This window comes from Sabethes cyaneus, chromosome 2, assembly GCF_943734655.1.
Source record: "Sabethes cyaneus chromosome 2, idSabCyanKW18_F2, whole genome shotgun sequence".
Classification (NCBI taxonomy): Eukaryota; Metazoa; Arthropoda; class Insecta; order Diptera; family Culicidae; genus Sabethes; species Sabethes cyaneus.
The window spans coordinates 136,973,051-137,045,139 of NC_071354.1; the positions used below are offsets into that span (position 1 = coordinate 136,973,051).

At 37.9% G+C, this 72,089-nt stretch overlaps 2 protein-coding genes across 4 annotated transcripts; one reads left to right on the top strand and one right to left on the bottom strand.

Moving 5' to 3' along the window:
• Positions 1-22,096: 22,096 nt before the first annotated feature.
• Positions 22,097-38,560, bottom strand: LOC128733900 (inositol polyphosphate 5-phosphatase E). Of its 3 annotated transcripts, none has more exons than XM_053827758.1 (6): positions 38,379-38,560; positions 38,015-38,224; positions 37,576-37,959; positions 35,398-36,916; positions 35,077-35,336; positions 22,097-24,343 (listed from the first exon to the last, which is right to left on the bottom strand). In XM_053827758.1, exons 3-6 carry the CDS (start codon positions 37,914-37,916, stop codon positions 24,235-24,237), a joined length of 2,229 nt encoding a protein of 742 aa, XP_053683733.1. In that variant the 5' UTR covers positions 37,917-37,959; positions 38,015-38,224; positions 38,379-38,560; the 3' UTR covers positions 22,097-24,234. The 3 variants fall into 3 exon arrangements, with proteins under 3 accessions (XP_053683733.1, XP_053683731.1, XP_053683732.1); XM_053827756.1 differs by having other exon boundaries at positions 38,015-38,293; XM_053827757.1 differs by having other exon boundaries at positions 38,015-38,293; positions 38,450-38,527.
• A 3,906-nt stretch (positions 38,561-42,466) lies between these two features.
• LOC128733918 (uncharacterized) lies at positions 42,467-47,043 on the top strand. The gene is made up of 2 exons (XM_053827791.1): positions 42,467-42,625; positions 42,688-47,043. Exons 1-2 carry the CDS (start codon positions 42,590-42,592, stop codon positions 44,089-44,091), a joined length of 1,440 nt encoding a protein of 479 aa, XP_053683766.1. The 5' UTR covers positions 42,467-42,589; the 3' UTR covers positions 44,092-47,043.
• The last annotated feature ends 25,046 nt before the right edge of the window (positions 47,044-72,089 follow it).

Below are 72,089 nucleotides of genomic sequence, written 5' to 3' on the forward strand. Positions count from 1 at the left end.
ATTATTATTTTTCAAGAATCAAGAAAACTTTTTTGAACAAAAAAAGCAAAGCCATGGGTATAAACGTACTTAAGAACTTGACCATTCTTTATCGATAGACTTCGCAGCTGGTTATTCGAGTACAGGAAAACTTCGGGGCTAGTGTAAAGATCCTATTGACTCAATAGCGGTACCGCCCAGTCGAGATTCGAACCTACGACGAGTGGACTGTTTTGAATATTTTTCCTATTTTCCATTCAAAAGGAATTTCACGTGTGCTCTGAAGCTCTAAGAACGAAAGCCGTCTACAGCCTTACTTGTTATAGATTAAGGGAATAGAGAGCTCTATTTTGGAATCGTTTGAGGGAGGTGATACAAAATATTAGATATTTTAGACCATTCCGGTTGAAAATCGGAACGAATTTTAAGGAACCGGCGTTGATCCGATTTAATTTCGGTCACTTCCAATCCGGAATGCTGGAATTAAGCTAATGAAAATTTTACCAATTTAAAAAAAATAAGTGGTCGGTAGTAAATCAGACCGGACCAAGTCGCAAAATTTAAAAAATAAGGTAATGACAGCAAAGGATTAAGAATTTCTTAAGCTACATTTGACTTGATTTTGAATCATTGACAGGTTTAAACTACACAGCAGCAGAAAACTTTGAAGGCGTTTTTCTCGAAACCAGAGTTTTGTCACTTGATTCGATCTGACTTAACACCGATCAAGTAAATGTCAAAGTATTGAATGTCTAAAACAAAAATTTTGTGGAACAACACTCTCATTTACGGTAAATGAAAGGTCAAAATTTAACAAAGTAATAAAAAGAAAAGTTTATCAATCTTGCTGCCACAGACGTTTGCTCAGTATTAAACATTGAGTCGGTTGTTGATATATTTATACTTACAAAAATGGATTTCTGTCTGTCTGTCGTTATGTTCCTTATAGACTTGGAAACAACTGAACCGATAGGCGTGAAAATTTGCATGCAGGTGTTTTTGGGGCCAGGGAAAATTCTTATGATAGTTAGAGACTGCTTCACCCCCTAAGAGGGGAGGGGGGCTTCCATACAAATGAAATACAAATTTCCTCTTATCTCGAGAACTAATCAAGCAAATGGAACCAAATTTGGCATGTGGAGCTTTTAGAAGGCAAGATTTTTTTGATGAATTAGAACCCCTCCCCTGTTTAGGAGGGGGGGCTTCCATACAAATGAGATACAAATTTCCTCATAACTTGAGAACTAATCAAGCAATTGGAACCAAATTTGGCATGTGGGTTTTTTTGTAGGCAAGAATTTAATTTTTTCTATGGTGAATTGAGACCAAAAGCAAGCAAAGCCTGGGTGCTAATTCCGTTATCGAAATTTGACCTTCTGTTTTTTATACGACAGACTTCGCAACCAGCTGTTAGAATACAGTGCGGGGTCAGTGCTACGATCCTATTGACTCTGAATTGACTGGCTGTGAAACTACACAACGTATTGGAACAAACTTTTTTTTTTGGTTTGTTGGTAGTAGCTTGACAAAGACTTTTAAAACTTTTGAGCTTTGGAAACGAAACACAACCAAAGAAAAAAGAAAAGGAAGACAAAGTTTTATTTTTTGGCCATCTTTTCTTCTTCTTTTTCGTTTTTCTCAAGCTGTATTTCGTTAACAAAGCTCAAAAGTTATAAAAGTCTTTGTCAAGCTACTACCAACAAAAGAAAACAAGTTTGTTCTAATGCGTAGTGTATTTTCTGAGAAAAAGGTACATAAAGTTTGAAAATCGTGGTTTTTCAGGAGCGGCGTTTTATTCCGTCGAGGTTATTCCACGCCGCACTGGAATGCTTATATGTATGATCGTTTTTCGGCCACTTCCCGTCATCAGATCATTACTAAATCAGTATCAAAATAAGCGGAAAAGACTGCAGAATCAAAATCTGAAATAAAATGATAATGAATTTCTCTAAAATTTTAGTCGTTTATGTCCCCTTAATTTGTGGAAATACGAAATTTGTCGGGTCAGCTAGTATTAAATAATTATATTATTATATTATTACTATAATTAAATTTATTTACAGTTATAGTTCGTTTTTGGAGTTTCATGATAAGAGCAATTTACGACAATCGTTGTCACTATGATAATTTTTATTACGAAAGTGGTAAGAGTTTTGTAGATTTTAACCCTCCCCTACTTCCGATACTAAAATCAGCTCATTAACTTTTTAAAGCACTTAAATATGGATAGTTCTATTTCAGAATGCGATAGAAACAGTTATTTTTATTGGATTATAATAACTTTAACGGCTTTGGTCATTCGTGACTTCCGCGGGGTTAGGTTTTGAGCCCGAGTCCTCGGCGCGAGAGGTGTGCATGGTGGTATTGGCCCCGGATAGAAACATAGCTGTATAGCTGTGCTTAACGATTTGCTTATTAACAGTGACATGATGTCCAAAAACTGTACATTTTCAGCAGTAAACCACCTAACCACCAATACCACCTAAATTCTTCGTTCCGGTTGCGGTTCAATAAAAGATAATTCAAAATTGCGTCTTGAAGCACTTTTAATTATGGTAAACGACTATACTCTTCTTAATAATCGATATGTAACACTGTCTTAAAAAACTCTTAATATTATTGTATCATGGTTCATATCAAGCAAACGACAACTGTATCAGTTATAATGTAATTTGAATGATATTTAAATTCTAATACAGCAAATATTGAAATTCTTACTTAACATATAAGACGATTTGTTTACTCTACCACAGAAGACATATAAAAGCTAATGCTAAGTTAATGATTTTTCTCTCTAAATAACAAAACTTACGTCATAACCGAGCACTTTCCATCGTAACGAAACAATGTATTGCTTTTCAGCCTATACTGAAATAAAACATCACTTTAAAGTCCTGGACCATTCGTTTCTTTAGTCATGATAGAGTGCACTTAATTTAAAGTTGAATTGAAAATTATTTTATCTCAGAGGATATGGTTTTTTTTGCACCGCGGCTCCAACGACAGCGTGACAGTTATCGTTTTGAAATAGTAAATACGTAGCACTAATAAATCGTTAGCACTAATAAATAATCAAACTGCGGCACAATGTCACATTTTATGCTGAAAAATACTTGAGCACAACCTGTCGGCCAGCATACCAATTGAAGGAAGAAAGCCAGCTTCCTTGGGCTACCACGATATTCGCCGTTAAAGATGACAATTTTTGATCAACACAAAAAATGGTTCGATTCCTTGGACCACATAGTCAGCCATGACACGTCCGATGAGAACGGAATACCCCTACCGACACCACGATACAAACGCGCGGCAAATAGGAAAATCACAAGCAACGTTTAACAAAGAGAAAACCGGTAGCGACCATCCCCTTTGACTCTTGTTACTCATACACGAAATGAATGCACAAAGTGTGCCACACAGGAAAGAATGTGACAGTCTGGAAGAGACATAAAAAAGAAAATCCAAATTTTCTTCTATTGCCCTACCATTCATTACTTTAGAATGGTACGGAACACCCAAGGGTTGCGCATGCATTTTCTTTTACATGCAAGCGATTAACTTTGACCAAAATTTGGCAAGGAAATCGATGTGATTGTGATAGTGTGCATAAACCGCTTCCCCTTCTGTATAAAATTTTGACCACGCCCATACTTCGCAGTAGTCGCCACCAATACAAAAGTGAGGTGAATATCGGCAAAAGTCATCGCATTTTCTATGTATTTTAAGCAGCACTACTTGTTCGTGTTGTCACCGGCATAAAAGATAAATCGCTTTTTCTTCAGCCAAGATTTGCGTTTTCGTAATCATCTAATACGGCACAGATTCGGCTAACTTTTCCCAAATCGAGCTTACCTTGTTACTGGGCATATGCAAGTTACTTTTCATGGCAACAATTTAATGTTTAAAGAAAATCTTAACTTTGATAACTCACAAAACTTAATTTTTTTTTCGTTGTTTTTATTTCAATCGTTCAATAGGCGATTATAAAAAGCTCCCTATGAAGAGATTAGGAATTCTTTGTAGTTTTTGATTTTGAGACTGTCAAATATGACAATCCTGTAAGAATACCCCATCAGACGTTGGGCAGAAGCAAGTAAATAATTTGCTTGAGGCGGACCAACGTCTGACTAATAGACCTTTTAACCATTTCTTGTATGCAAATATTTTTTCAAATTTTGTATAATGACATTGACATTAAACCCTTAGTTCAATATGATAGGGTTACCAACGTATTTTGGACCCTATCAGCAGCTGTACATAATTTGGACATTTCCATTTGCCGTAAGTGTCTAAATTATGTACAGCTGCTGATGGGGTCCAAAATACGTTGGTTACCCTATATACAGGCGTGGCGATGTTGGTATAGTGATATGTGGATACAATGAAGAAATTTCATGATGGTGTGGGTGGGAGGAATCGTTAAAGATGAACTATACCATTGGCTGGTAAATGGCTAGGTAATGCGTACCATCGGTGCCTTGTGCACTGGGCATAAAATAGACCCCTCAGTGGTTCACAGCCTCTTACCTAGCAACTCCTACCCCAACCTCCTCGTGGTACCAGCCGGGATACGAGCAACCTCGGGTGGAGATCGGGTAACCAACCCCGGTGGAAACCAAGGTCGTATGCTGACAGGAGCCCTCCCCCGCTCCTTCGAGCTACGTTGGCCCTCCGGCGATACTGTGGGGAAGCGGGTGATCGGGTGGTGGTCGATCAACCCCTGAATGTGCAGATTAAGAATCAAGGGCCGATTCTTCAATATAAGCATAATTAACGTGCACAGCCCTCACCTCGGAAGTACCGATGATGACAAAGACGAATTCTACGCGCAGTTGGAGCGTGAATACGACCGCTGCCCAAGACATGATGTCAAAATTATCATCGGGGACTGTAATGCTCAGGTTGGTCAGGAGGAGGAATTCAAACCGGTGATTGGACGGTTCAGCGCTCACCCGCAAACGAACGAAAACGGCCTAAGACTTGTCGACTTCGCCGCCTCCAAGAACATGGCCATACGTAGTACCTTCTTCCAGCATAACCTCTACCATCGGTACACCTGGAGATCACCCAACCAGACAGAATCACAAATCGACCACGTTCTGATAGATGGTCGGCACTTTTCAGACATTATCGACGTCAGAACCTATCCGGGCGCTAACATTGATTCGGATCACTACCTAGTGATGGTAAGGATACGTCAAAAAATATCTGTTGTGAACAACATACGATACCGCCGCCCGCCACGGTATAATCTAGCGCGACTGAAGCAACCAGAGGTCGCCGAAAACTACGCGTTATCTCTCGAAACCGCGCTGTCGGAAGAGGGAGAGCTGGATGAAGCCCCTCTCGAAGACTGTTGGAATGCCGTGAAAACAGCCATTAACAGCGTAGCAGAGAACGTCCTAGGCAGTGTGGCACCGAATCGACGTAACGAATGGTTTGACGAGGAATGCCAGCAGATATTGGATGAGAAGAACGCAGCGCGGGTACAAATGCTGCGTAGAGCCACCCGTCAGAATGTGGAGCGATACAAACAGAAGCGGAGGCAGCAAACCCGACTCTTCAAGGAAAAGAAGCGCCACCAAGAGGAGAAGGAGTGCGAAGAACTCGAACAGCTGTACCGCTTTCACGACACACGGAAGTTCTATCAGAAACTCAACGGATCTCGCAAAGGCTTCGTGCCGCGGGCCGAAATGTGCAGAGATAAAGATGGAGGTATCTTGACTGATGACCGTGCGGTGATCGAAAGGTGGAAGCAGCACTACGATGAACACCTGAATGGCGTGCAGGCGGAAGACCATGATAGCGAAGGAAGTGACCACATTGGTGCAGCAAGCGACGAAGATGTGCCACCCCCATCGATAAGGGAAGTTAAAGAAGCCATCCAGCGGCTGAAGAACAACAAAGCAGCGGGAAAGGATGGCATTGGAGCGGAACTTATTAAAATGGGCCCGGACAAGTTGGCCGGCTGTCTGCATCAACTGATTGTCAAGATTTGGGATACGGAACGACTACCGGAGGAGTGGAAAGACGGGGTTATCTGCCCTATCTACAAGAAAGGTGATAAGCTGGATTGTGAGAACTACCGAGCCATCACTATCCTGAATGCCGCCTACAAAGTGCTGTCCCAAGTCCTCTTTCATCGACTATCGCCAATAGCCAATAGATTTGTGGGAAGTTACCAGGCCGGCTTCATGGAAGGTCGGTCTACAACAGACCAAATCTTCACCCTGCAGCAGATCCTCCAGAAGTGCCGCGAATTCCGAGTCCCCACGCACCACCTGTTCATCGATTTCAAAGCCGCATATGATAGCGTAAACCGACAAGAGCTATGGAAAATTTTGGACGAAAACGGCTTTCCGGGTAAGCTTACTAGACTTATCATGGCTACGATGGATGGGATCCAGTGCTGTGTGAGAATCTCGGGTGGATTGTCGGACCCATTCGAATCTCGCAGGGGACTTCGACAAGGGGATGGTCTTTCCTGCCTGCTATTCAACATTGCGCTTGAAGGTGTTATAAGGCGAGCGGCGATCGAAATGCGGGGCACGATTTTCAATAAATCCAGTCAATTTATCTGCTTTGCTGACGACGTGGATGCTGTCGGCAGAACATTTGAGGCGGTGGAAGATCAGTACACCAGACTGAAACGCGAAGCAGAGAAGATTGGATTGCAGATAAATACGTCTAAAACGAAGTATATGCTGGCGGGCGGGACCGAGCGCGACAGGGCTCGCTTGGGCAGCACCGTGGTAATCGACGGGGATGAGTTCGAGGTAGTCGACGAGTTCGTATACCTTGGCTCGCTGGCAACAGAGGACAACAATACCAGCCGTGAGATTAAAAGACGTATTATCAGCGGAAGTCGGGCCTACTACGGACTCCACAAACACTTGCGGTCGAACAATCTGAGCCCCCGTACAAAGTGCACACTGTACAAAACGCTAATTAGACCGGTTGTCCTCTACGGGCACGAAACGTGGACATTGCTAGAAGAGGACCTACGAGCACTCGGAGTTTTCGAACGGCGGGTGCTAAGAACCATCTTTGGCGGAGTGCAAGAGAACGGTGTATGGAGGCGAAGAATGAACCACGAGCTCGCGCGTCTCTACGGCTAACCAAGTATTCAGAAAGTGGTTAAAGCTGGACGGATACGTTGGGCAGGACATGTTGCTAGAATGCCGGACAACTATCCTGCAAAAATGGTTTTCGCATCAAATCCGGTAGGAACAAGACGAAGAGGGGCACAGCGAGCGAGGTGGCAAGACCAGGTGGAGCGAGATCTGGCGAGCACTGGGTGCCCGCGGAACTGGAGATCAGTTGCCATGGACCGAAACAGATGGAGAAATTATACTGCGCAGGCCTTGTCATAAGACGTTAGGCCAATTAAGTAAGTAAGTAAGTAAGTAAGAACTATCAACTACATCAACCATGAATTAGCTAGAAAATAAAGGCATCAGTGATTTTTATCTTGATTCTACACGACTGAATCCCTGATGTAAAGTGTCTAAAGTTTTTTAAAAAGTGGAAGGTTGCATCATAGACCCTACCGCCTGTTGACGTAGGACTACGCAAAGCTGTTATTCATAAATAAAATTTTACTAGGTTCTTGTGGTGCACTTTATTATACGAAGAAAAAATGATTGCTTAACGAAAAGTGGATACGTTTTATACGCTCATAACACAACCATTTTTCTTAAAGATCAAATCAATCATTAGTTTCTTGAGCGGCTTAGTGATATGTTCAATCGATCAAAAAATTGTATTTGCAAAAAAAAAATAGACAGAAACTAATAGATATTTTGAGTAAGGACCTTCAAAATTGATTTAGAATAAAACAATCGATTTAACTAATTCTCACTTGATGACATCTTTCTTTATAATAAAATGTTTTAAATTTGCTTTCCAGAACATTAAAATTGTATTGAAAGTAGACGGAATGGATCGAGTTTCAAAAAATATGTAGGTACCAAATTTAAAACCAAACTCGAATTGAATAACTGAAAACTGACTTTTAAATTAGGCACAAATGTTAATGAACAATTTCAATCAGATTTTGTGATACCTTTGTAACTTGATAAGTGATTTTAGTGAAAAAAATGGTTTAAAGACATCTTCAACCAGTATTATGTGGATCTTAAAAATGCCGATTGGTAGAAGATTTATTAAACTTGTTTTGAAACATCTTCTTAGAAACATCAATTTTTAATAAGTACTTCACATCAATTGGACAGAAGTTAGCTGATGATATTCCCAAGCCATCTAATCTAAATCCGTACAGCAACATTCGACATGGTAATAATTCAGTATTCTTACGACCTGCGACTGTTAGTAAGATAATTTTACTGATTAATGGACTTAATGTGAAAAAAAAAGCTGTGGACCAGATAGCATTCCAGTTCACACAATTAAAAACAACCCTTCACAGTTCGCAAATATGCTATGTGAAATATTTATTATTATAATATATAATATTCTTCAGGAACTTATCCCAGCATATTAAAAATAGCAAAAGTTATTCCAATTCCTAAATCTGGTGACCTGTGTACTCCAAGTAATTACCGACCAATTTCTACAGTATCAGTTTTCAATAAAATTTTCGAAAAACTTTTAGTCACGTGGTTAGTAAGCTTTTATGAATATAATAATATATTCTGTTGCATGCAATACAGATTCAGAAGTATTCAGAAGTGAGAATTCCGAAACATACAATGCCTTACCGCCTTATACTGCTCATTAGTGCGATCTCCTCTCGAATACTGCTCGTCGGTGTGGAATCCACACTACAACAACGCTGTATTACGGATCGAGAATATCCAACGTAGATTCGTTCGGTATGCTCTACGCCTTCTACCTTGGAGACAACCTATGCAGGACACTCCTTATGAGGAACGTTGTCAACTTCTTCGACTCGACACACTCCAGCTTCGCCGCGATACCTCTCGTGCAATGACTGTCGCAGACGTTTTTACAGCCCGTATCGACTGCCCAGACATCCTCCAATTGATAAACATAAACGCCCTCTCCAGAACTTTAAGGATGGTTCCAACACTACGTCTACCGCTCCGACGAACCAACTATGGTGTCAACAGTGCGATTATAGGCTTGCAAAAAGTTTTCAACAGTTGTTAGGTAACTTAACTCGAGAAATTGAAGCAAAAAATCTGGTAGCAGCTCTTTTCTTAGATCTGAAAAAGGCCTTCGATACTCTGAATCATGACATATTACTAAAAAAAATTAGAATGCTATGGAATCAGAGGAGTAGAAAATTATTTAATTAAAAGTTATCTGACTGATAGAAAACAATTTGTTACTGTCAACGGTGTCAATAATTCATTTCGTTTAGTTGGAAATGGCGTCCCTGAGGGTAGTATTATAGGACTATTCCTATTTCTGGTATATGTTAACGATATCGCAAATCTTCGATTAAAGGGAGTACCGAGACTTTTTGCTGATGACACAGCGTTATTCTACCCGAGTGAAAATCCTGTAACTGCAGTATCTGAAATAGAATATAATTTGAAAATTCTCAATGATTACTTTTCAATCAATTTGCTTTCCCTTAATCTTTCAAAAACTAAATTTATGATTTTTCGTTCACCTAGGAAAAAAATAAATAACTTTAGCAATCCAAAACTAGGATCGTTTAGCATAGAAGAAGCTGCGGAATTTAAATATTTAGGCGTGGTGCTTGGTGCTACTTTATCGTGGAGTAATCATATAAAGTTTGTGGAAAAGAAAGTTGCCGTTCTTTGTGGATACATGCATCGGCATAGTCCATTTGTAAATCGGAAAACTTTATTGACTTACTATAACGCTTGCATTCACTCTAGCTTCCAATACTTAAACATAGTATGGGAAAATGCCTGCAAGTTCAAAACGAAACCTTTACAAGTGCTACAAAATAGATGCATGAAAATTATCTTTGGTTTACCACACTTACACCCAACTCGGTAACTATTTACTCAGACAGGTTCCACAGCATTCTTCCTATTCGAGCATTATGTGATTTATAAACATACACGTTTATTCACAACATTCTGCATAATGATAACAGGCATCAAAATTTGCTAATCTCAGTGACAAGTCATTCACTAAACTTTAGGCAAGCTATATTTGCTACGTACTAACACTCTGACTACTCTAGGTCAAAAGCGAATAACATTTAAAGGACCGCAATTGTACAATTCTCTTCCCAGCGAGCTTACATCAATCCAAAATAGCAACACTTTTAATTTCAGATTAAAAACATTCCTCAAAGAAAGAATAAGTATGTTTTTATAACCGTTTCAACTTCTATAAACTTTTTATATCATCTTGCTATCACTTATTTAAAAACCAGAAAGTTATATTTTAGTTTAAAAATCTAATTTTTACTTCCAATTTTTCTTTTTTGAGGCCCTTCAAAGGATTTCTAATCCACTGGGTACTCATTGTATTACTCATTGATTGCTACACTGCTTTAAATACACTCAAGTCGCTTTTTACACGAAGGATACGTCCCGCGTAAATCAAAACTGCGTTAAAAAAACCGATTTAATCCACCTAGTGGTGAAAGGAACCTTTGTTATACGGTCTTACTTGCTATTTGAGATAGAAATCGACACGTCTTCGGAAAATAATTCATCTATTGGTTGTAGTTGCGTAGTGCGTTGGTTTACATAATATTTTTGAAAATTGAATAAGTTTACAAAATTTGAACAAAATAGGAACACTTTTAAATTTTGATGAAAAAAAGATCATGAAATTGCTGAGTAAGGATAAGTAAGTTGTTATTAATCTGAGTAAGTGCAAATAAAAGTAAGTTGTAAGAGGAAATCTTGTCCTTTAGCATATACATTGTCTAGTAAAGGTCTAGTTTATAGGTTTTTGGACTATGCATAGTTTCCTGTAATGCCATTCTATTTGAATCACATCAATAGAGTTTTCTTGAATAATTTTCATCAATTTTTATTAACTCACGCTGTTGTATTTTATACAACACGTGTAGGTTTTTCAACGCCATATTGTTATAAAATTACAAATCGTTGTTTAACTAACGTATATTCTTCAACAAACTCATTGTGAGCAAAATATCATAATTATTCAATGCATTAATAATTTAAATTGTTGGGAAAATTTATGCAGCAAAACTATCAGCAAATGTAAAATGTTTAAAATGTATCCGTCTGCTGATACTCGAGTAATTCGGAGTCAAAATTAGGGTATTTTTTATAATCAAAGTTCTACAGTTCCTAAACAAGCAAACATACAGGTATACTATTTTCAGAAAAGTTGTGTATTTTTACTATTTGTATAATTTTGTAATTCATGAAAAAGTCATGCAACAATTACAAAAAGAGCAATAATAGAAAAACTGATTTTACAAATTCATATACAATAAATAAGATTTTTCTATCTTCGCTGCAGAGATAGAAGGTTACTGTCTTTAGAAAAATTTCTTGTAATAATATGCTCTATAACTTTGCAGAACACATCAATGTGTTATATTGACACTGAAGAAAAATATTTTTTTTATTTCACTTTTAGGGGATTAATAAAAATTTAAATTCCACCAGACGATAGAGCTTCCAATTTCAAGAAACTCTTCCAAAGGTTCGATATACCTAAAACCAAGTTTTTCCAGTCAAAACTCTAGTGCACACGTTTTCTTTGGTTTGGGGCTATTGTGCGCGCGAGTAACTGTGTTACAAAAGTTGGCGCGAGTGTTCGAGGGTTAATATCTTTTGACTGGCAAAACCAATTCTTATGAAATTTTGCATATATATTCGTAGTCTCAAAACCTCTCGTTTGATATTAAAATAATTGAAATTAGGTAATTTATCTTGGTTAAAATCATTATAAATTATTGTAAATTTTGGTGTGGTGTATACGGTTGCTCATAACTTTCAAATTAAACGTCCAATCAAAAAACCATTCAATAGTGATCTATTAGGATATATTATCTTTCAAATGAGACTAATAGCGCATTAATCGGTTTGGCCACCTCTGAGAAACAGGCGATAATTATTACCTTGTCAAAACAGGTTTTAAATGCATAACTTTTAAACTACTTATTTGTTTTCAATTAAAAATTCCTGGACAATTTAGCTTTAATAAGGGCTTTCATTTGATACTAAGATCGTTGAAATCGGTCATGTAGTTTTGAAGAAACCCGTGTCACGTATTTTTCACATTTTTGCTTATAACTTTTAAACGAAACGTCGTGTCACGAAACAACTCAATAGTGATCTACTAGACAATAACACCTTTCAAACAAAAGTAATAGCGAACCATTCGGTTCAGCCATCTCTGAGAAACAGGCGATAGAAAAAATCATTACATACATACACACACACACACACACACACACAGACATTGCTCAAATCGTCGAACCCTATCGATTGGTATATGTGACTTGGCCCTCCGGGCCTCGGATCAATTTCGTGTTTTTCGACCAATTTTTAAACCTTTGTTATAGTATAACAAAGGTAAAAAGCGTGAATTCCGAAATTCGCGTAAAAAAAACTGCGTAAATTCCAAAATTCGCATAAAAAACCGCGTAAATTCCGAAATTTGCGAAAAAAAACCGCATAAATTCCAAAATCCGCGTTATAAAAACAAAATTTTGCGTAAAGAAAAACTTTGTGGATTTTAACACTACGCGATAAAATAGACGTTTTGAGCACATCCGCGTAAATTCCGAAAATCGCGTAAAAAAACCGCGTAATTTCCGAAATTCGCGTAAAAATAGTCGCGTAAAAAGCGACTCCAGTGTATATTTGAAATTTGTTTTGGTAGTAGATGTGATTAAGTACTCTCTATTTCATTAAAATTGGGATTGGGATTTTTCATGTTCTTTCGTTCCATTATCTATATAACTAAAGGGCGTAGCTTGCCGATACACTACTAGCAAGCCGCGAAACTGTTAAGCCCCAAACACAATGCATACGGATTTTACTACGTTGCGGCAATTTGACAGTTTTTCCATGGGTTTTCTGTCAAATTTCCGCAACGTAGTAAAATCCGTATGCATTGTGTTTGGGGCTTTACTGTGTTTGCAATACGTAGCAATGAAAACTGATCCTGTTTAGTGTTGCACTTCAGTGTGTCTAGAAGGACTCGGTATAAAAGAAAAAACTGAGGAATTGTGAGCTGAAATATCCAATATTCAATAAAAAGGCAGTAATTAGACTGAAAGGTTATAAAAACGATGGATTTCACTCCCACGTCTGCTTGATAAATTCAATAGAAGCAACAAGTTCATACCCGAAAATACTCAAACGTAATTGGCTGGAAGCTTATGTAAATTCACTAAAATTGCTTGAATTTATGTAAAAACTCCAGCAGTTAGCTGTGAAGACCTACCTTTTTGTGAAAAACACAGTATAGGCACGCGTTTTGTGAATCGATTGGTATATAATCTAGCAAAATCCGTTCAGAATTGACTGGGATATTACCGTTCAAAATCTATCACTTTTTCGTGTCATGATCATTTTTGTATTCGTAGCATGCCACCCTATTAAAATGAGACGTAGTCGTACGACAAAAAAATACACAACTCGTGTTGAAGAAATTTGCTACAGGATTAAATAAAAATACCGAGCTTTTATGAAGCAGGCACTACGGAAGCATCCCAGGGAGGTCAAATCTGAGGAAGACATGAAGAAAAAGTGGGTTTCCGTACAGAAGAAGCTACAGCCAGATGTTGTACAGAACCTTATGAGGGGAGTTCAAGCGTAAGGTGCTAGCATACGGTTATGGTATTGAAGTCGAATGAAATAAATATTCCAAAAGCTTACTAATGGGTTATATTTTATTGTCTAAAAGTTTGAAAAGGATCGGTCAATTAGGTAATTTTATACAGCGTTTCTTTCGTGATGCAATTTGATGTGGGATACCCTTTATTTAGGGAGGACTCAAAACCGATAACTTACCTGGATGCAATCAACAACTGATGGATTAGATGCACATGCAAGACAGACAAGGTTCAGTAGAAAGCAAGAATTAATTTTAATATTTATATTTTAAATAGACGATAACAAAACGTTGCGGCCGTTATGATGGCAGGAACTGATGACAGAAGCTAACATGCAAGGGAGGTAGAGTGTAAATCATACCTGTAGCTGGTTTTCTAGGGTACCCAAAGGTCCTCCATTTTATTGTTCACCATGCTCGCAGACGAAGAGGAAGCTCATCGGATTAAATAATGAAAGGCGGGGGTCAGATTAAACCATTCCTCCCACAGTTCTTTCCTCAGAAACGGTGGTTTCCTTCGACGAAAACGACGACGAACGGCTCGTCGGCCACCAGCACCTCCGCTAGGTTTTCGATGACGTCCTTATCCGGGATTTATTTATTTATTTCGTCAACTGATGTAGACTAGTATAATATATACAATTTTTTTATATGAAAGTAGTATAATTAAGTGAAGATTAAAAAGCGTAAGGTACACCGGGGCTATTTGAAACGAGTTTTTGAAAGTTCGCCTTCAAAGTTCTCTAATAAAACTATAAAATAATTATTTTCAAATCTGCTGCTCCAATGACTATCGATAAAAAATAACAAATAATAAGTTGTTTTAAATAAACCGATTATTAAAATTTTAGATGCTTATGTTCGGTGTTTCAACTTACCCAGGTAACCAATAAGCATTTCCAATGCAATTTAAAAGCAAGCCAATAAGCATTTAAGTTGCCGTAAATGCTACTTAAATGCTATTTTGGCAAAATATACGGCTACTGCTACTGTGTTACCTGACTCACTGCGAAATGCGTTGTATTCGCGAGATCGTGTTGGTTCGAAAGGTTTCGAAAAATATCGCCCTTGTATCGAAAATATCGTTAATTTTGATCACTAAAAATAACGTACTTAAACATTATATTTCATGTGCCAGTAGTACGCAATAATTGTATTGTGAAACTGAATTGTTATTTATGCAACTTTTTACAAATTAAATGCAATAACAAAAGCACAACTTATTAAAAATCGTTTGTTATCGATATTAACTGAATATGCGTTATAAACAAATAAAACCTGATTTAATCCACCTAGTGGTGAAAGGAACCTTTGTTATACCGTCTTACTTGCTATTTGAGATAGAAATCGACACGTTTGGTTTACATAAAATTTTTGGAAATTGTATAAGTTTACAAAATTTGAAACAAATAGAAGCACTTATAAATTTTGATAGTTTCTTTTCTCATGAAATTGCTGAGTAAGTTGTTACTAATGAGGGTAAGTGCAAGTAAAAGTAAGTTGTAAGATGAAATATTATTGTTTAACATATACATTGCGTAGTAAAGGTCTAGTTAAAAAGTTTTTGAACTATGCATAATTTCCTGTAACGCCATTCTATTTGATTCACAACAATAAAGTTCTCTTGAATAAATTTCATCAATTTTTACGAACCTTCGGATACTCACGTTGTTGTATTTTGTGCACCATATGTAGGTTTTTGAATGCCATATTGTTATATAGTTACAAATCGTATATTACGTATATACTAACGTATATTCTTCAATAAACTTGTTATGAGCCACATGTCAGAATTATTCAATGCATTATTACTTTAAATTGTTAGGAAAATAGATTAGCATAAACCGACATCACAGAAACGAAGCAAGTAGCATGTGAGGTGTACCGCAATTGGCCCCAACTGGAATTTTCTTTCGTTTCTTCATATGGAAAAATGGTGTCTGTGTGCAGCAAAACTACCAGCAAATGTAAAATGTTTAAAATGTATCCGTCTGTTGGTAGCCGAGTAATTCGGGGTCAAAATCAGAGTATTTTTTATAATCAAAGTTCTACAGTTCGTAAACAAGGAAACATAGAGGTATACTATGTTCAGCAAAGTTGTGTATTTTTATTATTTATACAACTTTGTAATACATGAAAAAGTCATACAACAATTACAAAAAGAGTTAAAATAGAAAAACTGATTTTTCAAATTCATATACAATAAATAAGATCTCTTCGTTGAAGAGATGGAAGGTTACTATCTCCGGCAAAATTTCTTGTGATAATATGCTCTAAAACTTTGCAGAACACATCAATGGGTTATATGGAAACTGAAGGAAAATAATTTTTTTATTTCACTTTTAGGGGGATTAATCAAAATTCAAATTCTACCAGACGATAGAGCTTTCAATTTCAAGTAACTCTTCCAAAGGTTCGATAAACTTAAAACCAAGTTTTCCTAGTAAAAACTCTAGTGCGCACGTTTTCTTTGGTTTTGGGCTATTGTGCGCGCGAGTAACTGTGTTATAAAAGTTGGCGCGAGTGTTCGAGGGTTAATATCTTTTGACCGGTAAAACCAATTCTTATGAAATTTTGCATATATATTCGTAGTGTGAAAACCGCTCGTTTGATATTAAAATAATTGAAATTAGGTTATTTTTCTTGGTTAAAATCATTATAAATTATTGTTAATTTTGGTGTAGTGTATTGAATTACTCATAACTTTCAAATTAAACATCCAATCAAAAAACCATTCAATAGTGATCTATCCGGCTATATTACCTGCCAAATGAAACTAATAGCACGTAAATCAGTTTGGCCATCTCTGAGAAACAGGCTATCATTTGAACCTTGTCAAAACTGGTTTTTTAAGCATAACTTTTAAACCACTTGTTTGTTTTCAATAAAAATCGGCGTGAAGTTTAGCAATAGTAAGAGCTTTCATTTGGTACTAAGATCGATGAAATCGGTTATGTGGTTCCGGAGAAAATCGTGTCACGTAATTTTCACATTTTTGCTTATAACTTTTAAACTAAAAGTCAGACCTCGAAACCATTTAATAGTGATATACTAGGTAAAAATACCTTTCAAATACAAGTTATAGCAGACGAATCGGTTCAGCCATCTCCGAGAAATAGGCGTTTGAAAATTGAAGCGCACACACATACACACATACACACACACACACACACACACACACACACACACACACACACACACACACACACACACACACACACACACACACACACACACACACACACACACACACACAAACACACACACACACACACACACACACACACACACACACACACACACACACACACAGACATTGCTCATTCGTCGAACCTGATCGATTGGTATATGTGACACGGCCCTCCGGGCCTCAGATCGACTTCGTGTTTTTCGGCCAATTCCTAAACCTTTGTATAACAAAGGTAAAACGTATGGTTACGTTTTATTTCAATAATACGCATATTCGCAGTGACTCAGGTAAAACAGTAGCCCTCTTATAGTGCTGACAATACTTATTTGCAGCTACTTACCAACAAGAAGAATTTAAATAGAATTGTGCATGCCAATTTACAACAGTTATGCAGTCAAAAAGCTGATAAACAACAACATGCAGTATGAAACGCCAAGGATGCTAATAAACGACTGATTTACTGCTTATTTTATGGCTTATTGGTTACCTGGGTACCTCATGTAGCGGGGTAAGTTGAATGCGTTAAATATTTAAATTTTGATTCTATATTTGCGTAATATGTTCCATAAGCCTGCAACTCTTTAGAATTGTTTAGTAACTAGGTCATATTTATGTAAATGGAAGGTTGAGAGCCTGATACACTAAAGTGAGCATTGAGTTTTAGAGATGAAAATGAAGAAGATTGCCTCAAGGTCATACACTCCTAGATTAAATGTTTAGAGACTATTTTTTATAATTTTATTCAACTCTGATACAAACGATACAATAAAACCGAGTGAAAAAGTCACCGAAAAAGTTTAAAACATTCAGTTAAATGTTAAAAGTTAAAACAACTTGAGTTAAAATGCAATACCTACTGCTCCAAGCAAAAGCTTGTTTCGTCAATATTACAGATTCTCTCGGAAGGGATGTTGCGGGTAACGTCTTGAAGCAAATCGAAGCAATGTGAGATCAAAAATGGATCAGCAGCCCGTTTCCTGGCAACTTCGTCAGGGACAAACCTTGCCGGCGTTTGAAATTCAAAAAATATTCATCTCCTGGGATGCCATTTTAAGCACCGTCTTAATGGAGTTTCTCTCCAAGTAGCTCAAAGTAGTAGTAATGTCTCTTACGAGTACTTATATGAAAATTGTTTTCCGGAAGTGCTTTCGGACCATGATGAATTCTGAAACCGAATACTCAATTCGAAATAGGAAGTTAGTCGAACACTGTTGCTGTTTCAACTTACCCCTCGGTATGCATTTCTATTTACCCCATTAGGTTAAAATATGAGGGCTAAGCTGAAATGGCAACAATACAAAACGGAAAAAGTATTCTTCATAGACTTTTTTAACATTGTTACACTTAAACCCAAATAATTACCTGACGTGCAATTATGAGATAAAACTTACCGAACACACTATTAATGAGCAGATTTAGACAACCCGAAAAAATGTTTGTTTTAAATTTCCGAATAGCAAAGAGTAAACAAGAGGACGGAGCGCATTCAGTCACTTCAATCTTTTATTTATGACAGTCCGAAGGCGCATTTAGGGAACCTGTTCAGTGAAAAAAAATCTGGCAGCAATCCATCATTTCCAGTGAACATTGTGGCTTCCGTTTTAACTTACCCCGCATTTCAGTTTGCCCCGGTGTACCATACTTATTCTTTTATTTCGTTTGCTACGCGTTACGATTACGTATTGACTTAAAGTAATGTTTAAGTCCATGCCGAGACATTGTAAAGTCAATGGTTTCGCAGTATTGATTGTACAAGACCATCATACGATTTAATTGACCAAATTTTGCATTTTTTTGTGCGATAATGGCCTATGGCAAATAAATTTCGATTATGAAGATGCCGAGTAGGTGAATAAAAGTACACTTTTGATAAAAGTGTTGCTGGGTCAATATGATGCGAAACGATATCGTTTACAAATAAGACCATTGCATATTTACAACGCTCTTTTAATGATTGTATTTAAAACATTCATTTAAAGTATGCAGCGTGCTTCAAATGATGGAAGAGGAAATGTCCAACCTAATTTACGAAAGGCATATAAGAGAAATTGTTTTTGTACTGATTATATTCTCTCTCCTTGTGCATGATGGGAAAAGGTAACCATACAATGCTGCAGTATTCCAGTATTGACCTCACATAGGCAATATATAGTGTTTTGATGGTGTATGGATCTAAAAAAATTGTAGCTAAAGCGTTTACTGCCCGAGCCGATGACCAAACTGATTAACCGGCACACCGGTTGACCGATGACAACTATCGATGACAATCTCGAGGGTTTTCCGCCCGGTATTATGAACGGATTGTAGCTCACCATAGCATAGACGTAACAGTGATGGACGTGACAAATTGGTAGACTATCGGTGAGAATCCCGGCGCCGTAGCCAGGACTTGAACGATATTCCCCGGCTACTGCCGCCATGAACCGCAGCAGAACGAAGACAATGACTAATTCACGACGTTTGCAGCAGTTTTCCACATTCTTCCCGGGGCAGGCAACAATGATCTTGCGTCAGTGAATGTTTTCGTTCCTTATCCGGATCACGGGGAACAGCTCGAACCACGATGATAATTTCGTCACGAAAACTGACTCGCCAGCAAAATGGCGTATATTCTTTCATGGACGTAGCTATAGAAGTGGTTGGGGGTTCACAAACTACCACTCACCCCCCCCCCCCTCCCTTCCATCAACAATAACAAAATTACAGCCGTAACATAACAGGTCTTGCTAATTTTCAGTCAACTCAAACTAGTATCTTTGTCGGAAGGCGAAGGCGAAACCGGTGTAAGCGAAAACGTCTATGATAGTATTTTTGAATTATAATCTAATGTTCTCACACCTCCGGAACGACAAAGCTATATAAAAAGCTATGAACTTTCAGGACATCAAATTTGACTATATTCAATGTTTAAAAATAACATCAGTTGATGAAAAGGGGCGGTTTTACACTCTACCAAAATTGTTTACTTTCAGGATATCAAATTGAGCTAGGTTAAATGTTCAAACGGTCAGATCGGTTGAAGAAAAGGGCTGGGTTACCACTCTGGCGTACTTCCCAAGCACAGATGTCAAATTAGTGTCTGAACGTCGTTATGAATCTTCGACCTATTGGGACGAGGGTCACTTTTTTATAAATATAAAGAAGTAATGTGACGAAAACCATTAAATGCTAATGTAAAAACTGGAATGAGTGTAAATTTAAGTACGGTTGTATACAACCGTTTTGCTTGTGATATAGAAAAAATTTTATCGCTGCAGCAAATCAGCACTACTTATTTCTACCAATCACAGAGCGTGGGTTTTTAGTTATTTCAATTATTTAAAAATTTGTTAGAGAAACATTTAATCTACTATGTTGTAGTGGATTCTTACAAAAATTTCCAATCGATTGATATCAATATCTATAAAATCTATTGAGGGATGACTGAGTTATAAGCGTGTAAACTATAACCACTTTTCGTTACACGTTCCCTTTTCGTTTTTCTAAAGTGCATCCCAATATAGAAATCATGTCCAAAGACGTAGTCCTACGTCGAAACTGTATACCACCCCTCACTCCTATAAGTCTCTGCGGTTTTCTTGGTTGATCTAAAACAAAAAACTTTTGACCTTCGTAAATAAAACACAACCAGAGAAAAAAGAAAAAGAAGACAGAATTTTATTTTTACTGCCATTTTGTTTACAAAGCTCAAAAACTATAAAAGTCTTTGCCAAACTACTACCAACAAACCAAAAAAAGTCCGATCAGCTGCCGGATTTCAACCGAAACGCATACAAGGCCCTGTGAAAGACTTTAACAATATATCTGTATAGTGTAATTTTTCAGGATTTTGATTATGAGCTCGAAGAACGAATGGGTACGAAAATAACGAAAATAGGTTTCCTGCCTTAGATAAATTCACAAACGAATAATTTTCAATGGTAAACGGTGCCTTTCGAACCTAGGATCAGTATCCCGTTTTTGATCATTTTTTATACTTTTGTTTTTATTATAAATTAAAAACGTTCGCATATTATGTTTTCATTACATATTTGGAGTTTGTTAAAGAATAACCGTGCGTCCCCTTCAATGGAGTCCCCGTATTAACTATTGTCGTAGTGGCAAACATTGCTAAAAGGCTGAAAAAATATAACAACCATGCGTGCCCTTTCTTATTGGAATTAAGGGATGCGCTTTGTTAACCACGATTACAGTGATCAGTTTAAATCAAATCAGATATCAAATTAAAATTTTACTGTTTTTTAAAACGTAGTAAAATGAAACTACACACTTAAAAAAAAGCGCCGAAGTCGGCTAAATTTTGCCGAGATTTGGACAGCCGAGCGTTCGGTAAAATTTTTTATGATGCCAAACGTTAGTAAAGATCCGTAAACGTCGATTTGCAAAACCGAAATTTTTACCGAACGCTCGGCTGTCCAAATCTCGGCAAAATATAGCCGACTTCGGCACTTTTTTTTAAGTGTGTAGAATGTCAGAAGTGTAAACACTTTCCCGATCAGAGCAAATTCGAACAATGTCCACCCGATTGGCAGAGTACGAAACGCTGTTTCTTATCATTATAGCAAAGTAGGGAGTACCATCGTTGTTGTCACTCCAAGGCGGTTGATATCTCTCTTTTTCCCAATACGTCATGTCAGCTGTAAGTGAGTGCTCGATTTTTAATTGGATTGCATTCTGCGAGTCACATGCCGCGAAAGGTCCTTCTTAAACTCCAATGACATTCGATTCGACTCGACTAGCGCCAAACGAAACGCGAGTGGCACATCAAAATTTGCTGTGTCACGTCACTCGCCTCGCAGAATAAGGGCCAATGCGTGACACTAGCAAGTGTAACCGATATGACCTTTATGATGAAAGGAATAGTAGTCTGGCTCTACTGCTACTGGAAACCAAGAAATTCTCTACAGTGACCTTGAGTTCAACCATTTCTGGATGACCCGATTCAATAGGTTACAACATAAAAGCTGGGTGCTATAGGCTCTATAGTACAGTCATCAATATTCTCATTGATCCCCGTGCTACTGATCAATGTACAAGTACTCACTGAAAATATTGAGACAGAATCAGCTGTTTTAACTGATTTAGCATGGATGTGCTTACAAAATAAAACCGTTTTCACAAATCAGGAAATTAACTTTATTCATTGTTGGAACGACAATGTAAATAAAATAGACTTACAAGATTCTTTTCAATCAAAATAACTACACCTTAAACGTTGTTGTAAGACAGATATTCTTTAACTATTTTTAACATCTGATAGATATAGAAAAATGGTGGGGTCAGCATGGAATGAAATATGAAAAAATAGTTTATGTATTCAATAAATAAACAATAATGGAAATAACTCGATTTTCTGCAAGTTTTCTTTTGTATAAGGCCAACTCTGGACAGTCTCACTCCATATTTACCTTATATTATCACTAATTATCATTGCTTCATTTGTTTCTCAAGTACGTGGTAAAATTTATCATTTCATAAAAGTATTTTTATTTTTGGAGATAACGCGACAAGCGATTACTATATTAAATAAAATATAATAGTGGACCATTGAAAACGAATTTCGCATGTTGTATGTTAATATTGTCGCATGTGCATATAATCCTTTGGGATTTGGGAATTTGGGATTTCCAATCATATTTAGTTGTATAAAAAGTTTAGAAACCATTTTTAACGACCTTTTTGTTTTTAGATGTGAATATTGCTAGCACGTGTTCGCAAAACATAAGAATATAAGCAGTTGTGTTTGCCGATTGATAAAGATAACACCTGATCGAATTGATATGCAATGACACTATCCATTTATATTATTAGTTCAGTTCAGATTTAATATGCTTATTCAATTTATTACTTGATTCGACTTAGTTAAGGTTGACTAGAAACTCATTTCATTTGAGATTCTTTTTCTCCTAAGCATAAGACTAGAGAATAGTTTGATTCGAAATCATCTGTAAAACCGCTATCTAAAAGACATCCACGCTGTTATTAATAATAGTAATCAATCCTATAACTTTTGTAAACACGGTAATATGGTATTTTGATCAAGAGGAATTATTTATTTGAGCTATGAGCATTACTCTAGATCTCCTTCAGGTGTAGTACTTCAGGTAGAAAGAGACCTGTAGAATTCGCTTTTGTCTTTTTTCTCTTAAGTCGAGCTAGTAACTCGTCACTAATTGTTTCCCTATAATTACGTTTATATTTGCATCAAAATTATTTTCTGTACTTAATAGCGATGATCAAATCTATACCACCTGACCTAATGTTATTTGTTATAATGCTCTAAAAATAACTAAATTAGCTAAAAGTCAACATTCTGTATTATTGAAAACAATTCTGAACAAAATTAAATTACAGTTTTTGTTCATGCCTGTGAGTGATACAGGAAATACAAAACTTGTAAATTGTTGGCTACTACTGAAAACGCCATATATCCTTAGCATTTGCTAATGGAATCCGACTAGGCTTCTCATGTTTGGATCTCGATTAGTGGCCGCAAGGGTTGCAAACCTTTTTTCGTCATACTAAACACGATTTATGCTATCTCTTGAATTTTGCAAGATAGGCAAGTACTCGCGTTCTTGCCCTGTTTAAACAGATAAAATCAAATCTGTTTTAGTGAATTTAAATAATTTCTGTATTTTTCAAAATAAACGAATTTAAGATATAAAAGTGAACGGTGACTAACTCCAACAAGAGTTTGTTTGAGGTAATAGGGACGTATCACTAGCCCCGTAATTAATTTGCTTTGTTTGGTACGTTCATATAAAAGCAATGGTAAAATTTTAGCCATACACCCTGCTAAAAATAGCTCCCTAGGTGAATGTCCCTAGTGTTCAAATATCATTGATTCGAGAGAAAAAAACGCGCTAAACGTATTCATTCACATAACGCCATACAAAAGACCAAAGCCGTGATAATTTAAAAAATCGCATAAAAATATCAATGTTGAAACTATTGGGACTAGTGAGTGCTATGGAACAGTCGAATCAATGAAACTAGGGTGGGTTTAGAAAGCACAAATTAGCTTTTTCAACTCTTTTTCCTTGCAATTAACTATTATATATTTGTAGACTCTAGTCCACTATGATTGGCGGCTAGTTACGTCGATACCGTATCCACATTTTGTGTTGAACTAAATAATCTCTTATAATAAATAACTTCAGGCCAGCTCAAACGCGAGCAATATAGATTCGTTCAAATACACCGATATTTTTCAGAGCTACATTATTATCTAGAGTCGCGTTCATAAAACTTTATAGCATTTTGGGACTAGAAAATGATCACATGTGTGCTAAAATATTTTATCACATTGCAAACTTATCCTACCATCACTGAATACTGCACACGGCGGATGAACTGGAACCAACGCGATCAAGCCTTCTCTTCATGCCTTCTATATATACGTCCCGATTGAATTGACCAGCTGCCAGTGGTATTCTAAAATTAAATTTGAATTAATACAGTGCATAAACAAAATAAGAAATGTTACTGCGGCAATTATGTTTTTTCGATGCTAAGTTTGGGCTCTGGTAAAAAATTGAGCCAATGGACCCACTTTGAAACTTTGACAAATGCGAATTTTTTGAGATTTTATGGCCGCCATCTTGTTTAAAACAAGATACCAGGTTTTACCAACCCAATGTGAAATAAAATAAATCGTAAAATGGTAAAGATTTAAATCTAAAACGGTGATTTTACAAAATCACCTATGCTGCTATGCATGCTCTTTCATACAGGATCCTACAAAAATAGACCAAATAAGTGTTCCGATTTAATGGTTCAAGAGTTATAATTTTATATTCAAACTAGAGGACCCGGCAAACTTCGTACTGCCACAAATTGAACTTAATGTTTCAGATTATAAATTTCAAATGAACTGAGAGAGCTGCTGGTTTTTGGAAAAACGAGTGTTCTAAAAATATGAGTTGAGTTTTGTAGTTTTTTTTGAAGAGTACAACGTTTGATGTAGTTGATTAAACTCCAAATTTTCAGAGAGCGTGTATATCTAACAGCCGTATTAAGCCATTAATAAGAAATGACAATCTGACAAAATCTCAAAGTTTATTATCGGCTACACATTGGAAACATGTCTGCGTAAAAGTTGGTTTGTCAATTCCCAATACACTACGGTTGTGTAGGTAGATTTTGCATTGAGCCTTGTTTTATAAACTCTGCTGATTGTTAACTTATTTTTGTAAAAGTGAATTCGATATTTTAAACAGCGCCTAATTTCGTCTGCTGCAGTTGATCGTCTAATTATAACCTTTCTAAGAACTTTCTAAGGATCATTCATCACCAATTATATTTTAATTGATCCTGCAATATATCATTGTTCTATTGAATGATCTCAAACACTTTTTATTTGTTTTAGTACATTCGTCATATTATCATCTTGCTATTCTGTATGCCAAAAATTTTTTGACACTCGAACATATCCCCTTCATCACAATTGAAGGTTTGTTTAGAATTCCTCGAAAATTTAAATTCTATTCAATGTTCTGATAGGTATTTCATGTCAATAGCCATGCGATTTTTATTCTTATTCGATTCATAAATTGTTAATGAGAATTAGTCGAAATAATTGCATTACCGAATATCGATAACTGTAATTAGCAAACTCCGTTAGTTTTAAGTGCTGATCCACAAAATGGATTGAATTGTTCATTTTATTTCTAATCGCCCCCTCAAATATGTGATAATGCTAACATTTTCGTTTAAATCAATTTTTGTTCTCTTTATTCCTTTGATAATTCACGCACTAAAATTACTTAAAACAAAAGCATAATTTTGTGAGCTGTTTTACTTTTTTAAGAAGGGCAATATGAAATTGGCATTAAGTTATTAACATGCGTAAAATTTTCATTTATATATAAGTACTTTTACAATTATTTTGTTGCTGGATAGCTGGAAATTCTGTTTATATACATATGTAAAATGTATTCTTCATGTGCATCAATCTAGTCAATTTGGTGCTTCAACCGTTACTATGAATTTTATTACTGACGCTTTTGGCTTGAATTTAGGTTTTTCTATAAGTTATACCTACAACATATTACATAATGTTGATTATTTTCAGATCTTGAAAAACCAAAAAAATGGCATGTTACATGTGGTGATTTCAATGAAGGTAACACGTGTTTGTTTACCGCGGCAACGGCGCTGTTAAAAATCGAACATTGTATCGAGTGATCATCGTAGTAATCACTGACACGGCGCATGCAATGCGTGGCGGGTTTTATATGAAAAACAAATTTCTCGAATTTTCCAATCTATACAGTAAATTTTCCGATTTTTCTCGCCGTAAAAACATAGCGGTGAGGAAAATAAACACAATAAAAAAAAGATGGCGCAAATCGGACGCTCCGTTCTCAAGTGATGCGCGGTCGAACTTTTGCTTTCCTCTTTTATATATAAGACTAGAAGACCCGGCAAACTTCGTACTGCCACAAATTGGGCTAAATATACGATATGTAAACTTCAGATGAACTCCTGCTGCGTTTTAGAAAAAGGGATATTTTCTAGGTATAAGTCAAGTTTTGCCGTTGTCTAAGGAGTTCTGTGTTTGGTTTATTAAACGCTGGGATTTCAGAGAATGTCTAAATTTAACAACTGTATTAAGTCATTAGTAAGAAATGCATATCGGTGTAAAAGTTGGTTTGCCAATCCCCGCAATATCAACAGTCGTGTTTGTGGTAGTTGCATTGAGTCTTGTTTTATAAACTCTGCTGGTTAAAAATAGTAATACTGGATGTTAATATATTTGTTGTAAAATTTGCTACGACCGCTAATATAGTCTACTGCAACTTTGGAATTTCTCGATAATTTAAGGGCCAATTTTATATTCTGACATGTATTCAATATCAATAGTCATCAGATTTTTATTTTTTTTTTTGATTCATAAATCTATTGATAAGAATTACCCAAAGGAATTGCATTGCTGAATCTCGATAACTGTTATTCTCAATTCTCAAAACAAACTAAATTTTATTATTCCACAAAATCAATTGATCGCTGTATTGTTCCTTTGGTAATTCCCGCACTAAAACAATGTAGCATAAAAGCGTCATTTTATAAACCTTTTTGCACTTCTAAAGAGTCTAATACGAAATGAAATCGACTGAAAGTTAAATACGATTGTTTTTTGTTTTGATTATAGTCACTTTAACCAGCTAGGGTCATTCGTGGCTTCTGCGGGGTTGGGATTTGAACCCGGGTCCTCGTGAATGCTAACCACTACGCCGGGAGTGATCCCTTAAATACGATGTATAATAGTTGCTTCGTTCACTATTTTTTAAAAAATTCTAAATCATATGCTCTTACTGTTGATTTATTAGCTTGATATTCAGTTAAACCGAATATGCTCATTGTGAGATATGTTATTTCTTTCAGTGTTTTATAGCTGTCATCGACAGCAATTCCTGTTTGCCAGATCAGTCATGTACAGAAGATGCAAGCGACAACATTTTGTTATACCTTTGATATGAATAAATAAACCGTAGTTCGAAACCGTAATGACTTGTGATTTATATCGTGAAGTAACGCGACATTACATTGGCGACGAGTCAGGAAACCAGCACGCGTTTTGATGAAGAAAAATCCAGCTGGACAGGAAAGGAACTGGTTATTTTTCGACGCGACATTTTCGGAATACTTAGCAGCAAAATGGCGGAACGCGCCGCTAGCTTTCGCAGTTTTGATTCGGAGAGCGAAGAATGGGAGCTGTACAGAGAGCAGTTGGAGCAGTTTTTTGAGTCTAATGGCGTGGAAGAGAACAGGAAGCGGGCGGTTTTGATTAACCATTTGAGCTCTAAGACATATAAGCTGCTGAGGGATTTGTGTACACCGAATCAACCAAAAGAGAAATCGTATACCGAATTATGCAAGTTGCTTTCTACTCATTTCACCCCGCCGGTCGTCGTACATAAGGAGAGGAGAGTATTTTCACGAGCGCAGAGGCATGAGCACGGCCATGAAAGTGTTAATGACTGGATGGTTCGGGTTAAAAATCTGGCTGCAAACTGTAAGTTTGAGCAGAATTTACAACACAGTCTCGTCAACAAATTCATCGATGGACTAGAAGGCAAAGCGTTTGATAGAATCTGTGAAGAGAACGAAGCGATTACTCTGGAAAAGGCACAAGAGTTGGCGTTGAAGTATGAAGCTGACAAAATGGAAGCACCGCTAAACTTTGTTGACAGAAAAGGGGCATCTAGTGGCATGCGGAAGGAGAATCGACGACCGGAACAGTTGATGAATAAGGCAACCGTGAAGTGTTTTGTGTGCGGTCGGTTAGGTCATTATCGGAAAAATTGCCGTTTCCGAGAATACACATGCAAAAAGTGTAACCGGAAGGGTCATTTGCAATCAGTTTGCGAGGTGCAGAAAAATTTCTTCGTTGGTACGGAGTCGGACGACAGCGAGTATACGAAGAGCAGAGAAAACACGGCAGAGGAGCAGGTTCAATTGCAGCAAAACTATATAAGTAAGTGTGAAACGATCAGTTTGCACAAGTTGTCAGTGTCCCAGTATAAGTCGGATTGGTTAAAAATGGAAATCAAAGTGCTGGGGGAAGAAATGTTGATGGAATTGGATTCCGGTGCGGGTGTATCTGTTATTTCGGTAAACTATTACAAAGCAAAGTTCAGTGGATGGCGACTTGAAACATCTAATCTACAACTCCAGTTATACTCAGGGCATAAGATGAAAGTTGTGGGTACGATACTACCGATAATCGAATATAATGGTAAAGTGAAAAGAATATTGTTCGCGGTGGTAGAGGAAGAAGGGCCACCGTTGTTAGGTAAAAATTTCATGAATGCTTTTGGGGTGCGCTTGGCTATCGTGAATAACATTGTTGCCAGTTTTGAACCGGAGTTAGCAAAATTATTATCGAGACACGAGTGCTTGTTTGCTACGTCCCTGGGTCGCTACGAATACGGGACAGTAAACTTAGAATTGATGGATGGAGCTGAACCGACTTTTAAGAAACCTCGGCAAGTACCGTATAAATTTCAGCAGCAGGTTGCGTCGGAGTTAAATCAAATGGAAAAAAGCGGAATTATTACTAGAGTTGATAGCAGTCAGTGGGGCACACCGTTGGTTCCGGTGGTAAAATCAGATGGAGGTATAAGGCTTTGCGGTGACTATAAAGTGACTCTCAATTGTCATTTGAAAGACGTCAAGCACCCACTACCAACAGCGGAAGAAATTTTTGCCAAACTGAACGGTGGGACTCGGTTTTCTAAGTTGGATCTATCCAAAGCATACAATCAGTTCGAATTGAATGATTATTCTAAGAAACTTTGTGCTATTTCCACTAGCCAAGGTGTTTACCAAATGAACCGTTTGCCTTTTGGAGTGAAGCCTGCCTCAGGAATTGTTCAAAGGGAGCTCGAAAAACTGTTTTGCGGTATGAAGGGTGTGTCTAATTTCTTAGATGACATAATCGTTGCCGGCTCAAATGATGAAGAGCATATACAACGTTTAGAGAAGGTTTTTTGTGCTCTTGAAAAAGCAGGTCTAAAATTAAACAAATCTAAATGTGAATTTTTCAAGACCAGTGTGACTTTCATGGGTTATATCATTACAAAGAACGGTCTTAAAAAGACAGATGATCGTATAAGAGCCATCAGAGATGTTCCGGAACCAAAATCGTTAACCGAGGTGAGAGCATTTGCGGGATTGGTCAATTATTATGCCAAATTCGTTGCTGGACTAGCAGACATCATGAATCCTTTGTATAAACTATTACGGAAAAACGTCAGATTCGAATGGACGGAAGAGTGTAGCAAGGCGTTTCAGAAAATCAAACAGGAAATTTGCAAAGATGTTACGTTGGCTCATTTCAATCCGTCTGCTGCATTATGTCTTACGTGCGACGCTTCAAATGTCGGTGTGTCGGCTGTGCTAAGTCAGAAGGAACACGGTGTTGAACGACCAGTGGCATTCGCATCTAGGGTACTTCACCCATCAGAAGCTAATTATAGTGTCATTGATCGGGAAGCGTTGGCGATTATATATGGAGTAAACAAGTTCTTTTTGTATCTGGCAGGTAACAAATTTACAATACGAACGGATCATAAACCGCTATTGTCTCTTTTTCATCCAAAAAAAGGAATTCCAACAATTGCGGCAAGTCGAATGCAAAGATGGGCGCATTTCCTATCTGGTTTTAATTATGACATAGGCTATGTTAAATCACAGGCAAACGTTGCAGACTTTGCTTCTCGGTTCCCGGTGGAGTCCTGGAAAATTTGGAAAGAGGAAGACTCGTATCTTAATTTTATCAATGCGGACGAATGTGGATTAATTTCGAAGGATAAATTAGTGGTTGAAACTGAAAAGGATGCAGACCTTGGAAAACTACTCACATTTTTGACTAAAAAGGAAGACCAAATTCCACCAAACCATCCGTTTTTAAGATATATCAATGAGCTGTCAGTAGAAGGTAACGTCATTATGCGTGGACCCAGAGTTGTAGTTCCCACGACGCTACGGAAGAGCGTGTTGACGAAACTCCACCAGTCACACCTGGGTATTGTAAAAAGTAAGAGTATTGCTAGAAGTAACTTTTGGTGGCCTGGTATCGATAAAGAGATTGAAGACTTTGTTAAAAATTGTTCAAGTTGTCTACTGTATAGCGCTTCGCCCCCTAAAGCTGAGCTCATTCCTTGGAAACCACCAAGCAAAATTTGGAGTAGAATTCACGTGGATTTTGCAGGACCGGTAAAAGGATGGTACTATTTGCTTATTATTGACGCCTTATCGAAATGGGTGGAGGTTTTTCCCACAAAAACCTGCAACTCGCAATTTGTTTTGGATAAACTGTCTGAATGTATTGCTCGGTTTGGAATTTTTGATGAGTTAGTAAGCGATAATGGAACGCAATTTGTAGCGGCGGAAGTACAAAAGTTTTTATCAGCCAATGGTATCCGCCACAGTTTGACAAGTCCGGGTCATCCCGCTACAAATGGTGCTGCAGAGAACATAGTTAAAACCTTCAAATCATCCCTGCTGAAAAACTTACGTGAACAAAACAAAAGTGTTTGCAGTATCGTTTCAAATTTTGTAATGGGGTACAGGAAAGCTACGCACTGTTCGACCGGCATGTCACCAGCGCACCTAATGCTTGGAAGAGATATTAAAAGTTCCTTAGAACTAATGAAACCGAAGTGTAATGAGATGGAACAAGCACCTGCGGAGCTACGTACAGCAGTGAGCAATATTTTGAAAAAACAAGAGCTGCAGAGGATGCACTATGGTGGTACGAGGAAAGTACTGTTTCAGGAAGGAGATAGAGTCGTGGTTCGAGACTATAGCAATCCAAATAAGGCTGCGTGGGTCCCAGCTATTGTTCGAGCTGTTTTGGGAAAGCGTAACTATCGGGTACAATTATTAGAAACCGGTCGGTTCATCAAGCGTCATCTTAACCAAATGAGGAGAGACTCGCGTAGCTATCAGCTTATGGATGAGGATTCTACAACGGTCATTCCACAGGCAAACCGAAGTGTCTGCGGTTTAGCCCCCGTTAAGAGAACATTTAGTAACGTTGCAACAATTAACGATGATTTAAACGATAGTCTAGCATCTAGTTCAAATGAAACTGAAAACGAATCGTTTGTTAGTGTAGAGAACCTAACACGCGATATGAGCCGTTTGAGCTTGGATATTAGTGAAGCCGTGGAGACACCTGGTGATCCAATCCATCAACCTTCTTCCTGGAACAAATCAGCAGATAGTGATGAAGGGTTAGAAGTTAGTGGGTTTGCTCGAGGTTTTTGGAGACTAAGAGATGTAGAAGGAAGAATTTATAAAAAGTAAAAAAGTTCATTTTGTTTTTCCAGATGCTTACTATTGAAACAATTGATTTGATCATCAATGAATTGTCTTAGTGTGAGGGTGTGAGATATGTTATTTCTTTCAGTGTTTTATAGCTGTCATCGACAGCAATTCCTGTTTGCCAGATCAGTCATGTACAGAAGATGCAAGCGACAACATTTTGTTATACCTTTGATATGAATAAATAAACCGTAGTTCGAAACCGTAATGACTTGTGATTTATATCGTGAAGTAACGCGACATTACACTCATAATCCGTTAACATATGCAAAATGTATTCTTCATTTGACGATTGGGAAGTGGCAATTTAGTGAATTTAGTGCTTAAACCTCTTGTTAACCTGCACTGGATCTTCTGGCTACGCATCCGATGTAAAAAGGAATAAAAATGATTCGTGTTTGTTTCATAAATTTGATAAATGAATGAACGAATGAATGAAATTAACGAATTTTATTACTGACACTTTAGGCTTGAGTTTAGGTTGATTAATAAGTTGGACCTATTGATTGGTTATTTTCTGAAATTGTAAACCCCCAAAATGTTCAATAGCATTGTTAGATGTGGCGATTCCAATGAAGGTCACCACGTGTTTGTTTGAATACGACAACGGTGCTGCAAAAAATCGTACGATGATCATAGCAGCCAACGACATGGCGCATACAATGCGTTGCGGGTTTTATATGGAAAACTAATTTTTCGAGTTTTCCTATCTTCCGAGTAAATTTTTCAACTTTTCTCGCCGTAAAAACATGGCGGTGGTGGAAACGAACACAACAAAGAAAAGACGGCTCAAATCGGACGCTCCGTTCTCAAGTGATGCGCGGTCGAACTTTTTCACTTCCATTTTTATATATAAGATTTTTAGTTAGGTCTAACCAAATGTCATACAATTTAGGGTAAGGAACGAGTTAAGCAGTGTTACCTATTTTAATCAGTTGAACATAAATGATCCGAAAATGCACTTTTTTATTCATATTTTCAAAATCATTTGATAGGATCATCTTCACAAATCACTTAACCATACATTTGGTTCACACAAACACAATTTACTGGGTTTCCGACAAGAAATATGATGAATTAAAATTTGTTGTCCAAAAACGTACATTTTTCAGCTGCTCTTCAGCAATCGCCACCTCGCTACTAACGAATTCATCAAATTTTCAGCACTGATTACAACCACTCTGAAAGTCAAGCACTCAATTGTCACATACCATATTATTCAGTCTCTTTTTTTCTATTATCTAAGGCTTTGTCACTAGCCGAAAGTTTTAGTATTTTCTAACAAAACTGAAAAAAAAATCTGAATTGATGGAACCTGTTCACCAGTAGCAGCAGCTGCAGCACAACTGATAAACTATCGTGTTGCCAAGATACTGTTTCGGTTCTGGAAATAAGAATTTTAAGTTTGAAATTAACTGAAACCTCCTATGGTGAAAACGTGGTTCAATACTTTTAAGAGAAATGTATGTTCATAATTAATTTTTCTTTATTAAAAACAACACAAAAGACAGCTTTTTCAATAATTTTCGAAGATTTTCTCAGTGATTTAACGAAGCAACGATGTGTTTCAATGTTATTTGCTTTGACAACACTGTTCTAAAGTTAGATCGTGTGCACTTCTATGTTTGCTTCTTTTGTTCTCCCACCATCCTTATGAACAGCGAGTGAGACGTCAAACTCGCAGTTTCCCATAAGAACACCAGAGAATAAAAGAGACGACGAATACCGTTTGCCGAACGGTGCGGTGAGTGTATGCCCCGATAAACAATTTAGACAGATGGCATTTTACGCATATGCCGATACGCTATGCCGATTACGCATCAGATGCCGATTAGTAGGTCGCGGATAGGAACGCGAACTTACTGAATAGGGGGAAAAGTTCGAGGGATTTTTTAACGGGACGTAAAAAAATTCAGATTTCAGGATTGCTGAAAACAGCACCCTGCGGGTGAAAATGGGTTCGGTGTGTTCAAAATTAGTTCCACCGCTCCAACTTTTAAAGCGAAAAATCAAAAGTTTAGCTCAACAATAGTGTCTTCCAATGGTAACAGCTTGAAGAACTAAAGATAGCAAGAAGATTGGTATGCTGATATCCGCCACTTAGTCAACCCATCGCTTGTAATAAGGTAAAACAATCAGTGACCCGCTTAGACTGCTTAAAACTAGTTCTTTACCCTACTCTTTGTAAGGGAGACTATTTTTTATATGGAAGAGGGAAACAATGAATAGTGAACATTGAAACACCACATTTTTGTTATAAGGAATAGTTTAAGAGGTCAAAATTATTTACTGGCATTATACAATATAGTCGAACGCGAACATCTATGGCAGATAATGCACAAGAACGGGTTTCCGGACAAACTGACGCGGCTGATTAAAGATACCCTAAAACGAGTGATGTGCTATGTGCGACTAGCAAGTGAACTGTGGTTTCAGCGATTCTCGGCATATTCATACAGGTACATATGTCTTAGATGAGGTCGATAATGAATTTTCCAAATGCCTGTACCTTGTGCATAAGTTTTATCAGCTTCTTCAAATTTTGTGATTCTATCAACATCACCAGATGATATAATATCTATCATTTAGAACACTGATTTACTTTCGTTAATTTCTTTGCAATCAGTTGAAAACACAATTTATTGTGACAAATGGAGTAGAAGAATAATAATTTTCGTTCAACTAACATCTGAAATGTCAGTTAAAAATTATGCCAGTTAACCCTCAATTGATTAACCAAAAAATCAACGAAATCTGATTAACCAGGTACAAGTGGACCCACTTAGTAATTTCATGATAAAAAGTGCTCCAATTTTTCAAAATTTTGCGTGCTTGTTCGTTTTTCGAAAATCTAAGCCCTGTCATAGCTTCACCTCGTAACTTACAACTCGACCGATTTTAATAATTTTGATAGCAATGAAAAGTGTGATAATAAAGCTTTCAAGAAAAATTATAACCTGAATGAGCTTTTTATGAAAAATATTGGATTGAAACCCAAACTGTTGCATAATTATAAAATCATTGAATTTTGGTGTGTTCAAGATGTGATACCTAAAAGATCCGAGTTTTTATATTTTTTCTTAAAGTCTGAGTCTTCATACATAACATAGCAAAATTTCACGATTATTTTTAGAACTACCTTAGGGCAACTTTAAGCGCCAAGTAAAAATACAGGTCTTAAATTTTCAGAAAACGAACAAGAACACGAAGATACGAAAACGAACAAGTACACGAAGTTTAAACAACATCAGAGCACTTTTTATGGTGGAATTGGTAAGTGCACTGCACTGATTTGAATCAACCTCGTTTGCCATCACATCATTTTTACTTACGTGTCCACTCCGGGGCGAATAAGATTGCGAAACAATGCCCAGACTGGTTTATGATCGGACGTGGTAATGTTTTGAACCGAATCATATGCTATACATTTAACAGGTAGCGGTGGATGTGTTATTTTGCCTCCGGTAACGCTGCTGATACGCCGGTGCACCGTAGTCACTGGCAACGGTTTGAATTTGTAAAGAATGCGATCCGTATAAGCTGGTGCACGTTGTTTGCTAGACGTATCGAATCGTTGAGTGCCAGGATCATACTGAAACCAGGCCCACTTAATCAATATTCATAGTTTGTTTAAATTAAATAACCTTTATTACCTTATATGTTGGTGGAAACGTTATTTTCGCTTCCCGAAATCCTTTAAAGGCGGCCCCATCAGCTAATACAGAAGTCAATTGGTCGGTGTGCATAAACCCATGTGGTAAATGTGCAGGCAAAGGAAATTGCGTAGTCTCGATCCACCGCATTAACTTTTCGCGTGGTTCACTAAGACGAAAATTCAAGTCTCCACACCAATATACACTGTCGAAATTTTGTGTTACATCTTTGTTTCGATACTTCACTGTTAAATTTCTGGGTAAATCTAAAGCATGAATTATTTTTTTCACATCAGAAACACGCTCTTTAACTTTTTGTTGATGCGCCGTTAAATGAGATGTAACGAACAAAAATGAAGTTCCAAATAAACAAAATGATATCGCTATAGCACCTTTCGTACGAAAAGCTGTGCCGGGTCGTACCGACATGCAAGCATCTTCTGGTTCGGAACAAAACCATATTAAGTCTCTTCGTATAAACACAGCTAAGTGGAGCGTCCCAAGACTGGTTGAGTGAAGCAAAATATGAGTTGGACCTAAAGTCTCTTGTAGAGTCACTTCCCATTCGAATCTTTCGGAACACGACTCCTGCGTTCCAAACACAATTATATCTGGCACATGTTCAACAGCAGTTGGTAAGACGAAATCGTTCATTTGTTTTGGAGGACTTTGTCCATTCATATTCCAAGTACCTACAAATATTGTAATTTCTCTCGCAGGTAAAACTTTATCCAACTCCGAAGCACCCAATAATGATGTTGTTCCTAATCGACCCTGCAAAAAATTCCGCTGCCGTGCCTGGTCTGCAGGTATTAGATGCAGTACGTGTGCCGCCATAAGTGCTTGTTTTGCCAATGAATCTGTACTATTAGGATGAATTATATCTGGTTCTACGTCATTTCCGGAATTTACCATATCGAATGACATTGACTTCCTTGTATCTTGCTCTCCAATGCCAGGAGGATCATCACTGTCTGCTATGTTTGGTGAGCTAAAATGTTGTTCCATCTTTTCATAACCATCTAATTTCGGCATAGGCGGTAAAAAACGATCTTTAAAACGCGACTTACTGCTCACAATTGGTCGCTGAGTGTGGTTTTGATACTCGCGGAAAACAACTGGTTTGGTTATCACTCTCTGACTTTGTAGATCCTGACTCTGTTGAATATTTTGTTCTTGACCAGATACAGTTTCTGCTTCTGCGGCCTCCACGAATCCAAACTCTAGTGGACGACTTTGAACACCGTTGCTAATAGAAGTGAATTGCGTATACGTTTCAGTACAACCTTCCAGGTCCAATCTCAACTGCTCTCGACGTTGACGCGTTTGTTGGACATCATGCTTTCCGACCGGGATTGATGAATCATGCTTAGAGATAGCATTCTCCTGTGGAGGGTCAGAAAAGCGATTCTTTTTGGGAGACTTCAATAAGCTCTCATCAATTGAACAACATAAATTAAATTGACCACTGTATCGATTTGGTTGCTTATTACGAGCAATATTGGATGATCGTTGATCCCTGTAAATATAACAATGTTTCTATAAAAAATTTAGCAATAAACTGCTTAAACAGTAACATATATTCTTTAACGGAGACAATTAAGCAGTTCGTTATTAACAAATAGTTAATGCTTCCATATTTCTTATTGGATTTACTAATGTGTCTACTATTACGGCTGCCCGGACTCAATTATCCTGGTGTTCACCTTTATGTTCACCCCGGATAATCGACTCGTTTTTTGCTTGAAATCGATTTTTAGCAGCATTTTTTGACTTGGTTTGTCGTATGAAGAAAAATCTACTCCCATTCCATAAATAAACTATTAAATCAGTTTTAAAATAAACCTAGAATGACTTAATGAATCGAATGTCAGTGTTATTATTTTGCTCCCGATAGGCTGAACAGGTAATATTTTCTCTACCGCGGACTAAACTTATTTGTTATAACAAAAATTTACACATTGCGATATAACTGTAACACGCTTTAAGCTTTATATTAAGGTGCCAAGAATGCTCTATAAAGGTTTTTAAGAATATCAATATTAGGTGTTTTCCTTGAGTAACGCAAATTGGAGAACTTCATGTCATTTGTATTTGCATTCATAGTTCACACGAAAACGCTCTATTGTAATTTATATTTTCACATTTACATTTTAGTTAACTACAATTAACACTAACCTTGGGGATAGCCTGCATGAAGCTTTTTGAGCTGATGACGAACTATTAGTGGTTTTCGAAGAAGAGGGCTCGGCAGAAGAATTGGTAGTAATAGTAGATGAAGTAGACAAAAGATGATAAGAATTATCACTTTGATTACACGAATCTTGCTTAGTAATAGAGGAACTAGCAGCAACATCTTGTTTATGTGCGATAGTTGCTTTAGTGGTTGTATCCGATAAATTACTGAGATCGTCCTCAGTAAGTCGTTGTGGTTCCACTTTGGAGGATCGTTTTGATAGCAACCCCAAAAACGGTCGCTTCCCTTTATTGTGTTTTGGGACACTGTCTTGCTTATCCATATGGTTAGAGCCATAAAACAACAAACATTTAAGCTATTTGAGACTAAAAAAAATATTAAACATATTAAAACTCTGTCAAATCTTGATTATTATCTTACATTCGATTCGATATTCCTTATTTTGATTGTCATTAAAAAAACTCCGTTATATAACAGATCAATGTGGATTCTTTTAGCAAAAACAATATTGCTTTTCATTCATTAAAATCTGCTTTTTATGTGGTTGGCGGCAAACACGTATCGAATAGAGTTCTTGACACTGTTTAGAATATTGAAACCTTGTTTTGGATAACAGCTATTAAATTGCAGCTGTAATTGACAATCAGTTTGTTGATGATTATGATCCATGCTGAGATCCAAACATAGAGATGGTTGTACCTGGTTGTAGTATTTTTAAATTAACATCAGTGTGACCGTATTTAAATATCTTTTAGGTTGTATATGTCAGACTTGATATATCTACCATATGTTGATGACATAAAACGTTTGTTATTGCACCATCGAATTTTTTATTTGTTTCATCAATCCACTTACGAACATTTTCGTTTCATCACGACTGAAGAATTAATCAAGAGCCGTGGTAGCAACGATGTTTGTTATTATTGCACACACAAAGAGTGAAGACTTTTAGTACTCATTAATTTCTTTTTCACACACGTTTAAAAATTGTAATCAGCACCTAACAGCACAAGAGATACAATTACACAATTTGAACTATAAAAATTTATATATGTAGAACATATAAAAACAAATCTCCACAATTTCCGACGAAAAGACCGAAGACGTTTTGTTTTTGGTCGGTGTTTTGATATTTTTTGCTTGACATTTTCTGACATTTTCAATCGGTAAATGAGCTATATAAGAAGGTGTGGAATAAGACACTTGACGGTATCCAGTTTGGTATCCACCCATAGAAAATTTATTTTTGTTTAAAATTTAAGAAAACAAAAATAAACGTTTTTTGACGAAAATAGGCCAAAAATATACCTAAAATTTAATGTCGAAATATGTGTTTTAGCCCTAACTTTATCGATACAGACTAAAAACAAGATAGGGCTTTAGGACCCAATTATTAGTTGTGTTTCTCCAGGGGTGTGAAAAGTAGAATCAATATATATAGAATACCAGTGTCGCTGCAGTGCTCGTGGTGAACATCACACATTTGAAAATTACGTATTTACACTGTATGCGCTTATGTGTGAGTGATCGATTCGAAACGGGAATCTGATTGTCAAACTAAAAAGGCAACCCAATAAAAAATCCTTCTGCTTTTCCGTAAATCACGTAGGATAAATCACCCGATTTGGTCGTTTTGGGGTATTTCGTCGGCAGGAAAATTTTCTATTGGGCAATTTGACAATGTAGTTCCCGTATCCAGGACACGAACCAGCAACATGTTTGCCACCAAAATATCCATGAAACACCAGCGACACTGGCATTCTATATATATTGATTATACGGTGTGAAATTGTCAAAATTTTGCGGACTAAACATCCATGGACGGCGACAACTTGGAACCAGGCAGTGTGCCGAAAATAACAGCTAATATTCGTTAAATTATAGCTAAAAGGCTGTGTTATGCTGTCTACTGCTTTCTAATTAGTTTCAGTAGTCTTGAAATGAATAAACCTTTAAGTAGGCACCAGAACCAAAAGTACCAAAACCAATGAGTGGGACATGGACAATGTATGTAGTTTGACAGCCACACCACCCCGTTGTGTTTCTCCGTTTGCCACGCTGCCAGAAGAACACATGAGTCAAATTTTTCATCCTGTTCCAAATTCAAGCACATGTTTTGAAAATTTTAATTTTAATTTTAATTTGGTAATTTTAATGGTTTTAAGCAAAATTATAACAATACTAGCTGACCCGACAAACTTCGTATTGCCACAAATTAACCTGTCTTGTACATAAATCATGAATCTCGGATGATCTTTGGCACAATCTCGAGTTTTGCAAGCCCCCCAGTGGGCGGCGCTTCCGACGGCAGGTCACCGGCAACACTCGCGACCGTCTCGTCCTGAATGATCTAGTGTTACTATAGATAGTTTTTGTGGTCTTGTATTGACTAATATTTTATGGAACTCGAATTTCTCGAGTTCGATTAGTTTTTGAGTTTCGCAAAAATTTCTGTTTTATTTGTATGAGAGTCCATATCCCCCTACCACAGGGGTGAGAGGTCTCTAACTATCGTAAAATAAATTCAAGACTCCAAAATCTCCCACATGCCAAATTTGGTTCCATTTGCTTGATTAGTTCTCAAGTTATAAGGAAATTTGAATTTCATTTGTATGGGAGCTCCCCTCTTAAAAGGGGAAGGCGTTGTAATTCACCATAGAAAAAATTTCTGCCATCTAAAACTCCCACCTGCCAAATTTGGTTCCATTTGATTGATTAGTTCTCGAAATAAGAGGAAATTTGCATTTCATTTGTATGGAAGCTTACCCTCTTAAAGGGAGATAGGCCATAACTCGCTTTCTAAAGAAGAGAGGGGTCTCAATTCACCATAGAAAAAAATCTTGCCTCCAAAAACACCTACATGCCAAAGTTTGTTCCATTTGCTTGATTAGTTCTCGAGTTATGAGGAAATTTATATTTCGCTTGTATAGGAGCTTCCCCCTCCTAAAGTGGGGAGGTGTCCCAATTCATCATAAAAAAATTTTGGTCTCCAAAAACACACACATGCCAAATTTGGTTCCATTTGCTTGATTAGTTCTCGAGTTATGAGGAAATTTGTATTTCGCTTGTATAGGAACCCCCCCTCCTAAAGTAGGGAGGGGTCCCAATTCGTCATAGAAAAAATTTTGGTCTCCAAAAACACACACATGCCAAATTTGGTTCCATTTGCTTGATTAGTTCTCGAGTTATGAGAAAATTTGTATTTCATTTGTACAGGAGCCCCCCTCTTAAAGTGGGGAGGGGTCCTAATTCATCATAAAAAATATTCTTGCCTTCGAAAACCTTCACATGCCAAATTTGGTTCCATTTGCTTGATTAGTTCTCGAGTTATGAGGAAATTTGTATTTCGCTTGTATATGAGCCCCCCCTCCTAAAGTGGGGAGAGGTCCTAATTCATCATAGAAAATATTCTTGCCTTCGAAAACCTTCACATGCCAAATTTGGTTCCATTTGCTTGATTAGTTCTCGAGTTATGAGGAAATTTGTATTTCGCTTGTATATGAGCCCCCCCTCCTAAAGTGGGGAGGGGTCCCAATTCATCATAGAAAATATTCTTGCCTTCGAAAACCTTCACATGCCAAATTTGGTTCCATTTGCTTGATTAGTTCTCGAGTTATGAGGAAATTTGTATTTCGCTTGTATATGAGCCCCCCTCCTAAAGTGGGGAGGGGTCCTAATTCATCATAGAAAATATTCTTGCCTTCGAAAACCTTCACATGCCAAATTTGGTTCCATTTGCTTGATTAGTTCTCGAGTTATGAGGAAATTTGTATTTCGCTTGTATATGAGCCCCCCTCCTAAAGTGGGGAGGGTCCCAATTCATCATAGAAAATATTCTTGCCTTCGAAAACCTTCACATGCCAAATTTGGTTCCATTTGCTTGATTAGTTCTCGAGTTATGAGGAAATTTGTATTTCGCTTGTATAGGAGCCCCCCCCTCCTAAAGTGGGGAGGGGTCCCAATTCATCATAGAAAAAATTTTGGTCTCCAAAAACACACACATGCCAAATTTGGTTCCATTTGCTTGATTAGTTCTCGAGTTATGAGGAAATTTGTATGGAAGCCCCCCCTCTTAAAGGGGAGAGGAGTTATAATTCCCCTTATAAAGAGGGGAGGGGTCTCAAATTACCCTAGAATAAGTTCTTGTTACCGAAAACACCCACATGCCAAATTTGGTTCTATTTACTTGATTAGTTCTCGAGTTTTGCAGAAATTTGTGTTTCATTTGTATGGGAGCCCCCCCTCTTAGTGGGGGGAGGGGTCTCTAACCATCACTAAAACCTTTCCTGGCCCCAAAAACCTCTACATGCAAATTTTCACGCCGATTGGTTCAGTAGTTTTCGATTCTATAAGGAACATGGGACAGACAGACAGACAGACAGACAGACAGACAGACAGACAGACAGACAGACAGACAGACAGACAGAAATCCTTCTTTATAGGTATAGATTTCATCCAAGGCATGCTGAATCAATATCCTTATTGTTTAGTATTTATTATGTAATAAAATTTTAATAGTTTTAAATAAAATGCAGGCAAATAAATTATAGTAAGTATATATGTTATTTTTTAACCCAACCATAACATTTGATTGATTCCAAAGCGCGTATTTAAAAAAAATCAAATTCGCTTCTGATGATTTTAGTTTTCTGTGTTTTGACAGCTTGAAATAAAAATATCATCATTTTTACCGCGGCGCCAACTACTTGTCGAATGAAGCTTTTGTTCGCCTATATTTCTTCTTTTTCTCATGCAAAATATTGAACAAAACCAGCAACACCGTAAGGTGAGACTTGCTGTGAAGTCTAAAGTGAAAGTGAACGTCATCGCGGATTTTTCAATACCTTCGTTTACCACATTCCTAGACGTAGAGTCCTGCCCAGTTATTCCATTTTCTATAGTTTGAACTCAATAGTTTCGTTAAAGTATTACTATACTTATTAACAAAGTGATTTTCGAGTCTGTGATCAAATTCAAAGCCTGTGTAAGGCAATAATGGATAGTAATAGAAATTCTATTTTTTCAGAAAAGGTAACGTACAGATTAGATTTATGAATCCTATACATTAAAATTTTGTTTGTTTTGTTTTTCAGCTGAAAGAACAAGTATCGGGATCGTTTGATCGAATTCGTAAAGCACTAGATTTACGTGAAAAGTTGCTGCTGAGGCAACTTTCTGTCGTGGTACAGCAGTCCCATCATGTCACGTTTCAATTCGATAACATCAAATTTGTCGATAGTGGACAAGAAGAAGACATCGTAAACAGAATTCGAAGTTACGGAAAGTATAACATAGACAACTTTAATATTATTTTGAAAGACCATTATGAAAATGAAGATTACATACAACCTGTGGAAGATCATGATCTGATGCACAAAAGTTGTCGACGGGGAACTGGAGATGAAGAACAAGAGAATCCTGAAAGTGAGGAAATAATAGTAGAGTTTTTTCATAACAAAGGTCTAATCAAAGAAGGAGCAGATATGGTGCAGGAATCAATTATAAATCTTGCTTTGAATGAAAGTAAAGATTTGATCAAAAAAACTCTATCGGACGAAATGGGTCTAGAATTGGATAATGATTCAGCACGGAAAAAAATTGATTTAACAAACATTCGCAATCGAGAACGAACGACAACAGAGTTACTTTTGCCGCAATGTAATGCGATTTCCACTACTGAAGCAATATTTGATGTTAGCAACAATAATAACATCCTTGCGAAAAAAAGAGAAATTTTTGGAATTGATCCAACTAGAGTCGCCCGGCAACAACCAAAAAATACGAAGGCATCACAAACCGAACTAGATAAAACTGATAGATCTGTCAATTGTAAATTTGCTCCCCAAACAAACGATTCCGTCGATAGCAGTGTTATAGTTAATGGAAAAACAAATGTTCAATCTGCAGAAACTCTTGGGAATGTAAATACCATCACCATGAGCAACTACAGTGGCACAATCAACCTTAAAAACGTAGCAAACTTAACGATAAATGCTTGCCAAGAATCTGCTATCCCGAAGCACCAATCAGAAACTAGTTTTCCTCAAACGCGATGTGCTTCGGAGCAAAGTAGTCCAGAGTGCGGTTTTTATAAACGTTTAATAACGGAAAATAAAATTTTGCGACAACATATTTTGAAAACAACTTTTGTCAATGGCACACCGACAAGGACAGCACTTTCTAAGAATATGACCGACGACTCTTCTGCAGTGTTAAATGACGATGATGCTGCAAGCCCTAATGCTTCTTTCACAAGTAGTAAGCAGATTCCTCTGACGACCGAGCTACGCAGTATCCTAAATCTTCCGGAACAGGATGATACATTGACGCAGGTATTAGGAGAACTATTCTCCTTGGCTTCACCGACTGCAATAGCTGGAGAATCAAAGGAACATACAATGCAAATACAACAGTGGCTCAAGCAAATAATATCTGAGACCGAAATTGAACCACTGCAGAACTCCGATCTTATGGAGTTTAGCCAAATTACCAATTGAAATCGTCTACCATATATGCATTAGTAAAAGATTTTATTCGCTTAAAATTGAAACTTAGGAAAAGAAACGCTACAATAGGATTTGTCTAAAATTTCAATTCATCATATAAAGTTAATCACAGTTGCATTTCTTTAAAATTGTACTGCGTGGTAAAAATCGACTAACATGTCCAGCTTTCCAGCGAAACTTAGTTTACCTCAATTTTAACGGATGGTACCAGCAGTACGACCTTTTATAGATAGTGTGCCGTTCACGTAGGTAACATCACACATTCACTATAATTACACTAAAATTTCAAACGAGATTTTAACATCTGCTCGCACTTTCATGAAATCTGAATACCTATCTATATTATAAAAAAAAACAAAGTGACATTTTTAGAGTACCTAAAAACTTTTACTAAACCTATTATTTTATTCAAAATAAGCAGATAACTTAAGCGACTGACCGTGGAAACCAAAGCGCATATAGTCTATTCACAGATAAACAGACATAACTCGTAAAAAAATGGAAAGAAAATACCGTCACACATATTTCGGGAGCAATAGTGGCACCATCAACAATCAGTATTCGCAGATATTAACGTACAATACGAATATCACTCAGTTAACCTTCCTAATGCATTAGAAAAAAGTAACAGATTATGCATTGAGGTCGAAAACGACCCAAGTTTTGAAATTGCTCTCATTCATCCATTTTCAATCCGAATTTCGTTTTCTTTACCTCGTTTGAAAGCTATGGCAAAAACCTGGCATCCAAGGTATGTTAGGGAATATTTGTTGATTAATGGCCACTTCTGGGTTAGTTCCGGAACACCCATTAACGCGATATGATTTGAGGTGCCGCATGGTGAATTATCTCAAAATCCAAAAATGTCTCCCGAAATTGGTACCGGATGTTTCAGAACCGATGGTAAAGTTGCCATTTGGCTTCTAAATGACACTATTTTACTTCCATCAGTCTTATTTTATTAAGCCGATGTGATTTGATATGTCGCATTACGAGTTATCCTTAAATACAAAAAGGTCTCCAAAAAACGGGCACCGGATGTTCCGGGACCGATGCTGATTTGGCCATTTACCTTCAAAATGTCTTTATTATACTTTTAATAGTGTTATGTTTTCATGGTGTGAAATTTGACGTGCCGTAATATAAATCACCCCAAAATTCAAAATTGTCCTCAAAAACCGGGTACCGGATGTTCCGGAACCGACGATGAAGTGACCATTTGGGTCCCTAACATATCTTGGGTGCCAGGTTTTGGCCATAGCTTTCAAACGAGGTAAAGAAAACGAAATTCGGATTGAAAATGAATGAGAGCAATTTAAACAACTACGGTCGTTTTCGACCCCAATGCATAATATCTAACTTTTTTTGCTGTGGCTCTTCTATATTTCGCTGAAAGTTGAAATTCCCCCACAATGCTAGTTTTCCAAAGTTCGGAAAAGTCAGAGAATTTCAAGTCTCTAGCACGTTCCGTTACTTTCCAAATGACCTTCCCCGTTTATCGTTAAAAGGCACCACTTAATAAAAACAACGTCATTTCGAACAAAAACCAAATTTATTTTACCAAATTTAAATACGACTGTTACAGTGAATGAAACAGTGAGTGTTATGTCTTTTTGTTTGTGATAATACTTATTACCTAAGCATTAAAGATCTCAGTTAAAGATCAATTAGTAGGCGCTAAAACGGGGTAGCATTGATCAACGGGGTTAACATTAATCAGTTCAGGAAATTTGGCAGAAGTTGTTTATTTCACTTATTTCCGACAATGGTCTAACTGATCAATGTTACTCCGTTTTACGGGACTTCAATTCTGACCCATCTAAGGGAACTAAAAATTTGACTCGATGAATGCTAAAGGTAAGAAGACCTATTCAAACCTTATATGGTTATTGATCTACTATAATTTTTAGATTAATTTTTTTTATTAATACAAATCTATAATTAGTTGACTTTCACTGTTTGAAGGTTTTCCTGAAAAAGCCTACGGTTAAACTACTTGTTATCCATAGGTTAATCGAACTTAAAATATGCGAGCGATTGAAACACGAAGCTCTGGTTGTAACAGCAAAAAATATATGGCTTCTTTATTCTCGACAACCTCATCGTCACCTAGTAAAAATTACTTGAATACACCATTAACTACGTTGCTTTGATAAAATGCCTTTATTCTTAGAGGGTTAGACCACTTAATGTCACCGTCACGTTAATCAATATAGTGTTTTCAGAAAAATTTAAAATAATTTTCAAGCGTCTTTGGAGGATTCGATTTACTTCTACTACTACTTCTAACTTAAGTAGCAGAAGTTATTGGAATTTTTCTCGTTCAATCGTGGTTTTGTTTATGGGCTTTCTTGAAATCTTACCTTAGCCCTAGCGATACTTTTCATACAAGTCTTGAACCTAATTTGTGGCCTATGAATACTAGGCAGCCCAAATTTGAAGATTTAGCTTAGCTTAGCAATTTCCATAGCTTTTCTTCGTTAAAAAAAAACTATGTAAAAAATAGGTTACGATTTTCTTAAATAAACTATGTATTTGCTGGAGACAATTATACAAAATATGCATTATCATATAACTCTTACTAAGTAGCCCATAAGTTATGAATGTGAATTTGTTATGTTAGCTTTTAATATACAATTTATAAACCAACTTGGGGAGAATTTGCTTAGACTTTCTTTTTTTATTTGCGAGTTTGATTCAAAGCATTTACAATGAAATACCAAAAAGAGAGTAGCTATATGAAAACGGTATTTCCATGGCATAAAAATAAAATAATCACCTCATTTAGGTTTTTATAGGTATAATCGCAGTGTCAAATAATGTCAAACGAATTTCAATCAGGCAAACGGAATATCGCCATTACGATAAATTTGTATGTATATATAACATGTATAAAATTGCAGCTCTATTGGTTTCAAATGAAAATCTTCGAAAATAAAAATATACGGTTTAATCTTATGACAGAAACTAATTTCGATGACTGTAAACTTGAGATAAATTGCCCATTTTACTTTTTTTTCGTTTTAATTTAACCACTTTAACAGCTTGGGTCATTCGTAACTCCCATTTTTTTGATATTTTCTAGGTATTCATTTTTTAGGTTGCTAGTTCCTAAACAACTTTATTGCTAATTAAAAATTAGAGAAGTTGTGTACAAGACACGACCGCACATAGGTAACGTACGTACGTAACGTAGACATCCAGGCTGGCATACCCAACCTGTGTAAATTTTTGTAACGGCCATTTCGAAATAACCCCTCGTTCACGTTGAAGTTACCCGAAGTTACCCCTCGTATTTGTTAGTTTGGCGATTCGTTTGATGGCGGCGCCACCCGCAAGCATCTGTCAAAACTGAAATCCAATATATTTCCACAGACAAACAGATGAGACACTCGCGTAAATTCCATCGTCCAATCAAAAACCACTCATTTTTCAAAAAAGCATGTTTCGCAACATGACCACACCGCGGCGCGCGAGTGTTGCTTCGAGATTTCAGTATAAAACCATACAAATGTAAAAACCCTACAGCATAAAACCGTGCAAATGCAAGCTACTCCGCGACATGCATAACAGAGGGTGCTAGTGTGCAAGCAAAATGTGTAGGACGATGGTTTTGAAAGGATTTTCTTCTATGTGTCATGTCAGTTCGTCAGTGATATTTCTTTCCCTTTTTTACTAGTGTGGAAACTAGTGTGGTATCGATAGTATCGTCAAACTTCATTGTTAGAAATGATTTGCGATTTGTGACACACACGTGGCAAAATTCGGTCTTCTTTTGATGTTATCGTGTTGTTATGCTAATATCATTATTATTACTGTTGATGTTTGACTAGTTTTGTTCGAAATAGTATCCGTCAAATCATCGATAAATAGCCCCATAATATCGATAGTTATTTCAAGTGTTATCTCTCATCGTTAATTGACGAAAATTCTTGACGGTGATTGACAGTTAATTTAGTTTGGCGATTCGTAGGCTAGGCGGCGTTTGATAACTGTTGTAATTTTAACGGTTTTTCGTTTGAATTTTTACGCAGAAAATTACGAAAAATTTGTTCTAGCTTGGATGTCTGTTCTCTGTGGTAGGACATAACATAACAATTTTTAATATCACCAAATCAAATACAGTCAGTCCGCAATCATGGGTCACACACTATTATGGGTCATTTTAGCTTTGTCGGCCGGTTAATGCGTGAAAATAATATTAAATGTATAATAAAATTGTTACTCATACCTATCACTAATAATTTGATCAATCATTAGTCGATTATTATACGGAAATAAGCAGCAAAAGCTAAAATGACCCACAATTGTATGTGACCCATGATTGGGGACTGACTGTATTTGATTTGATGATACTAAAAATTGTTATGTTAAAATGGTTTGGTTGTGCTGCAGGCTGAGAAATCCAAATTTGTGCAAATCGATAATTTTTTAAGGCTCTTTATTCATTCTCATGATTGAAAGCTACTGAATAAGTAAAAGTTTTTTGCAAAATGTTTTGTACCTTATTGCCTTATATTGAGTTGACTGTCAAATAAACATTAGCATCACTATGGGTCCCTCCTGCCTTGTGTTGTCCATCATTTTCGAAAGATATTAATCTAAATGTAATGCTTGACTGCGGAAACTATGTAAAGAATTGCCAGCAACTAACTGATGCAAAGCAGCAAATGAAACGTTCAAAACCATTCTCGGAAAAGAGAGTCGCAGATTTTCCTCGCTATGAGAATTCTGTATCACGTCACATGCACAAATACAAGACAATAAATTTCGAACAAATTCTTGCAGTATCTATATAGATACAATCTGGCAAAAGGAAAGGATGACCGCTCACTTTTCGACGACGTTTCACCTTCAGGACATCAATTCGGACTAATTCCAATATTAAATGTTAAAGGCGGTTGAATGGCGGGGTGGTTTTATACTTTAAGAAAATTGTTTACCTTCAGGACATCACATTGGACTAGGTTTAATGCTCAAACGATAACCACCGCTATTCTATATTTCGAACGGATTGGTATTTCGAACGAAAGCTGTTTCGAACGAAATTTCCGCCAGCAGGTTGAAGAATACGGGTGGTTTTGCATTTTGGCGTACTTCCCAAGCACAAATATCAAATTGGACTAGGTTTAAGCGCCGTAAAAAATCTTTGACCTATTGGGACGAGTTTTTGTCACTTTTTTGCAAAAAACACGTGCAAACCATGATGACGTCTTTTCTTCGACCAATCAGGATGCCAGGATTTCTAGTTTGACAATGCTTCGTTATTTTTAGTTTTTCAATAGTGTACACTTACGAAATAATAGCGTTCTTCATTTGAACCAAATTCTTAGCAGATGTTCCGAATTCCGATCGATTCGTGCAAAAATATTGAAAGTCGATCGGGAAACCGCTAAGCTATTAGAGTTCAAAACCTGACCACTATTCGAGAAAGATTTTTTGGAATGACACCCTACCCAGGCAAACTTTGCCGTAAGACGTAGTTCTACGGCAAAATTAAGGCATGTCCTTATCGTTATAGTTGGACCACAGTTCCATCGCCAAGCTATATTGTATTATATTACCTCAAATTTATACTGTATGGAGGAATCCGGGGTGAGTTAAGCATATCTCCATTTCCCAGCTTTGAAACCATTTTTTATCAGTAAAATCCCACAAGTTGCTAAATTGTACTCAAAGTAATAAATATCTAATAGCGTTGAACAAAAAACGCGCTCACGCTGGAAAAATTTGATTAAATAAATTATTACTCTAATAATTTTGATTTATTATTTTTGCTGTCATTAAATAATTAAATCTGCTTATTTATAAATTTCAACCATTTCGCGATTTAATATTGTCAATTGCAAGGAAAATTGTACCATCCAAAGTGCGATATCACTCATAAAAGTGCTATTTTGCATTAAATCGTTTCGGTATCTTCGGCGCACTTTTTCGTTATCTTCCAAGCAATAAGTGCGCCGAAGATACCGAAACGATTTAATGCAAAATAGCACTTTTATGAGCGATATCGCACTTTGGATGGTACAATTTTCCTTGCAATTGACAATATTTAATTTAAAATATTTACATTTGTGTGACGTCGAGTACCCCTCGGCAACCAGCATGCGATGATTCCGGGCTCATTTCACGCATTTCACGAGAGGCGATAACGAAGAGAAAGAAAAGAAAACGTCACTGATAGTGATAAAGCAAAATTCAATTTCATGCGGTGCAAGAAGTAATTTCCCGTTCTCGTTTTATACTTAATCTAAATTAGTAAATTAGTTAAAAGTCTAGAGGTAAAAGGTGGATAATATTAAAATCTTTTGGATCTACCGTAGGTAAATTTATTGTTAAAAAATTACTAAAATCTATAAACTAAAACTAAATAAAATTATTACAGAACCTATCTAACCTAAGATTGTAAAATTGTATTGCCTAAAGAATTACGAAGGTAAAACTGTAAAATTGTAAGTTACTTATACCTAAAACAATTATTGATCCTAAAAGTTGATTAAAATTACAGCTAAAGCTGATCCTACTCACATACCGTGTTTAATTTGGGTCTGCTAAAAGAAAACAGTTTAACAATTTGGTTAATATGTGACTTCAGTTATATTCCATAGGGGGACGGGCCTCGAACATGCAAAATTCATAATTCTATTTGCTTGATTAATTCTCGAGTAATGCAGATAGAGATATTTGAGCCCTCCCTTTCAGGAAGGAAAGGTCGCGAAGAGCTAAAACTGGAATCATACTGACCATCACCGAACATCAACGGCAACGCATCGTAACGGAACGTCAGTGAGGGTTGCATGCATTTTCAATAAGCGCATTCTAGTATTGGGCATCGAAACAAAAATAATCGATGTTTTTGAATCGATGTCAATAGTCTCAAAAACATCGGCACATCGATTGACAAATTTGAGTAAAAACTGCCGGCGTGTCGCTACCTGCTGCGATGGTGAGAAAAACAAAAACAAATGTCAGATGCGGTACATTTCATAAAAATTTTTCAGTAAATTTAATTTTTAACTGGTTTTCGATTGAAAACTTTACTAAATTTTTATCAGGTTTTGTAAGAAATTTGCTGTTTTACAAGTTATTTTAAAAACACTTTTAAAATAGTGAATTGAAAGAGCATAAATTTGAAGAATACTGTAAAAGTTAGTGTGGCGACTTAACTAATCGAACACAGAAGTGATCCTAAAGCGGTTTTTGCATATTATTGGAATATTTTTCTACTTTACAAGATCCCTATGCTTGTTTTGTATCGGTTCAAGTCAAAGTTCTGGAGATTTGAATATCTTTCAGTCTTATCGAACCATGTTGCTTCGGCACTACATGAAAATATGAATGTTCTCTTTAGTTATCCTGTATCTTGCTTGTAATAGCCTGGTTTATATTAATTTCACAAAAAACAAGTTTTTTACCACTCAAGCACGTGGATTTTTATAATTTAGCGTGAAATGTAACCTGTTTGTTGTCGCATAAATATACAAAAACATTATTTTCTCGTATATACTGTAAACAAACCACTGACAAAGTATATACCAAAAATAAAGTACTGAATTTTCTTACATTTTGCAATAATAATTTTACTTGTACATTGTTTCACTACATTATGAAAATTAAAAAAGAAAACTTTTTTCCGATTCTTCAAGCAAACTGTCAACTTTCTCACCGTTCGGCTAGTTCCAAAGACCACCACCGTCAGCGCATAAGTTTCTGTCGAACAGGTCAATTAAATCGAGTGCGAGACATCGATGTTAATTGAATCTCGAACATCGTTGGCAAATGAAGGAAACGGAACGGCCGATGCTCTTATTTATTCAGCATTATTCCGATTTTTTTTGCGTGTCTACTGATATGCTGACAAATCTTTATGTTTTGGCTGCTATTGAGAAAAAATCCTGATTTTTTCTGACTTTAACTAAATGAATATATTGTTGCAAAGAATAAAACGAATTGACGGTATGATGTTGTACATTCTCGCCATTCTCCTTAATAGTCCGGTGTGTCGGTTCGCACATATGCGAAGTTCCGATAGAATTTAGAAAAATATTCATACTTTTACAAAAAAAAGCAGGATTTTAGCACAAAAAAAACTATAGAAATAGCAACGCAGTCAACTGCGTTAATTGCGCCAATCTGAGTTGTGCTGATTTCAACGGATTAATTTTATCGGGACATCGATTTGAATCGAAAAACTAATATCGATGTGACCGATTTTCCTGTAAGCTCACATCGAATCGAAACATCGGAAAATCGATGCTGGAACATCGATGTTTCGATTTATCGATGTGACATCGCCCATTACTAGCGCATTCACACGCGTCCGGAACGTCACATCACGGAACGTCAAGCCACTCGTGTTTTAAAAGTTTTAGCTGTTTAAACGGCAAGTTTGTTGTTTAAACAGCATTAGGACTAAATTTAACGCTACATTCGCTATAAACGTAAAGGAAAATTTTCCAAGATGTAAACAAGGGCGCCAGTATCTGTCAATTGACGGTATATGATGATTTTTGGTCTATAGACCAAATCATCATACCGTCAATTGACAGATAGTGGCGCCCTTGTTTACATTTTGGGAAACTTTCTTTTCCGTTTATAGGGAATGTAGCGTGTATTTTAACATTTTACAGGCATAATGACTTTTAAATTTAGTCCCAATGCTGTTTAAACTCGACTTAAACAACAAACTTGCCGTTTAAACAGCTGAAACTTTTTTGGATTCTACGGTCTGTTCGTAAACAAGGGCGCCAGTATCTGCCAGATGACGTCACCTTGATTTGGTCTATAGTTGGCATTGGTAGAGTGACTATATACTGAGTGGCGACATGTCATCCCAAATGTATGCAATGCGGTTTTTCCAAGGTTTTTCTTTCTCTTTCCTGCATACGCGTTGGATAGTTCGTCTGCTCGATTGGAATGACACTGACAGATAATAGAGTATTTTACGTGACGTTTAATACCATATAATATACCATATACCATATACCATAATAAAATTGCTTACGCGATTCCGTGTAAGTGTGAGCAGTTACCAGAAGTGTTTCCTTCTTCTTCTTCTTCATAACAATGTAAACAACAACAAACTGCACTGCTCGAATATAAACCATAAACTGTCGTCGCAAACAGCCTTATTATCACAGAGAACAGACGTCCAAGCGAAAGGTCCCCACTTGAATAAAACTAATGTCAAATTAGTTGGGAAACTATAGTGATGATGTCGCTAAAGGCGCATAAAATTCTACACTAAACTCACAACAGCTAGCATCTGGCGCTAGCATAATGCTTATAGTCCATATATACTAGCGCCAGAGGAACCAAAGGTTGTCAGTGTGCAAATCAAAAGAATCATTTAGTTGGGAAACTATAGTGGTGGTGGCGCTAGCATATTAGGTGATTTTAATTTGAAATTTTATCCAAGAATTCCCGATAAATTTGTTCCTGAATGGATGTCTGTTCTCTGTGTTATTATCATTCCAATTTTGACATTGTCGCCACTCTGTATATAGTCACTCTACACACAGAAAAATTTCATGGTAAATTCTACCATTTTAGGGCTAAGCTTGACCAGAAAAGTATGGTGGTTTTCAACCGACTGGGAAAACTGGTCTAGACAACATTTTCATGGTTATTTCGACTATAAGCTTGAACAATGGACGCATGGTACGGTTGACCACGCATAGTAGGCATAACTATAATCTGTATACCATAAAATTGTCATCATTACAATGCTTTAGTTATCTTAACCACTTTTTGTATAGTTTTACTGACAAGAAAATAGTCATCTTGGACAAAAAAATAAACGGAACTAGCTGGTTGCAGTGACAATTTTATGGTAAAAATGACCATGTATGGTTGGGACAACTATAATTTAAAACTATACAATTGTCATCATGACAATGGTTTTGTTATCATGACCAGGTTTTGTATGATATTGCTGACAAGAAAATAGTCATCTTAAACACGCAATGAACGGGACGAGTTGGTTGTCGTGACAATTTCGTGGTAAAAATGACGTTATTAACTATTGTTGAAATAACCATGAACGTAGTCATCTCAACTATAAATTTTATAGTTTTTATAATCATTCACGTTATACTTACTCCGAATGAATCAAACGAATCTTTTGCAATAAATGAATGTGGTGCACCTGCAGGTATACTTGCAGAGAAACTTTCAAGTATACTTGCAGATGCACCACATTCAATTATTGCAAAAGATTCATATGATTCTTTCGAAGTAAGCATAATGTGAACGGTAATATATAAATAAATTAGACGGATTTCTCATTATTTCATAATCCAAATAACAAACAATCGGTTATGTCTATACATATATATCGTAGATTACTATAATTTTAACAGGAATTTTACGTACGTTTTTGGTGTGGCTCTGCAGTGTAGGTTTGCTGACTGTGGTTACCTGCATTCCGAGTATAGATTCATCCGCGGCTAAAACCACAATTTGCGATGTTCAGCCTGCAGCAGAGCCGGTCAGATCTGGCATATTTAGCTGGAATATACTGAAGTGAAACCACTGGCTACCTATTAGTTTGAACTGCCTGAACATTAATCGAATGTGGCATAGACTTCACGTTATCCTATTTGGGATGAGAAGCGGTTTTAGACGTGTGCTAAACTAACACATACCAATATTTACCTCAAAGTTGTCGAGCCCGTGTAGCTACTACTGTAAAAATCCTTATCATGATGGCACATCCAATGACGATCATCGGTTATTGGGACTTCGAATAAATTGGAAACATCTCCCGGGGGCATTATGCAGCAGAATCCTGTACGGATGGGAAAATCGATAATCCTGGAAATAGTTTTCTGGACATATGCCGTATTCTTGACTGCAGACAACACGTCTAACTTAAGCCTATCCATGATGCCAATTAACTACAGGATAAGATTCTCCACCGTGCACCATGCATTGAAAATATTGTTATTTCAACTGTTATAAACGGCAAGCAAAGGTGATCTCCGTCAAGTGATTTAACAATTGGTTTCTGATCAATTTCATCAGAACAGGTTGGTACAACCGACATAATTAGCATTTTATATATGTTCGGTTCTAAGGGAAAGTCTGTCATACGGCAATCTAATCATGCCGGCTGTCTTTCGTTGTCTAATGCAGATAAAGAGTGCAATAGGTCTGAAGCAGGCAACAGTAATTGGGTCCTAAAGCCCTATGTCGTTTTTAGCTTGAAACGATGAGGTTAGGGTTAGGAACACATATTTTAATATTTAATTTTATATTTTTAGGCTATTGCCGTTAAAAACCTTTTTTTTTAATTTTGTGAAATTTTTAACAAAAAATAAACATTTGGGCAACCTTATATAGACAAACTATAGTTGTGCATGGTTGTGTCAAGCGGTGTCTAGACAACACGAATTATAAAAAGAAACCATAGTATGTCTTGAAACGGAAAACTTTTTGTTTACCTTCACGCTCATGTGATAGTGTGTCAAAAAGTCAAAAGTTGCAAAGTCAGGAAATGGCTTGGCAATCGCGACCTAAAACATTTTCTGAGTTTACAGCTCATTTTCCGGTTCCGGTCATCTCAGTTTAATTGAGGCCTTTGTCAAAATCAGCAATAAGCGTAGTGACTGCCCTTGGTCACAGCGTGGATGGCTTCAGTTTTCGGATGCAACACCCGCCATCGAGATGCGACCGTGTTTGGTTAGAAACGCACAGAAATTTTTGGTCTGCCGTTCGCCCTACTGCTGATTCACATCGGAGTAGCAGAACATACCAATCTGATTGATAATACGGTGCCAGTTTCGGTTGGCGTTTTTTTTTTTCATACTGTTCTGCGGGGTCGATTGTACCGAGATTATACTATTGGCCATCAGTTTGACATCGTTTAGTCATTCTTAGCGCAAACTAGATTTGGACAAAGTCTAGCACCGTGAATCGATGGTTTGGAATACATTGCCCGAATTAAAACCACTTAAAACTTTTATCCGATAACTAGTACAAATTTGATGTTCCACTTCCTCACGACCAGCAATACGCAGACAAGCACAAGAGACAACTGCGAAGCAGTAACTGTCAAAACGATCAGCTGCTCTAATGTCAAACCAGAGTTGCCAGTGAGAAAAAGTTATCATTGTTGCCAGAAACGTGTTATTTTCGTTATGTCAAGGAAGATCTCTAATGTCAAGGGAGAATAAATTACAATATTTTTGTTTTTTAATTTTTTAGTGCTCTGCATCTTTCTAAAAAAGAAAAAACTATACTCTGGTAGTCATAATGGGAAGCTTTATCGTTCCTTCTAAAAAAATCATCTTTTTATCACAAATTTTAGGACCCAATTCAACTAGCGGAGCATCCATAAAATCAAACTGCAGGAAATCGTTAATTCCCAGCTGAAATATCATTATGGTCAAATCGGTACGCTAAATTTTTGGAACCAGCATCGGAAGCGTTTTACGTTCCATTCTAGTTTTTGAGATGAAGACTTTTTGCTCAACAAATCCTGGATTAACCACATAATAAATACCATCGACTGTGAGCGATGTTTTCGTTATGTCCGTTCGTAGTGTGTCAGCAACTTGAATAACAGACGACTGAAATGAACAAAATTGAATAAACATTGAAATACGACAAAAATTAAATACTCACTTCGTTCGTTCGTTGGATATGCCGTAGTTTCGGGGTAGTTTAAAGGCCGGCCGAAATCTTCCGATCAAGTAGGACGTCATAACTGCTGATAGAAGTAGATTTTACGATTGAAATATTTCAAAGTCTCGGAGTTGCTAATTGTGACTCTGATCGGTTTTAGAAGTCTATTGTGCTCCAGTGTCTGCTGACGGAAATAGTTTGACGATGGTCTAGCTCAGTGGTGGCCACGGTACAAGCATATTGCGGGCTAAATCAGATCTCCCCAATAGATCCGCGGCCCTAAATGACTTCTGACATTAATAAATTCAACCTATAGTGTCCGTCCGCCATCTATCAAACCAGTTCGCGGGCCGCAAAGGCCAAATTCAAGAGCCGCAGTTTGGCCATCACTGGTCTAGCTGGTGTTACATAGGATGTCATTTTGAATTATTCGACTGAAGGTACCGAAAGTGTAATCCTCAATTCCCGACACGAATCAGCCATCGTTGGCAGTTCCAGAACCTGCTTTTTGTTTGTACGTGTGGCAGGATGTTCGAACTGGTTTGTCTGATCATCTGGATGCTACGCTTGTTCCGCACCTGCCACTCTACCGGTCAGGAAAAATATGTACTAACTTTTGATTCCTGTCGGTCTACTATATTGCCGCTTTCCTCTGTCGAAACGTATTTACTTCTGTTTTTTTTGCTGAAATATCCAGTAAAACACTGTACCTGGAAAACAACATATTAGCCTCAACCGTTTGAAACAGTCCTAATCGAGTTCATTGCTGGTCCTAAAAAGAGTTATTATGGTGTATTTGAAGATAATAAAAGATGATTTTTCTATTTCTTTACCTAAAGCACAAATGGTGCTTCCTGTAGTCCGTACGGTATGGAGTTATGATGACGGCGATTAAAACTTTGGATTGATTCTTTTTTTTTCACTGGCCTAATAAAATAAAAAATTTCACTGGCCTGTGGATTCCGATATAAAACATCTGTTGGTGAGCAAACCGTGATCATTGTATTGTATTTACGACGAATCAAGAAGATCTATGACGTGGATCTTGGACCCGGCAACAATACCGTTCACACAATAGAGGCTAAATGTTGTGATTGCTGGATGGTGTTGGCTCATTCCTAGTTTTTGTAAAGAGCTGCAATCCGGTTATGTTCGATATTTCGGAAGCAAGTAACAGATGCAAATTTTCTTAAAAATATGTTGCGGAAAATATAAAGAAAAATCAGAGGGGTTGTGTACAAGACACGACCGCATATATAGGTGACGCAGGACTACGTAAGTCTCTTTGTAGTGATAGTAGCATATATTCATGCTTGTAATCATTCGATTCTTCATGTATACATGCTATATGCAACATATATACATGCTACATGCGTTGTATGTAACATTTATCAAAGTAGTAACATTGCATACGTTCAATTCTCAAAAGATTGTGCATTTGAAAACCATTTAAAAAAATCAACACAAACTATTGCTTTCCTGCTACCTTACTGAAATTAAAGATTGTTTTTATTACCCATGGTTTCCCACGTTGAAGGGATTTTACCAATTCAATCCTATTTTATCAACAGCATATCTTTTCACTACACTTATAATGAAACGGCAAGCATGCGTATTCATACAGAGTCGTATTGTAACCGAACACTACAGCTGTAGCACATTTTTCCAACACAGATATCAAATTCGCCTAGGTTTAATCGTCTCGCAGTAAAGAATTTGCAATCTGTTGGGACAACGAACTTGTGTCATTTTTTCTGGCACACTTCCCTAACACAGACATCAAATTGAACTAGGTTTAATCGCGTTCGTAAGAAATCTGTTGGCACGAGGGGGCTTTGACACTCTTTCTGGCGTACTTCCCAAGCAAGGACATCAAAATGGTCTAGGTTTAACCGCGGTGATAAGAAATCTTGTTGAAATGAGGAGACTTCGTCACTTGTTTTGGCTTACTTCCCAAGCACAGATATCAAATTGGTATAGGTTTAGATCATCGTAAAGAATCTTCCAACCAATCACGAAGCGAGAATTCTGGTAAAACATAGGTTCATTATTTTCAATTTTTCAATAGTTCAACATCAAGAATCCATACTTTTCTTCATTTGGGTCAATTCTTAGAAGATTTTCCGATCGATTGGTGTAAGAATATTGAAAATCGATCGGAAAACCGCTGAGCTATTAGCGCTCAAAACCTTTCATTTTTCGTGACGCTCGCATTTTTTGATTTTTTGGAATGACACCCTATCTCAAAACTTGCCGTAAGACGTAGTCCTACGTCAAAAGAAAATATTGTACCCAACAAATATTTTTGTTATATAACAACTTATCAGGCGTTTGCTACTCGGTATTAGCTATACAATGGTTTTAATAAGGTATACTATTAAACAAAAATGTTTGTTGGGTATACAGAAAAATGAATTTTGTCTGTTCTGCATGTGCCTTATAGACTAGGAAACTACTAAACCGATCGGAGTGAAAATTTGTATGCGGTTTTTAGGGCCAGGGAAGGTTCTTATTGTACTAGCTAGTGCTGCTAATGAAAATACGTCTGTGCCGCCCAGTTGTAAAGTTTGTACTTCCCAGTATGTATATTAAATAGTATATCCAAGAATATATGTTTACTAGATCAACGGATAATAGAGTTTATAAATATTTTACTATACTACACAGGGTGGCTCCCATACAAATAAAACCCAAATTTTACATATCTCGAGAACCAATCAAGCAAATTGAACCAAATTTTGGATGAGGTGGGGTTTTCCCTTCTCTGGAAGGGGTTGTACTCACACAAATAAAGCGGATATTTTTGCAAAACTCAAAAACTAATTGAACTCGAGAAAAATTCTTCCATAAACATTAGTCAATATCAAGATCACTAAAAACTGCTTATATACACTAGATGATTCAGGGCGAGACGGCCGCAGGTCGCGAGTACTGCCGGCGGAAGCGCTGACCACTACGAGGGGGGCAGTCCCCAGAGAAAACACCTCTGTCTAGGTTTATTTGTTTTCCTAGGTCTACTGCCCTCTATTACTTTCCTTCAGTTGGGTCCGAACGAGCGACGGCGGGTAAGTGAGGATCGCACCCGCGAAATAGTACTTTTCGCTAAAAGGGTTTTCGCGAAATGGTATTCCGCTAACTCTATATTCCGCATTATGGTCAACTGAGAATTAGTTTTCCGCGAAAATTCGGCGAAATGTTATATAATCACGGTGAATATTTAAATACTATTAGCTTTATTTTATCTGCCGTAATAATAATGGTGGGAGCAGCCACGTAGCCAGGAGGGCCTGGCGGCCTTGGCCCATCCCCCGAAATATTTTGGCTCACATTTTTATCGCGGCACTGCAAGAGATCTGTCGCAAAGGCGAGAAGGTGTGGAGGATCCGTGGCGGTAAAGCCAAATTTTTCCAGAGCGGTGGAGCGATCGACGAGCTGGGAACGGGCTTCGTAGTATTGGGAAAAATGCAGGATCACGTAATGGACTGGAAAGCGATCAACGAGAGGATGTGTGTGTTGAGGATAAAAGGCCGTTTCTTCAACTACACCATCATAAACGAGCATTGTCCATACGAAGGTAGACCCGACGACGAGAAGGAAGCGTTCTATGTGCAGCTGCAGGCTACGTACGACAGCTGCACACGACAGGACATCAAGATCGTCATCGGCGATATGAACGCCCAGGTCGGCAGGGAAGCAATGTATAGACCGGTGATCGGGTCCCATAGCCTGCACACCGATACGAACGACAACGGCCAGCGATGCATGATCACCAGCGATGGTGATCAGAAGCACTTTCTTTTCCCACAAAGATATCCAAAAAGCCACCTGGAGATCACCTGACCAATGAACTTCGAACCAAATCGACCATATTCACATCGAGGGCCGGTTTTTCTCGAATATCACCAACGTACACTCCCTACGGGGTACGGATACCGACTCGGACAATTACCTAATAGCAGTACACGTGTGCTTAAAGCTAGATGCTTCGACCCTCGAAAACGGGTGGAGTATGATACGCTCGGTCGTCAACGGGGTCGCAACTTCGGCGCTAGGAGTGGAAACCTCGAGCGGAACCAAAAAAGTGGTCTCTAGGAAACTCCGGTAATATACGTGGGAAAGGCGAGACCACACGAAGCCAGCTCCCCCTCGATCCAAAGTGTGTTCGGCTACTGGTAGTAAGAAAACTACGGCCTCCATGAGGCCAAACCTCCGGTAATTCCGTCTCTCCTAAATGCCAGTGAGCGGAAAAATCACAAAAATACAGTGCAGATAAACCTTCCACTTGCGAAAGCTGTTTCGGGCGTAATTTTCAGGAGGTTTATCGAACACGGTGTGGACCTGGCCCTGGGGTGACATTGCGATTCTCGTTTCGAGTGATTTTGGTTCGTTTCGACCACGTTAAATGAATGGGCGAAACGAACTAAAATCACTCGAAACGAAAATCGCAATACCACCCCTGATTCAAGAGCCCTGGGTCTACAAAGCAAGAATACAAGGTATTCAAACAAGAACATGTAAGTTCTTCTATGATGACAAATATGATCCTTCGAGAGCTGCTGTCTTAGCCAACGCAAACATTAATTGTTTGCCCATTACAGAGTTCATCAAACGAGACATAGTGGCGATCAGAGTTGAGGTATCAATCGCCAAGGGAAATCCGATATTATCGTAGCATCGCCCCATTTTCCTGGAGACGTTCCTAAGGTTGCAACTCAAGAGGTTGCGGCGTTCGTCAAATTCTGCATAGAAGTCAACAAAGACTGTATTATCGGCTGCGATGCCAACGCTATCGCATTTTGTGGGGAAGCACCGACCAGGGGTGTGAAATTGTCAAAATTTTGCGGACTAAACATCCATGAATGGCGACAATTTGGAACCAGCCAGCGTATCGAAAATAACAACTAATAATAGTTAAATTATAACTAAAAGGCTACGTTTAACTGCTTTCTAATTAATTTCAGTTGTTTTAAAACGAATCAACCTTTAAGTAGGTCCCAGCACCAAAGGTATTAAAACCAATGAGTGGGACATGGACAATGTATGTGATTTGACAGCCACACCACCTCGCTGGCACCGACATCAACAATCGAGATGAGTGCCTTTTAGAATTTCTCTCGTTAAACAATATCGACATTGCTAGTAAAAACAATGAACCTACATTCATGAATGCTATGAGGCAGGAAGTCTTGGACCTGATCTTGTGAGAAGCTAAGAGGCAAAAGGTTTCGAATTTGTGGGTTTTGCTGATGATTTGGTCATCATGGTTCTTTGAAAATTCGACGACGTGATATCGGATAGAATGCAGAGGGCCTTGGTGTAGTAAAGAAGGCCTGGGCATCAATCCCTCTATAACAACAATTGTTTGTGTTGTTTCACTAGGAAGAAGAAACTGAAATTACAATCTCTACACCTTAAGGAAGAAATTAAATGTAGAGTCTCGTCTCAGGAGTAATCCTATACGCTAAACTATCTTGGCACGCACACTTAGATTTAATAATTAGCAAGGCAGACTGCCTTATGGGTATGTTCTAGACTGGTAGGAAAAAAATGGGTCCTCAAACCAAAAATGGTGATGTGGGTCTATACCGCCGTTGTGAGACCTAAGATAGCTTATGCCTCGTAGGTATGGTGGCCAAAAACTAATAAAAGCCACAGCTATTGAAAATTTGAACAAACTTCAACGATTATCATGCATGGCCGTAACTGGAGCAATGAAAAGCACACTTTCAAAGGTTCTAGAAGCTATCCTCCACTTACTACCCCTGAACCAACATGTTCAGTTAGAGGCTAAGAAAAGTGTCCTAACACTTAAACGATTGAAGACAATACTCGACGGAGATAAAACCGGTCACTTGAGTATCCTGAATCTTCTACCTGTTTGTCGGTCCAGCTGCGGAAATGAATAGTGATTGGATGGAAGCTAGAACCAACTATGACATCCCATACACATTAAACGAACCCTCACGTTCGGTATGAGTTGGGGAGGGACCTAGCTTCCACAGTGGTTCAATCAAGTTCTATACCGACAGGTCAAAAATGGAAGTCAAAATGGGTGCTGGAGTGTACGGTCCCAGAACAAGAATATCTGTAGCTATGGGAGACTGGCCCACAGTCGTCCAGGCAGCGATAACAGCTATAATAGAATATAGGGTCAGGTGGAGCAAGACGGGTCACCTACTTACTTACTTAGGTGGCTTGCCGTCCTAAGACAAAGCCTGTTGAACAAAATTTCTCCATGTAACTCGGTTGAGGGCTACCGCTCTCCAATTCCTCGGACACCGAGTACTCTCCGCCAGATCTCGCTCCACCTGGTCTAACCATCTTGCTCGCTGCGCTCCTGGCCGTCTTGTTCCTACCGGATTTGAGGCGAACACCATCTTTGCAGGGCAGTTGTCCGGCATTCTTGCAACATGCCCTGCCCATCGCATCCGTCCAGCTTTAGCCACCTTCTGGATACTGGGTTCGCCATAGAGCTGTGCGAGTTCATGGTTCATCCTCCGCCTCCATACTCCGTTCTCCTGTACGCCGCCGAAGATCGTTCTTAGCACTCGTCGTTCGAAAACTCCGAGCACTCGCAGGTCCTCCTCGAGCATTGTCCATGTTTCATGCCCGTAGAGAACAACCGGTCTAATAAGCGTCTTGTACAGGGTGCACTTTGTACGGGGACTTAGTCTGCTCGACCGCAATTGCTTGTGGAGCCCATAGTAAGCACGACTTCCGCTGATAATACGCCTCCGAATCTCACGGCTGGTATCATTGTCCGCCGTTACCAGTGAGCCAAGGTAGACAAATTCATCGACTACCTCAAACTCATCGCCGTCGATCAATATACTACTGCCCAAGCGGTGTCGTTCGGCCTCGGTTCCGCTGGCCAGCATGTACTTTGTTTTAGACGTATTTACCTTTAACCCAATCTTTTCTGCTTCGCGCTTTAGTCTGGTGTACTGTTCAGCCACCGCCACAGATGTTCTGCCGATAATATCCATGTCATCGGCAAAGCAGACGAATTGACTAGATTTGTTGAATATCGTGCCCCGCGTGTTGATATCCGCTCGGTTCATTACACCTTGTAGCGCTATGTTGAACAGCAGGCATGAAAGACCATCACCTTGACGAAGCCCTCTGTGTGATTCGAATGAACTTGACAATCCACTCGAAATCCGAACACAGCACTGCGTACCATCCATCGTAGATTTAATCAGTTTGATGAGCTTCCTGGGGAAGCTGTTCTCGTCCATGATTTTCCATAGCTCTTTCCGGTCGATGGTATCATATGCAGCTTTGAAGTCAACGAATAAATGATGCGTGGGAACTCTGTATTCACGGCCCTTTTGGAGGATTTGCCGCAGTGTAAATATTTGATCCGTTGTAGACCGACCTTCGACGAAGCCGGCTTGATAAGTTCCCACAAATCTATTCGCAATTGGTGATAGACGGCGGAAAATGATTTGGGACAGCACTTTATAAGCGGCATTGAGAACGGTGATCGCTCGATAGTTCTCACAGTCCAACTTGTCGCCCTTTTTGTAGATCGGGCAGATAACCCCATCTTTCCACTCCTCCGGTAGCTGTTCCGTATCCCAAATTCTAACAATTAGTCGGTGTAGACAAACGGCCAGCTTTTCTGGTCCCATTTTAATAAGCTCCGCTCCGATGCCATCTTTTCCAGCTGACTTGTTGTTCTTTAGCTGCATGATGGCCTCCTTAACTTCGCCTATCGTTGGGGCTGGCACCTCTTCCCCGTTTGCTGCACCGTCGAAATCGCTTTCCCCGCCGCCATGGTTTTCCGCCTGGGCGCCATTCAGGTGTTCGTCGAAGTGCTGCTTCCACCTATCCGTCACCTCACGATCGTCCGTCAGAATACTGCCAGTCTTATCCCGACACATTTCGGCTCGCGGCACAAAGCCTTTGCGGGATCCGTTCAGTTTCTGGTAGAACTTCCGCGTTTCCTGAGAACGATGCAGCCGCTCCAACTCCGCATATTCCTGCTCTTCCAGGTTGCGCTTTTTCTCCCGAAAGATTTGGTTTCGCTGCATCTTCTTCTGTTTGTGTCTTTCCACGTTCTGACGTGTGGCACTGCGCATCTTGGCCGCCCGCGCAGCGTTCTCCTCATCCATCACCCTCCTACATTCATCGTCAAACCAATCGTTCCGCTGATTCCGGGCCACATGCCCGATGGAGCTCTCCGCTACACTGCTGATGGCTGTTTTGATAGTGTTCCAACAGTCCTCGAGAGGGGCTTCGTCCAGCTCGTCCTCTTCCGGCAGCGCAGCTTCGAGTGAATGCGCGTAGTTTGCGGCGACGTCTGGCTGCTTCAGCCGCGCGAGATCTAACCGAGGCTGGCGTCGGTACCGAATGTTGTTCACAACGGAGAGTCTTGGGCGCATCTTAACCATCACTAAGTAGTGGTCCGAGTCAACGTTAGCGCTTCGATAGGATCTGACGTCGATAATGTCTGAGAAGTGCCGACTGTCGATCAAAACGTGGTCGATCTGTGATTCTGTCTGATTTGGTGACCTCCAGGTGTACTTATGGTGGATTCTGTGCTGGAAAAAGGTACTACGTACGGCCATATTCTTGGAGGCGGCAAAGTCGATAAGTCTTAGGCCCATTTCATTGGTTCGCTGGTGTGCACTGAACCTTCCAATCACCGGTTTGTATTCCTCCTCCTGGCCGACCTGAGCATTGAAATCCCCGATGACGATCTTGATATCATGTTTTGGGCAGCGGTCGTATTCACTCTCCAACTGCGCGTAGAATTCATCCTTGTCGTCATCGGTACTTCTGAGGTGAGGGCTGTGCACGTTGATGATGCTTATGTTGAAGAATCGGCCTTTGATTCTCAACCTGCACATTCGAGGATTGATTGGCCACCACCCAATCACCCGTTTCCGCATCTCGCCCATCACTATGAAAGCTGTACCCAGCTCGTGTGTGTTGCCGCAGCTCTGGTAGATGGTATGTCCATCTCTGAACGTACGTACCGTTGAGCTCTTCCAGCACACCTCCTGCAGCGCTCACCTAAGGAAAGTACCCGATGCGTTTTTCTACGAATTCAATTTTAAGCAGCTTATCATTTATTTAGATAAATCACTAATAATATAAATCCTAAAATAACCAAAATAAATAAAACGAAACAAAATAAAAGTTATATCAGACAAAAAGTGAAATGTCGGAAAACTACCCTTTTGCCGCATTAACTGTTTTGTGGATAAAATATATGCCGGGCCAGCTTTATTTAATAACAACAATAAATAAACTCAAAAATATAGATATATGGACAAACATAGAGTGCCACACAAGTCTTTTTCAGTCTAACCCATCTTGCCCCTATTGAACTGGTAGAACAAAATACATGTTTATTTAAAACTTTGTAGTATATAACAAACTAGCTGACCCGACAAACTTCCCCCATTGCTTAGCCTGATAAAATAAAGCGGATAGCATTTAGATATTCGCCATCATTGTAAACCATTTACCCGAATACCATTTTGCGGAACACCAATTCTCGGTTGACTATAACGCGGAATATAGAGTTTCGCAAAATAATATTTCGCGAAAAACCTTACGCGGGATGTACCATTTCACGGAAAATCTTTTCGTAGAAAGTACCATTTCGCAGGGGTGACCCAACTGAAGGAAAGTAATAGAGGTCAGTAGATCTAGGAAAATAAATAAACCTAGATAGAGGTAATCTCTACGGGGGGCTGCCCCTCACAGTGGCCGGCGCTTCCGACTGCAGGTCGCCGGCAACACTCGCGGCGTGTGGCCGTCGCACGCTGAATTATCTAATGTTACTATTGATAGTTTTTGGTGGTTAATCAATAACAAGATTAATGTTTTATGAAAGAATCTAAAATTGCTCGAATTCGATTAGTTTTTGAGTTACGCAAAAATTTCTGTTTTATTTGTATGAGAGTCCTTATCCCCCTACCACAGGGGTGAGGGGTCTCAAACCATCATTAAAAGAATGCTGGCTCCAAAACCCCCCCACATGCCAAATTTGGTTCCATTTGCTTGATTACTTCTCGAGTTATAAGGAAATTTGTATTTCATTTGCATGGGAGCCCCCCCCCCCTCCTAAAAACCGAGAGGGGTCCAATTTCATCATAGAAAAAATTCATGCCTCCAAAAACACCCACATGCCAAATATGGTTCCATTTGATTAACTAGTTCTCGAGTTATAAGGAAATTTGTATTTCATTTGTATAGGAGCCCCCTCTCCTGAAGCGGGGAAAGGTTTCAATTCATCATAGAAAACATTCTTGTCTCCAAAAACACCTATATGTCATATTTTGTTCCACTTGCTTGATTAGTTCACGAGTTACGAGGAAATTTGTGTTTCATTGGTATGGGAGCGGCACTAAAAGCCTTTAAAGTTTTTAAGTGCTCCTCAAAAATTGTCTGGGATTGCAATTGCTTCTTACGGCAACTAAGCCAAGTGAACTCGGTAAAATTGTACTAGGTTCCTGGTCATTGCGCTAGAGAGTGGAATGAACTTGCAGACGAACCAGCCAGATGTGGATCTAACCCTCCATTCACGGTTCCAAATCCATTTCGCTGCATCCTTGACTGTGTGCTGAAAAGTGAGCTGACACAACGGGAGAGCCGAACAGGCATGGCCAATTGGATGGCCGTACAATCCCTCAAACAATCAAAAAATTATAACGCCGTGTATTAGGGTTACTCAAAAGTTGACATCAAGAAATCTCAGCACGCTTACCGGTCTTGTGACAGGACATTGTGCGAATAAATACCATCTTCGGAATCTCGGTTTCGTACAAGATAACATTTGTCGCTTGTGTAATGCCGAGCGTGATACCTCGGAACACTTGCTCTGCAATTGTGGAGCACTAATACGACGTAGAGTGCAGTATCCCAAAAACGGTCTACCAGAGCCAAGGGCGATCTGCTTTGCGTCGCCGATCAAGGTAACAACGTTCAAAAACCAAGTCATCCCTGATTGGTACCTGTCTCGCTCCAGCTACGAGCCTATTACTTACTTAACAAGTGATAGGTAAGCTTGAAGCGTACAGTAAAAGAAATAAACGGGGCATAGCACAATAGTTCAAAATAATGGACGCAGTGGTAAGAGTACTCAACAGAAGAGGGAGTTTCATAACGCAATTCTTGACAGTTATTCAAGATCAGTGTTATCGCTCAGAAGTACGAAAAATCGAGCAGATATAGTATAATGGGGACATGGCAATCGTTCGCATTATTCCAATTTTTCTCGGTGACGGTAATTGCGGCTTTTAAAAGTAGAGAGTGTTGGTTATTGGGTTATTAGGTTAGGTTACATGCTATACATGAAACTAAAACTGGCGGTTGCTGAAGGACTCAACAAACCACCTACTGGATGGAAGAGAAATTAATGTATCTAAAGTAATTGCTCAGATTGAGTAATTTTTATAAAAGAGAATTTGAAATCAAAGCATATTAATAGCTAATACAATAAAAACATTAAATGCATACCTGTCTGCAAGATTCTTGTGTTTCGCAACTTTTGATGCAATTTGCAATCTATGTTCAGTAATGATTCTCTGCTCAATCGCTTGCGATAGTGCTTTTCCACTCGCGCCTCCACATATTGCGATCTCTCTAAGGCCTAACTCAAGAGCATGTTTGTCGCTTAAGGATTACTCGATCTGTATAAAACATTTCAATTAAATTATGACTATTAAATTGTCAACCGTTACTCACCAGGTCATTGACTAATTCACAAGGGTATATTTTACGCTCAAGGATTGCAATTGGCAATCGTAAAGCCATAGCTTAGCCAGTACATTTCCTAAAAAAGTTATTTATCACAATTTGCTCCTAGTAGTTTGCGTCTCATGTGTAGTAATCCAAATATACCTGACGAATATTAAAGAAAAGATAATACAGCAAAGTTTCGTTAATTGGTGGTTCGTTAATTGGGCGGTTCGTTAATTGGATGTTCGCTAATTGGGCTATGTGACAACTTGAATGTCAAAATTGTATGGAATTTTCGAGTTTAGAAATTTCTAACAACTGTCAGTCGGCCCAATTAGCGAATCAGCTGGAGTGCAGTCGTGGCCCAATTAACGAATTCAGGCTGTACCAATAATTCATACAATCCAAAAATATCGAATACTACCTATAGATGATGGTCTGCATGCAGATAGGATATATAAATTGCCTTTATTACAGTTCCAAATATACGTTTCCAACAGTCTATCCCGCAGCTCCCTCGCCGCAGTCAAGTTAAATGGAAATATTTGGACATCATTTCACGTTTTATCCAAAAACACTTCACGGACACGTCTAAACCACCGATTGAACTGTTTAGAGCGGAAGTCCAGCACCATCCGCAATTAAAAAAATAAAACAGACAAGCTATAAATAACACCGATTACACCATAACAGTTTAGCAGTTTGTTTTTGTTAGTACACTACACAGTAAAATAATTCAACCTGTTTTCACGTACACAGAAAATAATTTAATACAATTTGTCACTTAAAGATTAGATTTTTTTTATTATTTGTTTTGCACTAACAAATTGTTCATAATATCAAAAAAAAATTTAATAAAAACAAAAAAACTCACAACTAAGCACATCACTTGTGACTCAAATTTTTCGTAATGGCGGTGCGGTTTCAAATGACAGAAAGAAAAAGGGCAAAATAAACATAAAATTGTCATCAAGAAACGCGTTTCCATAGTCGGTTGAAAAGCACTAAACTTATACTGTTACGATAACCCATAAAAATGTTAAAACTACCATGATATTCTTACAGTTAGTAAGTTACCAATTTTATGGTCCTGTTGACAATTTAATATTGTTATATCAAGCTGCAAAAATATTGTCATTAGAAGTATGAGAGAAAAGTCAATTTAACCACGGAAATAGTCAGCGATTTGCTTGTTGTCATAGTAGTTTTAACCACGAAACTTCTCAAGTTGACAATAATCATGGTAAGCGCTACAATATTGCAATATAGTTAAGATGACCATGCATACATGTTTCGCATTACCATGGTTTTTTTCTCAGTGTAGGCATTGGCATCCAAAACATGATTGCCTGCCAATAGGGTGGTTCAGATATTACCAAGGGGTTTCCAACAGCAATGATTACTACGCACCTTCGAAAAAAATTACTTTTGATTACTTTACTGATTACCTCTGATTACCAATAATCAATCTCGCGTGATTACTATAAATTAATCATGATTACCAATGATTACTTAAGATTATCATTGATTACTCTACTGATTACCATTGATTACCTAATTAATTCGTAAATGATTACAAAAGTAATCTCTGATTACTACGCACTTATAAGCCTTACTGGAAACCCCTAGGATATTATACGAACATGTAGTGGCGCGTAAAAAGGGTAAAAAGTACAGACGGTAGATAATCTACAGACGCGCAAAGAGAAAAATTACCAATTCGGCAACACTTTTTTTTTGTTTATTTTATTTAAACAGTTTTGGCAACCAGTCAGAATTGGATCAATCTCCCTATAATCAGCAGTAAGTTGCGTGAATCGCGAGGTATGTTCCATGGAACTTCGCGAATTACGACGCATATTTTGCAAATTGAACAAGCCAATTGAATTTTTCAAAGCATTATATGATATATCGAGTCCATAACTAATCCATATGTTGTTAGTAAATCAATAGTTAAAGTTTTAATATTTCAGGTAGATTACAAAACTTAGTCTTCCCTGCCTATACGAAACACAAGTTTGTTTACTTTGCTCATTTGGTGTCTCGATTTGACGGTTCGATTGGTGTTTTATGCCACGCTCTTTGCGCGTCTGTAGATTATCTACCGTCTGTAGTAAAAAGTAGAAATACTCACAGTAAGAGATACGCGGCAACTAAAGCCAACGATCTGGCATCAGTGTACAAAAACTACCAGCACTTGCTGCGGAGCAAAATGCTGTTAGGGTTGTTGATATTATATCGATATTTGATATTATCGATTTTCTGAACTTAAAATATTGATATATCAGGCCGATATTGAGCTGACCGATATTATCAATATTTTGATATTTGCGGCCGATATCGGCCACGATATTGTCCTTACCGTTTGTAATAAAACGCGCTGCACAACTTTCTGGCAGCCTAAAATCGTCGCAGGCAAAAGCGACTGTGAGTGAGTTGAATTTTTTATCCCGTTGTCTTGTCACAAACAGCAATTAAATTTTGTGTAGAAACCAACGTTTTAATTTTTTTAGCAAAGCGAATTTTTTTTTTGTGGATATCACAGTTTGCTGATATTTTTCACCCGATTTTTTACTTACCCGTCAGTCTGTTCGAGGGGATCAATGTGGTGCATGCCGAGTTTAATGTAATAAAAGATAAGTTGCTGCATGCAAAGTTAAATGTTACTAGGTAAATGTGCGATTTCACTTTAACGGATTTTGATGCCTTTGGCACAATTATTCCTTGAATTACAACGAAAACATGCGTAGAATGCATCAAGATCATGAAAGTAAAACCACACTGTTTCGTGCGATTACGTCAAGGGTAAGTCGCTGAGAACATTCCGTTCATCTCATTCATAGAAATTTTGTTCAGTTTGTGCTTTACTGTGCCACTGAGGTGCTGATCGTGTGAAACCTGTCAAACTCACCTGCGCCCAGCCAGACTGTTTTGATCGTTTTGATAATAACAAACAATGGCAGGGCTGCCAATTTCTAATATTTCAAAATTTAAATGTCAAAAAGGTGGGCCATAGTGTGCCATGAACTGTGAAATGAATGTACCGCAATTGTAATCAATGAGGTAAGCTGTTCCCTAAATTGAGCCTGCAACAATGTTCAAAGCGACTTACCCTTGGATTACGTAGTTTTGAAGATCCGGGGTTTTTTCCATATCGATATAACTATCGATATCCGGCCTAAATATCGATGATAACATCGCGGAGGATCAAAATATCGATATTGCCGATATCGATTTTTTTTTCAGGATATCAACAACCCTAAATGCTGTAGCAGTATTGTCAATTGCAAGAAAAATTGTACCATCCAAAGTGCGATATCGCTCATAAAAGTGCTATTTTGCATTAAATCGTTTCGGTATCTTCGGCGAACTTATTGCTAGGAAGATAACGAAAAAGTGCGCCGAAGATACCGAAACGATTTAATGCAAAATAGCACTTTTATGAGCGATATCGCACTTTGGATGGTACAATTTTCCTTGCAATTGACAATATTGCTCTTTGCATTGAAAGTTGGATTTTGAACACACTTGTCCAGTCACACATTTTGTAGGTGAGAAATGTTGCCAAAATTTCGTGGGAAAAAACCATGAATCTTGGTTGATTTCTATTTAAATTCTAATGCTCACGTAGAGTTGTTATCGACGCTAAGAATAATATAAAAATA

Bases quoted from the DNA above. Each gene is read 5' to 3' on its own strand.
- LOC128733900 (XM_053827758.1), bottom strand. From the start codon at position 37,916: ATGGATAAGCAAGACAGTGTCCCAAAACACAATAAAGGGAAGCGACCG. The intron at 36,917-37,575 runs GTTAGTGTTAAT...TTATATTTACAG, and splicing joins TCATGCAGGCTATCCCCAAG to GGATCAACGATCATCCAATA. The intron at 35,337-35,397 runs GTAATAAAGGTT...GCCTGGTTTCAG, and splicing joins CGTTTCCACCAACATATAAG to TATGATCCTGGCACTCAACG.
- LOC128733918 (XM_053827791.1), top strand. From the start codon at position 42,590: ATGGATAGTAATAGAAATTCTATTTTTTCAGAAAAG. The intron at 42,626-42,687 runs GTAACGTACAGA...TTTGTTTTTCAG, and splicing joins ATTCTATTTTTTCAGAAAAG to CTGAAAGAACAAGTATCGGG.